This window comes from Neoarius graeffei, chromosome 18, assembly GCF_027579695.1.
Source record: "Neoarius graeffei isolate fNeoGra1 chromosome 18, fNeoGra1.pri, whole genome shotgun sequence".
In the NCBI taxonomy this organism is placed as follows: Eukaryota; Metazoa; Chordata; class Actinopteri; order Siluriformes; family Ariidae; genus Neoarius; species Neoarius graeffei.
In genome coordinates this window covers 30,476,783-30,532,657 of record NC_083586.1, presented here as the reverse complement: position 1 = coordinate 30,532,657, position 55,875 = coordinate 30,476,783, and the positions used below count along the sequence as shown (strand labels likewise).

The following is a 55,875-nucleotide window of genomic DNA, read 5'->3' as shown; positions in this document are numbered from 1 at the left end:
AGAGGTACAATGTCTGTCAGTTCTCAACAATGCAAGGGAACAAACAAATAAGACAAACAAACAAACAAAAAGCCAGAGGAAGTCTATTATATGAGTTTTGAGTCCTTCAGGGTTTTCAAAGTCCTTACTGCTTTCTTGTTAACATATTCCAACAGGCTGCAACAGCGCTTCAGTTCAACAGAAAATTTTTTAAAGCAAGGTTTGGAATCAGACCATTTTGCTTTATGTATATGGAATTTTCCTAAAAGTATTAGAAGCTGAATTATGTAGTGAATGTTGGTATCCAGGGGCAGCATGGTAGTGTAGTGGTTAGCGCTGTCGCCTCACAGCAAGAAGGTCCGGGTTCGAGCCCCGTGGCCGGCGAGGGCCTTTCTGTGTGGAGTTTGCATGTTCTCCCCGTGTCCGTGTGGGTTTCCTCCGGGTGCTCCGGTTTCCCCCACAGTCCAAAGACATGCAGGTTAGGTTAACTGGTGACTCTAAATTGAGCGTAGGTGTGAATGTGAGTGTGAATGGTTGTCTGTGTCTATGTGTCAGCCCTGTGATGACCTGGCGACTTGTCCAGGGTGTACCCCGCCTTTTGCCCGTAGTCAGCTGGGATAGGCTCCAGCTTGCCTGCGACCCTGTAGAACAGGATAAAGAGATTATTTCTAGTATGAGATGAGATGAGATGTTGGTATCCAGGGGTGGCACGGTGGTGTAGTGGTTAGCGCTGTCGCCTTACGGCAAGAAGGTCCGGGTTCGAGCCCGGTGGCCGACGAGGGCCTTTCTGTGCGGAGTTTGCATGTTCTCATGCAGTAGTCAGCTGGGATAGCCTCCAGCTTGCCTGTAGAACAGGATAAAGCGGCTAGAGATGATGAGATGAGATCAAAAACATTAATAATGACATTGTTTCACTGTTTATAAAGTTTTGCACATCTGTCCAAAACATATTTGAATACATACAGTGAAAAAACAAATGAAAAATAGTTTCTTCTGTTGAACTACAAAATGTGCAAGTGTATTCATCATTTATCTTGAATTTTTTTTTAATACATCTTTGACTGGATAGATACGATGTAAAATTTTGAAAGAAACTTCTTTTACCTTGTTATTGATACAGTATTTGTTAATAACACAACAAGCCTTATTCCACTGTAACTCGCCCACAATAGAAGACGGGTTGTTTTACAATCAGGGTACGTACGACCCTGATTCCAAAAAAGTTGGGACAAAGTACAAATTGTAAATAAAAACGGAATGCAATGATGTGGAAGTTTCAAAATTCCATATTTTATTCAGAATAGAACATAGATGACATATCAAATGTTTAAACTGAGAAAATGTATCATTTAAAGATAAAAATTGGGTGATTTTAAATTTCATGACAACAACACATCTCAGAAAAGTTGGGACAAGGCCATGTTTACCACTGTAAGACATCCCCTTTTCTCTTTACAACAGTCTGTAAACGTCTGGGGACTGAGGAGACAAGTTGCTCAAGTTTAGGGATAGGAATGTTAACCCATTCTTGTCTAATGTAGGATTCTAGTTGCTGAACTGTCTTAGGTCTTTTTTGTCGTATCTTCCGTTTTATGATGCGCCAAATGTTTTCTATGGGTGAAAGATCTGGACTGCCGTACCCGGACCCTTCTTCTACGCAGCCATGATGCTGTAATTGATGCAGTATGTGGTTTGGCATTGTCATGTTGGAAAATGCAAGGTCTTCCCTGAAAGAGACGTCGTCTGGATGGGAGCATATGTTGCTCTAGAACCTGGATATACCTTTCAGCATTGACGGTGTCTTTCCAGATGTGCAAGCTGCCCATGCCACATGCACTAATGCAACCCCATACCATCAGAGATGCAGGCTTCTGAACTGAGCGCTGATAACAACTTGGGTAGTCCTTCTCCTCTTTAGTCCGAATGACACGGCGTCCCTGATTTCCATAAAGAACTTCAAATTTTGATTCGTCTGACCACTGAACAGTTTTCCACTTTGCCACAGTCCATTTTAAATGAGCCTTGGCCCAGAGAAGACGTCTGCGCTTCTGGATCATGTTTAGATACGGCTTCTTCTTCGAACTATAGAGTTTTAGCTGGCAACGGCGGATGGCACGGTGAATTGTGTTCACAGATGATGTTCTCTGGAAATATTCCTGAGCCCATTTTATGATTTCCAATACAGAAGCATGCCTGTATGTGATGCAGTGCCGTCTAAGGGCCCGGAGATCCTGGGCACCCAGTATGGTTTTCCGGCCTTGACCCTTACGCACAGAGATTCTTCCAGATTCTCTGAATCTTTTGATGATATTATGCACTGTAGATGATGATATATTCAAACTCTTTGCAATTTTACACTGTCGAACTCCTTTCTGATATTGCTCCACTATTTGTCGGCGCAGAATTAGGGGGATTGGTGATCCTCTTCCCATCTTTACTTCTGAGAGCCGCTGCCACTCCAAGATGCTCTTTTTATACCCAGTCATGTTAATGACCTATTGCCAATTGACCTAATGAGTTGCAATTTGGTCCTCCAGCTGTTCCTTTTTTGTACCTTTAACTTTTCCAGCCTCTTATTGCCCCTGTCCCAACTTTTTTGAGATGTGTTGCTGTCATGAAATTTCAAATGAGCCAATATTTCGCATGAAATTTCAAAATGTCTCACTTTTGACATTTGATATGTTGTCTATGTTCTATTGTGAATACAATATCAGTTTTTGAGATTTGTAAATTATTGCATTCCATTTTTATTTACAATTTGTACTTTGTCCCAACTTTTTTGGAATCGGGGATGTAAGCTAAAAATCACATTTAACACTTATTATCTTCAATATCAAAAGGCTTGACTAAATAAACTTGGTTGTTTATTGTAGCCCTGTGATAGCTCTATTTACCATGCAAAAAAAAAAATTGGTGATAATGTTATTTTTGGTGAATGTATGGCAATATATGTCATATTTAGCAAAATTACTCGTGTCATTTAGAAAAAGTGTTTGTTTGACCACAGGTAGCTCCAAAAGGGATGCACTTAAATCATTTTTTATATCATAAAACACATATTTGGTTCCATATCATTGAAAACATAGTTAAGTTTTAATGTTGAATGCCAGTAAGTTTTCAGACTATTTTGATCAAATTAGTATGTAATTGTGTCAAAAAAAAAGTCCTCTCCGAGACAGCTAATTTTTCAATATAAAATAACATATCTAAAATGATTATTTTCATCCTAAAATGTGGTCAAGATATTGGGACATAAATATTAGAGACAACTAACACAAAGCTTACAGCCTTATATTTAAAAGCACTATGGAAGTAGTGGATTCTGATTTGTCAAAAAAAAAAAAATCCTCTCCGAGAATCACTTCATTTGTTTCTCCCAGCCCTGCTTAAAGCTACACTTAATCTTCTTTATCTTATAGTAGATTACACAAAACTACCATACACATTAGGGTGCATCAGTTGCCCTCACTTTCATAAAATCTGATGCATTTTTGTTTGGGTGTTCCTTTTCACCAATAAAGACCAGTGTTGGGCACGTTACTTTCAAAAAGTAATTAGTTATAGTTACTAGTTACTTTTCCCAAAAAGTAACTGAGTTAGTAACGGAGTTACTTTGTCATAAAAGTAACTAATTACCAGGGAAAGTAATTATTCCGTTACATTTTGTTCCCCCCCCCCCCCCAAAAAAAAATCAAATTCAATTAGTGTAATCATAATAAAAGTGAATGTTAAATGTGTTTAATGACTGAAATGGACACTTAACAGAACCAGTTAGTAACATTATCTACACTATATTAATATTTTTGTGGGACAATGTGAGATAAGACATCTATCAAATGTAATATATTTTTGCAGTTATTAAAATTATGTTACTAATTACTGGCCACTGACGAGGACAAACGCTTTGTTCCTCGACATAATGTGCATTGCACGTAAACACTCTTGCCTTTTATTTCAAGTAATGAAAAGTAATGGCTGTATTTCCAGTGTGAAAGCGCAGTGCTGGGCTGACCGCTCGCCATCGCTGGCTCTTCCGATTGAAAGCGTGCGCAGTAGTGCAGTAGGCGTGGCCTACCTACATATGTTGTCCAAATCTACTCTGATTGGCTTACTGTGCCGTTGTCTCGCGTCTCCCCGCCCCACACTAAAGCAGAGTAAAGAAAGGCTGAACGAGCAGCGTGCCAGATGAGAACAGCTTTAATAAAGTAACGCATAGTATTTTATTGTAAGTAACGGGAACGGCGTTATAACGATGTAAAAAGTAATTAGTTAGATTACTCGTTACTAAAAAAAGTAACGCCGTTAGTAACGCCGTTATTTCTAACGCCGTTATTCCCATCACTGATAAAGACATCCTGTAAAATTTTTTTGACCATATTCAAAAGTCTAATGGTGGCACCATGAGGTTCATTTTTTTTTTTTGCCAGAAAACGCTTATTTTATGTTTTCGCGTAAGGTTTGAATCACAATGTTGGACTCCATTTATTAATTTCTTGTGAGCCAGAGATCATGTTAAGAACCTTTGCAAGGGATTGAGAAGCATTAATGTGATTCATAATACATTTGTATTGTTTAAAAGTAGTTGAACAATGATTCAATGAACAGCTAAGGCTACATCCACACGACAATGGCAACGAGATTTTATTTAAAAAAATATCGCGTCCACATGGGCAACGGATCAGTAAAATATCAGGTACATATGGCAATGCAACGCTTTCTGAAAACGATGCAATACACATGCCACACCTCTACGTGCGCTGTAAGACGGTCCCATCGGAGACACCAGAACAATAGAAGAAGTAGGACGCATGCGCATAAACCCCTTCTTCTACCCGGCGTGAAGCACTCACAGGAACAAGCACACAACAACAAGAAGATGGCTGTGACTACGCGAGGAAATCGTGCCTTCTGTGTGCACAAATTAGTTTTATTAGTGTGCATAGTTTTATATAACTTAATTTTCTTATTGTGTGTGAACATTTTGAAAAGCATTTTTATATCTCATCTCATCTCATTATCTCTAGCCGCTTTATCCTTCTACAGGGTCACAGGCAAGCTGGAGCCTATCCCAGCTGACTACGGGCGAAAGGCGGGGTACACCCTGGACAAGTCGCCAGGTCATCACAGGGCTGACACATAGACACAGACAACCATTCACACTCACATTCACACCTACGCTCAATTTAGAGTCACCAGTTAACCTAACCTGCATGTCTTTGGACTGTGGGGGAAACCGGAGCACCCGGAGGAAACCCACGCGGACACGGGGAGAACATGCAAACTCCACACAGAAAGGCCCTCACCGGCCACGGGGCTCGAACCCAGGACCTTCTTGCTGTGAGGCGACAGCGCTAACCACTACACCACCGTGCCACCCGCATTTTTATATAATTTATATAACTTTTTATATTGTGTGCGAACATTTTGAAAAGCAGTCTTATCCAATAAAAAAAGAAATTCAAGAAATGGTTCAGTTACTTGTTTATTTAAAAGAAAAGCTGTATACAAAAGTGAATGCAATGCAGTGGTTCATACAAAACAGCGAGAGTGCTGCTTGTTCTAGTCATGTGGTTGTGACGTCATCGTAAACAAATCCATTCTACTCATCCAGACGACTTCGCAACGGTGCCGTTGCCAGATTTTTCCACTCTGGAACCCGTTCTCAAAAAATATCGTTGTGGGGCACCCAAAACGCCGGTGCCGTGTGGACGCCAGGCCAAAACGATAAACAATTTTATCAGATTCACTTGAATCCGTTGCCGTGTGGACAGGGCCTAAAACTTAGACCGTGCTTGATAATATATTTAGAATATGTACTAAAAATGTGGATCTAAGATATTTGGTATACTCTGTATAAGGTGCCATAATGTTTCATGAAAAGTGATCGAAATTTTGTCATAAAAGTCATAAAATAGCAGCTTTTTCCATAACTTTGAGCTCCTGGTGCCACCATTAAACTTTTGAATTTTGTCAAAATATTTCACCCAGTGTGTTTTCTTACCAAAAGGAACATAAAAACAAAAATGCATCATGATCGGAGGAACTTTTCATTCTTAGGGGGCAACTGATGCATATGGAAGCCTGTTCCCGCCAGCAAAAAAAAAAATAAAATGTTTCCATTAAGTCAAAATTATGAGATAAGAAAGTCATAATTATGAGATAAAAAGTCATAATTATGAGATAAGTAAGTCAAAATTATGAGAATTAAGTCAAAATTATGAGATAAAAAGTCTAAATTTTGAGATAAGTCAAAATTATGAGATAGGAAGTCATAATTATGAGATAAGTAAGTCAAAATTATGAGAATTAAGTCATAATTATGAGATAAAAAGTCTAAATTATGAGATGAGAAAGTCTAAATTATGAGGCATAATTTTGACTTTTTGTCTCATAATTTTGACTTTTTATCTCATAATTATGACTTTATCTCATAATTTTGACTTTTTATCTCATAATTATGACTTCCTATCTCATAATTTTGACTTATCTCAAAATTTCGACTTTTTATCTCAGTGTTATGACTTTCTTATCTCATAATTTTGACTTGATGGAACCATTTTTAAAAATATTCCTGGCGGAAATAGGCTTCCATAGATGCACCCTAATACACACGTCAGAAAAAATGACCTGAAATCTGTTCTTTAACTTGTCCTTCACTTATAAACTGGTACAAGAACCAGTTTGAATCAATTTGAATTTTGGACCCCTGTGACACAAACTTTGTACCCTGATTGTAAAACAACCCAGACCAAAAAAAAACCTTTGCCATGGAAGGATAGGACTTGTCGACTCGGAAACATTAGAATCGAAGGAGCTTGTGAAGGTATCACGACTGCCGTAAACCAGTCTGAGGCGGAAGTGGACACGGCGCTCGCGATCAGGCTCTGGGAGTTTGGCTCAGGAGGCGATGTGGCGGCTGGAGAGGGGCGGGGCCACAGCAGCCCGGTTGTTTCCTTCATTTACTGAGCAGCACAGGGCTGCAGGGTCGAGCTGAACCTTCTGCGAGGTAGGCATGTTCCTGATTTTACTGGTTTCCTTTACTGGGTTGTGATCTCGGGTTTGAGGTGATGACGTCAGTGTCAGTCATATGGCAGCTGATGCTGTTTTCATCTGGATACCTGATCAGGAGACCGGATGTTGGAAATGGACAGTTTAGATGATTAAGACATGTAGGTAGGTAGGTGTGTGTTTGTCTCCTATCAATATACTAAAGTATATCAACTCAGATCAATAGTCCATTTCTGAATCCTACATAATATCAATAAGATTGTTACAGCAGCAAAATATATAAAGAGGAAAAAGATAAGGCAGTGAAGGAGTAGTGCAAAAGTACTACGTATACAAAAAAGTGTGGTTAGCACTGTCGCCTCACAGCAAGAAGGTCCTGGGTTCGAGCCCTGTGGCCGGCGAGGGCCTTTCTGTGTGGAGTTTGCATGTTCTCCCCGTGTCCGCGCGGGTTTCCTCCGGGTGCTCCGGTTTCCTCCACAGCCCAAAGACATGCAGGTTAGGTTAACTGGTGACTCTAAATTGAGCGTAGGTGTGAATGGGAGTGTGAATGGTTGTCTGTGTCTATGTGTCAGCCCTGTGATGACCTGGCGACTTGTCCAGGGTGTACCCCGCCTTTCGCCCGTAGTCAGCTGGGATAGGCTCCAGCTTGCCTGCGACCCTGTAGAACAGGATAAAGCGGCTAGAGATAATGAGATCATCATCATCTTCTTTTGGCTGCTCCTGATTAGGGGTCGCCACAGCGGCTCTTTCATCTCCATTGCTCCTCGTCTTCCGCATCCTTCTTTATCACCCCTGCCACTTTCATGTCCTCTCTCACCACATCCATGTATCTCCTCTTTGGCCTTCTTCGTTTTCATGTGCCTGGCAGCTCCATCCTCAACATTCTCCTTCCCACATGCTCTGCATCTCTTCTCAGCATGTGCCCGTACCATCTCAGTCTCATCTCTCTTAACTTGATTCCCAAACTCTCCACATGTACTGTCCCTCTGATGTGCTCGTTCCTTATCCTGTCCAACCTCCCATCACAAACCTTAACATCCTCAACTCCGCCACCTCCAACTTTGTCTCCTGTCTCTTCGTTAAGGGTATGGTCTCCAATCCAGACATCACAGCCGGTCTCACTACTGTCTTATAGATCTTAACTTTCACTTTTGCTGGGACTTTCCGATCACAAATGACTCCCGAAATCCTTCTCCAATTGCTCCACCCTGCCTGCACTCTCTTTCTCACCTCACTATCGCAGCCCCTATTTTCCTGCACAGTTGACCCCAGGTACTTGAATTCACCAACTTTCTTTCCGTCTACTCCCTGCATCTTCACTACACTCTCATCCCCATTCTCATTGATGCACATGTATTCTGTTTTGCTCCTGCTCACCTTCATTCCAACGCATCCCTCCATCTCTCCAAACCCAGCTCAACCTCCTTTCTACTCTCACCACATATCACAATATCATCCCCAAACATCATGATCCATGGTGACTCTTGCCTCACTTCATCCGTCAAGCTATCCATCACTATGGCAAACAAGAAAGGAGTCAAAGCAGATCCTTGATGGAGTCCCACCTTCACCTTGAACCATTCAGTCGTTCCAACTGCACACCTCACTGCTGTTTCACTGTTCTCATACATGTCTTTCACCACTCTAATATACTTCTCATTCACATTCAATACCATAACTCATCTCTCGGCTATCTATCTATCTATCTATCTATCTATCTATCTATCTATCTATCTATCTATCTATCTTACATATATATTCTTATATAAGAAATAAACTAAAACTACAAATTTAGAGATTAAAAAAAAGTTCACAAATTTGCATAAATTAACAGGTTTGCAGATACACACTTAGCATACAGTGGCATGCAAAAATTTGGGCACCCTTGCTGAAAATGTCTGTTTTGTACAATTGGAGAGTGAAAAAAGGAAAGGAACACCATACGAAAGTTTGGGCACCCTAATACATTTGAGTTTTCAGGTAACTCTTACCAAGGTTCCAGACCTTAATTAGCTTATTGAGCTGTGGCTTGTTCAATTCTTCATTGGGAAAGGTCAGATGATGCAGATTTCAAAGCTGTATAAATTCTCTGACGCCTCAAACTTGTCCCTAAAATCAACAGCCACGAGCTCCTCTAAGCAACTCCCTCGCATTCTGAATAATAAAATAATTGATGCTCACAAAGCAGGAGAAGGCTACAAGAACGTAGCAAAGTGTTTTCAGGTAGCTGTTTCCTCAGATTGTAATGTTATTAAGAAATGGCAGTTAACAGAAACAGTGGAGATCAAGGTGAGGTCTGGAAGATGAAGAAAACTTTCTGAAAGAACTACTTGTTGGATTGCTAGAAAGGCAAATAAAACCCCTGTTTGACTGCAAAAGACCTTCAGAAAGATTTAGCAGACCCTGGAGTGGTGGTGCACTGTTCTACTATGCAGCGACACCTGAACAAATATGACCTTCATGGAAGAGTCATCAGAAGAAAACCGTTCCTGCATCCTAGCCACAAAATTCAGTGTCTGAAGTTTGCAAATGAGCATCTAAGCAAGCCTGATGCATTTTGGAAACAAGTCCTGTGGACTGATGAAATCAAAATAGAACTTTTTGGCCACAATGTGCAAAGGTATGCTTGGAGAAAAAAGGGTGCCAAATTCCAGGAAAAGAACACCTCTCCAACTCTGAAGCATGGGTGTGGATCGATCATGCTTTGGGGTTGTGTTGCAGCCAGTGGCACAGGGCACATTTCATTGGTGGAGGGAAGCATGGATTCGAATAAATACCAGAAAATTCTGGAAGCAAACATCACACCATCTGTAAAAAAGTTGAAGTTAAAAAGAGGATGGGTCCTACAATAAGACGATGATCCAACACACACCTCAAACTCTACAATGGAATACCTCAAGAGGCCCAAGCTGAAGGTTTTGCCCTGGCCCTCACAGTCCCCTGACCTAAACATCATTGAAAATGTGTGGATAGCTCTCAAAAGAGCAGTGCATGCAAGACAGCCCAGGAAACTTGTAGAACTGGAAGCCTTTTGCAAGGACGAATGTGTGAAAATCCCCCAGGTAAGAACTGAAAGATTATTAGCTGGCTACAAAAAGCATTTACAAGCTATGATACTTGCCAAAGGGGGTGTTACTAGGTACTAACCATGCAGGGTGCCCAAACTTTTGCTTCAGGTCCTTTTCATTTTTTGGTATTTTATGCCTGCAAATGATGGAAATAAAAATGTAATCTTGCGGAAAATATTAAAGAAATGTCATCTTTACCTTTATGCCTTTTGGTGATCAGTTCATCTTCTGCTCACTTAACTATTCACAGTAACAGACATTTTCAGCAAACTTTTGCATGCCACTGTAAGTGTATTACAAAGGTGGTATTGAAAGAAAGAAAGAACAACTTTATTCATCACACACTTGTGAAATTCCTCTCTGCATTTAACCCATCTGAAGCAGTGAACACACACATGTGAGCAATGAGCATACACACACATACCCAGAGCAGTGGGCAGCCATGCTAACAGCACCCGGGGAGCAGGTGGGAGTTAGGTGCCTCGCTTAAGGGCACCTCAGCCTAAGGCCGTCCCATATTAACCTAACCGCATGCCTTTGGACTGTGGAGGAAACCCACGCAGACATGGGGGGAAACATGCAAACTCCTCATAGAAAGGCCCCCGCTGGCCGCTGGGCTCAAACCCAGAACCTTGTTGCTGTGAGGTGACCGTGCAGTATCCAGGTGACTTACACCACCGTGCTGCACGTGTAAGTATTGCACAAGCATTCTCATCTCATCTCATTATCTCTAGCCGCTTTATCCTGTTCTACAGGGTCGCAGGCAAGCTGGAGCCTATCCCAGCTGACTACGGGTGAAAGGCGGGGTACACCCTGGACAAGTCGCCAGGTCATCACAGGGCTGACACATAGACACAGACAACCATTCACACTCACATTCACACCTACGCTCAATTTAGAGTCACCAGTTAACCTAACCTGCATGTCTTTGGACTGTGGGGGAAACCGGAGCACCCGGAGGAAACCCACGCGGACACGGGGAGAACATGCAAACTCCTGCACAAGTATTATTACCAGTATTACCCAGGTAGTATTGCACAAGAGACATTTTAACCGTGTGTAGCTAGCAGTTTGCTATAAAGTACTGATGCTGATAGTCAGTGCACACAGTATATGTTCAGAGGGATTTCTATGGATGTAGAAGTGATCTGGACAGTAGTCATGATTGTGAGGAGTGTCTGGTGCTGTGCTGTGCTGTGCTGTACAGTACAGGATTTGCATTTTGGTTGCGATCAGTCCCCCTTCCCCATAACTGAGCATCACTATTTACCTCATATCTCTGTATATCTCATTTTATAACCTAGTAAAGCTACACTACACCTCCCATATAGGCTCACTTCAGCCTCACTTGAATTTGAGTCAGTTGTAGCCTGTTAACAATCAAAGTGATTACAAAACAGCTGTAAGTTTGGAGGTGAAATGAACACTTTTTTCCAAAAAAAAACCCCAACTGATTTTATGAATAAAATATGTTCCAGGCGGCACGGTGGTGTAGTGGTTAGCGCTGTCGCCTCACAGCAAGAAGGTCCTGGGTTCGAGCCCCGGGGCCGGCGAGGGCCTTTCTGTGTGGAGTTTGCATGTTCTCCCCGTGTCCGCGTGGGTTTCCTCCGGGTGCTCCGGTTTCCCCCACAGTCCAAAGACATGCAGGTTAGGTTAACTGGTGACTCTAAATTGACCGTAGGTGTGAATGTGAGTGTGAATGGTTGTCTGTGTCTATGTGTCAGCCCTGTGATGACCTGGCGACTTGTCCAGGGTGTACCCCGCCTTTCGCCCGTAGTCAGCTGGGATGGGCTCCAGCTTGCCTGCGACCCTGTAGAAGGATAAAGCGGCTACAGATAATGAGATGAGAGATGAAATATGTTCCATATGGTTGCCATTATTGCCAATACGAGACTACACCATCAGTATGATTCCAGTTCGTTCTTCTCTTGACAAATGGATCCTTCAATGTTCTCTGAAAAATGAAAAATTGTCACACGCTAATTCGCCCTATGGATGTAAACTTGTGGTCCAGCCTGTAGACGTTGAGCTCTAATGAGCAACATAAGCAAACACAAAGAGAAAGCTGTCTCTCTTCTGGATGACTCTGGATAGCGGGATTAGAAGTCATTACGCTTGTACAGCCGTGTGCTCAAACAGTACTGTGTGTATTGAAGAGGCGTTCAGACCAAGCGTAATAGTTTTTTGATTGCAGCAGCAGGTCTTGTGTCCAAGTCTACGGTATCCAGGTGACATTATTTCCAAAAGAAAAGGTGAGACGGAAGTGAAACTCTTTTTCGATCAAATTACTGACTGTATCCTGTGGTTGTCCCTTTCCATTGAAGGATGTGACTGAGAGTGGACAACAAATTGTGCGTAGCAACAAATATTATATAGACACAAGTGTTTTACTGGGAAATAAACCACTCGTATTTTTTCATGCGAACTACATCTGGGACATGAAGAACCAAAACCATGGCATATTTCTCTATATGTCACTTGTGAAGAAATTGATGAATTTGGGTACTTTTTGATTGTGAACGTGTCTATACAGTGGTGCTTGAAAGTTTGTGAACGCTTTAGAATTTTCTAGATTTCTGCAAAAATATGACCTAAAACATCATCAGATTTTCACACAAGTCCTAAAAGTAGATGAAGAGAACCCAATTAAACAAATGAGACAAAAATATTATACTTGGTCATTTATTTATTGAGGAAAATGATCCAATATTACATATCTGTGAGTGGCAAAAGTATGTGAACCTCTAAGGCTACGTTTACATTAGACCGTATCTGTCTCGTTTTCTTCACGGATGCACTGTCCGTTTACATTAAACCACCTGGAAAAGCCGGGAAACGGGAATCCGCCAGCGTCCACGTATTCAATCTAGATCGTATCTGGTCCGGTGCTGTGTAAACATTGAGATACGCAAATACGCTGTGCTGAGCTCTAGCTAGCATCCTCATTGGACAACGTCACTGACATCCACCTTCCTGATTCGCTGGCGTTGGTCATGTGACGCGACTGCTGAAAAACGGCGCGGACTTCCGCCTTGTATCACCTTTCATTAAAGAGTATAAAAGTATGAAAATACTGCAAATACTGATGCAAATACTGCCCATTGTGTAGTTATGATTGTCTTTAGGCTTGCCATCCTTCCACTTGCAAGTAATAAGTGATCTGCGCTGGGATCTCACACACAGCAGCTCAGTCCCGAATCGTGGCTTGTGCACTTCACTCGCGCGCTCTGTGAGCTGCGCAGGGCCGGAGTGCGCACCCTCCAGAGGGCACTCGCTGTTCAGGGCGGAGTGATTTGGAGCGCAGGATGCCTGCGGAGCCGAGCGTATCCGTGTATTGGTGTTGCTGTGTGCACGGCTAACGGTTTTAGTGTAAACGCGAATCGTTTTAAGAACGTTAATCTGATGATCCGCTGATTCGACGTAATGTAAACATAGCCTAAGATTAGCAGTTAATTTGAAGGTGAAATTAGAGTCAGGTGTTTTCAGTCAATGGGATGACAATCAGGTGTGAGTGGGCACCCTGTTTTATTTAAAGAACAGGGATCTATCAGAGTCTGATCTTCACAACACATGTTTGTGGAAGTGTATCATGGCACGAACAAAGGAGATTCCTGAGGACCTCAGAAAAAGCGTTGTTGATGCTCATCAGGCTGGAAAAGGTTACAAAAGCATCTCTAAAGAGTTTGGACTCCACCAATCCACAGTCAGACAGATTGTGTACAAATGGAGGAAATTCAAGACCATTGTTACCCTCCCCAGGAGTGGTCGATCAACAAAGATCACTCCAAGAGTAAGGCATGTAATGCCGCTTTTCCACTACAAACGCGGCTGAGCCGTGCCGTGCTGAGTTGGGCTGAGTCGGGCTGAGCGGGGCTATTGAAGTTGCATTTTGACTACAACCGCGCTGAACCGTGCTGGCTGGAAGTGGGTGGACACATTGGGTGGAGTTAGCGAAAGTGGGTGGACATCACGTGATGTCGTTAAGCGTCGCAAACAGTGACATCAGTGAGCTTTTAAGCGGTAGTCTCACGACCCGGATAGTAAACAATAAACATGCAGGACACGGAGTCGTTAGTGTTGCTGGTCTTGGTGCTGTGGCTTGTTGTCACCGACAACGCCAACAGATACTGGCAAGAGCGTATAGATGAGGCGAGGCGCATAAGGCTTCAGAAATTCTCGTAATTCGTAATTCTTCTTCTTCCGGGTTTGCGGTGTTTACAGATCCCAGCGTGCTCGCGGGGCGTGTGTGGGCATGTGAGGACACTCCTCCTCACCAATCACTGCACAGGGGAGTGTCTGCTCACGCCCCCAGCCTCACTCAGCTCGGTTTGGCTTGCTTCAGCCCTCAGGGCTCGAAATTAACTTTTTTTCTTTGTGTCCCCCAGTGGTCCCGAATTCTGTGTTGTATTGTCCCGAATGGAAGCAATAGTGTCCCCATTTTTTTCCTCTCTGAAATAACCAGTGGTTAATATTATCATATGAAGTTACTATTATATTTGTAACTATGCAATTTTGAACCCTTTATCATTTTTACAATAAGTCACAAGACACAAGCGACACATGCCCTATACATCATCTACTTCAAAATTACAGTTACAGTGAACCCTCGTTTATCGCGGGGGTTACGTTCCAAAAAGGACCCGCGATAGGCGAAATCCGTGAAATAGTCAACTTTATTTTTTTACAACTATTATACAATACAAATGTAAAGCATTTGTTTAAGAAATTAAAAAAAAAAAGTTCTTGCAAATAACTATGACAGTTTTTAATACTTTTAAAATAATAATACTGTAATAATACTGTAAAATAATATTTTTAATAATGAATACGAGGTTAGACACATTGCGACTCACGCGTATTTCACAGTCCCTCTGACTGTGCCTCTTCGTCCTGACTCCGCTCCGCTGTAGCGTCATTTTCTGCTGAAGGCTGTGGTGCAGGTGTCTTTTTCCGAGAGAAGAACATAGTTATGGGTAGTTGTTGGTCTTGTTGCGGACAGTCACAACCCTTTTTGCATCCTTGTTAAAACTTATTGCTGCTGTCGTCCTTATTTTATTTTCCTCCTTCTTTATGGAACGAACCGAAGATTCATTTATTCCGTAATGGCGCCCCACAGCAGCATAGCTTCTACCTTCCTTCAGCATGTCCAAAAGTTTAACTTTTTCTGCGATAGTTAGCATCCTCCTCTGCCTTTTGGGCGCGTCTGGAGGTGCCTTTGTCGGTGCAGGACGTTTCGTCGACATTGTGGGTTTTGGCATGGAAAAAAATTGCAAACGTAAATTTGGCAGGCTGTACAGAGATGAGGCACGGAAACGGTTGACACTGGTGTAAGTGAAAGACCAATATCAACTTTTTTCACTTCTAGACTACAGTCCCTTAGCCAATCAGGATTCTGAACACAATGCACTGTAAAAAAAAAAAAATCCGCGAAACAGCGAAGCCGCGAAAGATGAACCGCGTTATAGCGAGGGTTCACTGTATTGCATTTTCAGTTTATTAAACTTTGGCGATCTCACTGTATGAATAGATACCCGTTTATTTAAAGGGGCCAACTAGCTCATTCAGAAAATGTTTCAACTCCCTACATCTGCAGTACACTTTAGTTGAAAATAAGACCCCTTTTATGTTCATTTCATCTACTTATACCTTGAATATCTGTTGGCACTTATAAGGCCAACTTATCATTTTCACCATTACCGTTATCCATTTTTATGAACTTTCCGTTATCCATTTTATGAACTTTCGCTGCCGGGTGCAAACGTTAGCAACATCATCATAGTGGCAGGTCCGAGCCTAGTTGTGCTGCTGACTGACTAAACTTTCTGAACTAGAAAGACACCAAGAAAACTCACTTATTCTGTTGAACGGTATCTTCCGTCAATATCATCCACATCATTCCTGTTGTATTTTATAACGTGTCTAACAGTGTTCATTAAGTTCATTCAGTTGCTAGCGTTGCCTGCAGACCAGGCGATGACACTTTGGATCCTGAAGGTCCCGGAGACGTTATGTCTGGGCTTTCAGTTTCTTCCCCGCGGTCGGTCCGCTTCAACCACTTCAGCATTTTTGTTCTGGCAAGAGTCGGCGCAGCGTGTGCAGTAGCAATTCCATTCCAAGTCCATATAATGCGGACTCCGGCCGAAGATTCTAGAACAGAATGTGCTGCTCTGTAGCCTACGGATGCAGGTGCATCGAAAGTGTAGCTACTATGTATTTTTCGCTGTTAACGTTTTAAAATTAAAATTGACAAATTAGGTGAATGTCTACGTATGTGTTACGGCTTTGTAAATAATATTAATGTAGAACTTTTTTTCTAGATCTATTTTTTTCCATTGTCCCGGGATTGTCCCAGATATGATAATTTTGTGTCCCGATGACATTTTTTATGGTCCCCGGGACGTCGGGACACCGTTAGTTTCGAGCGCTGTCAGCCCTACTCCAAAACCGTGCGAGTTTTGGGTGCTAAGCAGGGCTGAAGCGAGCTGAGTCGTGCTGTAATGAGATAGTCGAAACGCGAGCCGTGTCAGGCTGAAGTGAGCTGAAGCGAGCTGAAGTGAGCTGAAAAAGGGTAGTGGAAAAGGGCCATAATAGTCAGCGAGGTCACAAAGGACCCCAGGGTAACTTCTAAGCAACTGAAGGCCTCTCTCACATTGGCTAATGTTCATGAGTCCACCATCAGGAGAACACTGAACAGCAATGGTGTGCATGGCAGGGTTGCAAGGGGAAAGCCACTGCTCTCCAAAAAGAACATTGCTGCTCATCTGCAGTTTGCTAAAGATCAGGTGGACAAGCCAGAAGGCTATTGGAAAAATGTTTTGTGGACGGATGAGACCAAAATAGAACTTTTTGGTTTAAATGAGAAGCGTTATGTTTGGAGAAAGGAAAACACTGCATTCCAGCATAAGAACCTTATCCCATCTGTGAAACATGGTGGTGGTAGTATCATGGTTTGGGCCTGTTTTGCTGCATCTGGGCCAGGACGGCTTGCCATCATTGATGGAACAATGAATTCTGAATTATACCAGCGAATTCTAAAGGAAAATGTCAGGACATCTGTCCATGAACTGAATCTCAAGAGAAGGTGGGTCATGCAGCAAGACGACGACCCTAAGCACACAAGTCATTCTACCAAAGAATAATTAAAGAAGAATAAAGTTAATGTTTTGGAATGGCCAAGTCAAAGTCCTGACCTTAATCCGATGGAAATGTTGTGGAAGGACCTGAAGCGAGCAGTTCATGTGAGGAAACCCACCAACATCCCAGAGTTGAAGCTGCTCTGTACGGAGGAACGGTCTAAAATTCCTCCAAGCCGGTGTGCAGGACTGATCAACAGTTACCGGAAACGTTTAGTGGCAGTTATTTCTGCACAAGGGGGTCACACCAGATACTGAAAGCAAAGGTTCACATACTTTTGCCACTCACAGATATGTAATATTGGATCATTTTCCTCAGTAAATAAATGACCAAGTATAATATTTTTGTCTCATTTGTTTAACTGGGTTCTCTTTATCTACTTTTAGGACTTGTGTGAAAATCTGATGATGTTTTAGGTCATATTTATGCAGAAATATAGAAAATTCTAAAGGGTTCACAAACTTTTCAAGCACCACTGCATAATAAAAAGAAAATGACACAGTGACTTGAAGATATGAAGTTTATCTTCTCATGCTGAAAAACTTTCATCCGAAATACATCACGGATCTGAGCAACCAATTTTAATAATATTGGCTGGCTTTTTTTTAGTGGTATATCAGATAATATAATGCTAGCTAAATGGAATATATCTGATATACCACGAAAAAAGCCAGCTATTATTATTATTATTATAATACATACATATTCGATGGAACAGTTATATATTTTGTTTACAAATTGTCAGTCGCTTGCTAGCACGGAAGTTTTACGTGCAATACGTATCTTATGGCATTTTCAATTCACTGCGACAGTGTACTGCAGGTGCCGCTGGCGAGCAAAGAAATGCATGTGCACATGCGCAGCAGAAAACTCTCACCGGATATTTGCGTCAGCTCCGACGTGTGATGTCATGTTGTCTTGACAACCATGCAATATTGTAAACCGTATTCAACACTCGTTCTCTGTTGGCTAGAGTGACATAATACACGTAGGATAAGCGATATGCTAACAATATTGCATGCTATCCAACCAAATGAATGAAACCCGCTAGAAGGGAATAGAACACATTTTTTTTTTTTTTTTATTCCATCAAAAAAGTGTCCTGTGTGTATAATAATTACTGATATTTCACTCCGATGACGTCACTCCAGTGTTTTCCCATTGACTTGGCGCATGTTGTCAAAATGGGAAACCGGTTCAAAGTTAAAATTCTTAAATTAACTTGCATTTTTTGTGGATGTGTCTATATAAAATATAAAGAACATTACACGGTGGCATGAGAGTATGAAGTTTATCTTCTCGTGTTGAAAAATAATTTCAATCGTTCACTTCGCTCCCTGGTGAATATATTCACCATTCGAACATAAACTTCATATCCTCATGTTCTCTATATACAGTGGGGCAAAAAAGTATTTAGTCAGTCACCAATTGTGCAAGTTCTCCCACTTAAAAAGATGAGAGAGGCCTGTAATTTTCATCATAGGTACACTTCAACTATGAGAGACAGAATGGGGGGAAAGAATCCAGGAAATCACATTGTAGGATTTCTAAAGAATTTATTTGCAAATTATGGTGGAAAATAAGTATTTGGTCAATAACAAAAGTTCATCTCAATACTTTGTTATATACCCTTTGTTGGCAATGACAGAGGTCAAACGTTTTCTGTAAGTCTTCACAAGGTTTTCACACACTGTTGCTGGTATTTTGGCCCATTCCTCCATGCAGATCTCCTCTAGAGCAGTGATGTTTTGGGGCTGTCGCTGGGCAACACGGACTTTCAACTCCCTCCAAAGATTTTCTACGGGGTTGAGATCTGGAGACTGGCTAGGCCACTCCAGGACCTTGAAATGCTTCTTACGAAGCCACTCCTTCGTTGCCCGGGTGGTGTGTTTGGGATCATTGTCATGCTGAAAGACCCAGCCATGTTTCATCTTCAATGCCCTTGCTGATGGAAGGAGGTTTCCACTCAAAATCTCACGATATATGGCCCCATTCATTCTTTCCTTTACAGGGATCAGTCGTCCTGGTCCCTTTGCAGAAAAACAGCCCCAAAGCATGATGTTTCCACCCCCATGCTTCACAGTAGGTATGGTGTTCTTTGGATCCAACTCAGCATTCTTTCTCCTCCAAACACGACAAGTTGAGTTTTTACCAAAAAGTTCTATTTTGGTTTCATCTGACCATATGACATTCTCCCAATCCTCTTCTGGATCATCTAAATGCTCTCTAGCAAACTTCAGACGGGCCTGGACATGTACTGGCTTAAGCAGGGGGACACGTCTGGCACTGCAGGATTTGAGTCCCTGGCGGCGTAGTGCGTTACTGATGGTAGCCTTTGTTACTTTGGTCCCAGCTCTCTGCAGGTCATTCACTAGGTCCCCCCGTGTGGTTCTGGGATTTTTGCTCACCGTTCTTGTGATCATTTTGACCCCACGGGGTGAGATCTTGCATGGAGCCCCAGATCGAGGGAGATTATCAGTGGTCTTGTACGTCTTCCATTTTCTAATAATTGCTCCCACAGTTGATTTCTTCACACCAAGCTGCTTACCTATTGCAGATTCAGTCTTCCCAGCCTGGTGCAGGTCTACAATTTTGTTTCTGGTGTCCTTTGACAGCTCTTTGGTCTTGGCCATAGTGGAGTTTGGAGTGTGACTGTTTGAGGTTGTGGACAGGTGTTTTTTATACTGATAACGAGTTCAAACAGGTGCCATTAATACAGGTAACGAGTGGAGGACAGAGGAGCCTCTTAAAGAAGTTGTTACAGGTCTGTGAGAGCCAGAAATCTTGCTTGTTTGTAGGTGACCAAATACTTATTTTACCGAGGAATTTACCAATTAATTCATTAAAAATCCTACAATGTGATTTCCTGGATTCTTTCCCCCATTCTGTCTCATAGTTGAGGTATACCTATGATGAAAATTACAGGCCTCTCATCTTTTTAAGTGGGAGAACTTGCACAATTGGTGGCCGACTAAATACTTTTTTGCCCCACTGTAAACTGTTGTCAGTAAAATTGCACCTACAAAGTAACCTATGTTGCAGGGTTACATAATACAATACACAGTGAAATGTATAACTTGCTTATCCGGTTAACACCCTACTGGAGTGAGCTGTTTAAACATAGAATTGTTCCAGGGTTTTTATTGTTTGAACAGTTCAGCACCATGCCTCACCTATGTGAGCTTAGTTTAGTCACCTTTGTCACTGCGGGATGTTCACATAACTGACAGCTTTGTGTTCTGCTTTAAATTTTAACATCTGTGTAAAAGTCTCAGGCACATGTAAAGAAATGCTGAAGACCAAAAATGGCTTTAAAAATAATGCTCATCTCATCTCATTATCTGTAGCCGCTTTATCCTGTTCTACAGGGTCGCAGGCAAGCTGGAGCCTATCCCAGCTGACTACGGGCGAAAGGCGGGGTACACCCTGGACAAGTCGCCAGGTCATCACAGGGCTGACACATAGACACAGACAACCATTCACACTCACATTCACACCTACGCTCAATTTAGAGTCACCAGTTAACCTAACCTGCATGTCTTTGGACTGTGGGGGAAACCGGAGCACCCGGAGGAAACCCACGCGGACACGGGGAGAACATGCAAACTCCGCACAGAAAGGCCCTCGCCGGCCACGGGGCTCGAACCCAGGACCTTCTTGCTGTGAGGCGACAGCGCTAACCACTACACCACCGTGCCGCCCAAAAATAATGCTTCAACATTTAAAAAAAAAATGCACTAAGCCGCCATAAATGAAACAAAGTCAATATTTGGTGTGAGACGACCCTTTCCTTTAAAAAACCAGTAGTCTCAGCTACAATGAGTGCAGTTTTATGCGGAAATGAGCTGTAGGTTTTACTGAGCATCTTACAGAACCAGCCACAGTTCTTCTGGACACTTTGACTGTCACACTCACTTCTTCATTTTGCACCAAAACCCATCAGCCTTCATTATTTTTTTCTTTTATAATCTGAAAAGTGCTCTCTTATGTAATATGCTGCTCAGATACAAACTTTTTTTTTTTTTCCCGTAACACTTAATTTTATGCTGGAAAAAACACGAACATTTGGAACTCTACAATGTTTTTGTACTGACTTGATAATGTAGAAGTCATAAAATAGAAATCTATAATAAAGTTTATATGAAAAACAAAACAGGGTGTTTAAGACTTTTGCACAGTACTATAGATAAATGCTGTAATACATTGGGATGTTGTTTTTACAGCAAAGATTTTGATTTTGTTTCCAGTACTACATTTGCTTCACAGCTTGAGTACGAAACACCAGACGACTTCAATGATCAGTTAAATTTGTGGTGATGTTTAATTTTAAAGGAGACATGCAGAGCCTTTATTTTTAAATACATTTCTGAGTGGATAGTATCTCCATCCTTGACTCTTGTACGCTGCATAAATGGGAATAAAAAATATATATTTTTGAGAGTTAAAATCGACCGCAAAGTTGGCATTCGAGCTGAGCCAGCCAGCCCTGAGTGCGTGACGTCACAGCGGGAACCGGTTTTAAGGCCGAGGCCTTTGACTGCTATAGACCAAAGTCATATAAATAAACATTTATGGTGAAAGTAAGAAATCCCGTTACCAACTCACTCAATTAAGACTGATTTGACTTCACTGATTGTGGGTTGACTCTCATTAAAACAGGATAGGTGTTATAACTTATGCAACATACATGTACATGCATGCATTTTCACTGATAAAACATAAAAGGCTAATTAAATAATCAGATGAACTGAGACAATCACATTCTGAAGCAAATTAAATCATCTTATACCGCTAACTTAAACACACAATACAAGTTACATGGATTAATCTAAAGGCAGGTAAACAACGAGTGGTGGTGTTTTGTATCCAAATGAGAGTCAGAGCTTTACCCGTCGGTGTTCTCGCTTCTTGAAGGCCGATCTTGTGGCTGATTGTTTTTTGAAACAATCTGACTTTCAGTTGTTCGTTCAGTTCTCCGTTCATTCGCTTCTTCCATGTAAGGGCGAGATATTGCTGTTGAGGCAAGCATATCCAGCGGAGAAATCAGACGGCTGGTTCACTCATTCCCCATTTTCTCCATACTGAGTACTCCGCCATTACTGCTCGGCTCAGGCAATTACTAAAACCCGGGATGGAACAGGACATCACCAGTTTTAGCAGCAACTGCAGGGAGGTCACTGCCCGAGCGATAATATGTCACGTCCCGTTCTGTCCCGGGTTTTAGCAACAACCCTCGGCTCACACTCCAGGAGAACTGGTGCAACTGAACTTACTTTCCTTTTTAAAAAAATAAATAAAATAAATACTTTTTTCTTGTAGTTTTCTTTTCCTTTACTTGTTGATACTGCACCCTCTTTCAATGCAGGCTTATAGCCAACGCTCCTCAACAGATCAGAGGTCTCGTATGAGTCTTCAGTAAAATGTGCAGAGCAGAGGAGAGACCACTTCGTAGGCGCCCAATGTGCCCGTGACCTTCTTGCAAAACGCGTCCAAATCTTTGCAGTTTGAACATTCTTGGGCCATGAATGCGACGTAAATCCACCTTCTTTTGTGTTGTTGCACCCGCCAGCAACACATCTACGTGGCATGGCGATAAATTAGCTCAAAATGGAGGATCGGAGTTGCAGTCAGCTCTGTGTTTTAGTATAGCGGAAATGGCGATGAGACCGATAGACTTCCTGCAGTGACATCACAGATGTCAAGGTCATCCACTCAGACCGCTACCTATATGAATCACTTTAATCGTAAAAATTACTATATTAGATTTATTGTTAACGCTTAAAACTATTCCTGTGCCATTCTTGAGGTTTCAAGGCATTTATAAACAAAAAGTGAGGCCATGGTTCTGCGTATCTCCTTTAAGTACCCACTGTGAAAGGTGTGAGACAGCTCCTGCAGTTTTTTTCTGTTTTTTCCTTTCATCTCTAGCTGACGGGACCAACCAGCTGAATGCAAACACTGTATGCGCTGCTGCTGCTGCTGCTGTGTCTGGGCCTGGTGGGGGCGCTACAGCCAGCTGAGCACCTGGCCCAGAATGCCATTCGGGTCCGTCGTGGCGTGGGGGTGCCATCTGCCGGTGGGCACCGTTGGGTGGCTGAGAACTGCCGCCGCCTCTCGAGCCTTCTACGGCAGAAGAATGCTGCTGTACGGAAGCTGGAGGCGGCGGCTGCAGTGGCGGAGCGTGACCAGATGCTCTCAGATGCCGAGCGCCTCTTCCAGGTGCACACGCTCGAGGTGTTCCAGAAGGAGCTGAATGAGAGCGAGCGCTCCCTGTTCGAGGCCGTGTTGGGCCTTCAGCGTGTGCTGAAGGGTGATTTTGGTGACGTGGCGAACATGAAGGAAAGCAGCCGCCAGAGGCTCGAGGCGCTCAGGGAGGCCGCCATTAAGGTGAGATGTTAATAGTAGGCCTTTATGGATGCACAATGCTGCAACTTCACCAGAAATAAGATGACTGAAGAATCAGATCATCAAGAGACAGGTTATAATACAGTGCCTTGCAAAAGTATTCATACCCCTTGAACTTTTTCACATTTTTCCACCTTACAACCACGAACTTAAAAGTTTTTTATTGAGATTTTATGTGATAGACCAACACAGAGTAGCACATAATTGTGAAGTGAAACGAAAATGATTAATGGTCTTCAAAATTTTAAACAAATAAAAATCTGAAAAATGTGGTGTGCATTAGTATTCAGCCCCCCTGTGTCAATACTTTGTAGAGCCACCTTTTGCTGCAATTACAGCTGCAAGTCTTTTGTGGTACAGTATGTCTCTACCAGCTTCGCACATCTAGACACTGAAATTTTTGCCCATTCTTCTTTGCAAAATAGCTCAAGCTCAGCCAGATTGGATGGAGAGCGTCTGTGAACAGCAATTTTCAAGTCTTGCCACAGATGCTCAATGGGATTTAGGTCTGGACTTTGACTGGGTCATTCTAACACATGAATATTCTTTGATCTAAACCATTCCATTGTAGCTCTGGCTGTATGTTTAGGGTCATTGTCTTGCTGGAAGGTGAATCTCCTTCTCAGTCTCAAGTCTTTTGCAGCCCCCAACAGGTTTTCTTCCAGGATTGCCCTGTATTTAGCTCCATCCATCTTCCCATCAACTCTGACCAGCTTCCCTGTCCCTGCTGAAGAAAAGCATCCCCATAGCATGATGCTGCCACCACCATGTTTCACAGTGGGGATGGTGTGTGCAGGGTGATGAGCAGTGTTAGTTTTCCGCCACACACAGCGCTTTGCATTTAGGCCAAAAAGTTCAACTTTGGTCTCATCTGACCAAAGCACCTTCTTCCACATATTTGCTGTGTCCCCTACATGGCTTCTGGCAAACTGCAAATGGGACTTCTTATGCCTGTCTTTCAACAATGGCTTTCTTCTTGCCACTCTTCCAAAAAGGCCAGATTTGTGGAGTGTACGACTTACTGTATAGTTGTCCTGTGCACAGATTCTCCCACCTGAGCTGTGGATTTCTGCAGCTCCTCCAGAGTGATCATGGGCCTCTTGGCTGCTTCTCTGACCAGTGCTCTCCTTGCTCGCTCTGTCAGTTTAGGTGGACGGCCATGTCTTGGTAGGTTTGCAGTTGTGCCATACTTTTTCCATTTTTGAATGATGGATTGAACAGTGCTTCTTGAGATGTTCAGAGCTTGGGATATTTTTTTATAACCTAACCCTGCTTTAAACTTCTCCAGAACTTTATCCCTGACCTGTCTGGTGAGTTCTTTGGTCTTCATGATGCTGTTTGTTCTTCAGTGTTCTCTAACAAACCACTGAGGCCTTCACAGAACAAGTGTATTTATGCTGAGAGTAAATTACACACAGTGGGACTCTATTAACGAATTAGATGACTTCTGAAGGCAATTGATTGCACTGGATTGTATTTAGAGGTATCAGAGTACAGGGGGCTGAATACTAATGCACACCACATTTTTCAGATTTTTATTTGTTTAAAATTTTGAAGACCATGTATCATTTTCACTTCACAATTATGTGCTACTCTGTGTTGGTCTATCACATAAAATCTCAATAAAAAACTTTTAAGTTCGTGGTTGTAAGGTGGAAAAATGTGAAAAAGTTCAAGGGGTATGAATACTTTTTTTCAAGGCACTGTAAATAATAATAATAGAGTTTATTGCACACAAAAGAACCTGCCAGTGTTGGAGTCGAGTCACTAAACCTTGAGTCCGAGTCCAGTCTCGAGTCCCCAGTGTTCAAGTCCAAGTCATTTAAGAATATTTTGAGTTGAGTCCGAGAACAAGACTCCATCCGCACCATTTGACCGTGGCTATTGCTGCCTTTATGTGAAAGCGTCTCTGCTACTGTGTTGGATTAACGTTCCTGCTTGACTGCCCCATTTTGGTTAACAGGCTACAGATAAAAAGCTTGTTCATCGCTCAGCAAGCCCCGCCCACTATCAACAGGGCAAATAACATGAGAGAGGGTTAACACTCGCTAGTTCATCGCTCAGCAAGCCCCGCCCACTATCAACAGGGCAAATAACATGAGAGAGGGTTAACACTCGCTAGTTCATCGCTCAGCAAGCCCCGCCCACTATCAACAGAGCAATGAACAAGCGTGTCCTTTCCTTCTCTGGGTGGAGTCTTACCAAATGACAATTGAAGTTCGAGGTTGTCCCCATCGTCTTCTCGATAGTTCTTCTACATATTGAACACCCAGCAGTGCATTTTTTTTTTTTTTTTTTTTTCCCCCCCACTGCACGAGAAGTCTGTATAAGCAAAGCGGACGATCCTAGGGGCCTCTCTCCAGGCATTTTAGCGCCGTTAACGTTAGTTTGTTCCTGAACGTGATGTATCAACGGGTGAACGTGTATTCTCTTGCACAAAATTTAGTCTAAAAATTAATGTAGATATAAATACCTTATCAAATGATGGCATGTTACAAAAAAATAAAGAAAAATCTGAGTCCTTGTCTCCAATTTACGAGTCCGAATGCAGTTAATGCACGAGTCCAAGTCATCAGTGCTCAAGTCCAAGTCAAGTCACGAGTCCTTAAAATTAGGGCACGAGTCGGACTCAAGTACTACAAGCCTGCATACAGCTTCCCATCAAATCTTTGTCTAAACAAAATTGGAAACGCGCATCTTCCGGACATTGTACTGATGTCACTCAATTTACATAATAAAGCGTAGATGATAAAACCAAAGGCTGGAATCAGAGAAAACATGAAGACATGCAAGGACCAAGACATTATGATTCAAAAACAGACACGTACCCATGATTCTCCAAAGACACTGAATGGAATGGACTTTTTAATGATTCAATCATGTATAATAATCATAGAAAGTGAAAATAATTCAACGGAGGCAACTCGAATTCTGGATTAAAGACCTGAGGACTTGAAAGAAGATACTTTCAGTTCCTTGAGGCATCTGTACAGCTCCTTCCTAACCCTGTCTGACTTTGTATTAAAGCTGTGATTTGTAAAGTAAAAATGTGTTTAGATATTAATATCTAATATGTAGCTTGTTTCACAGATGCCCATCACTGTGATTCACAATGCTACAGTGTAAATGGATTTTGTTGTTTTCTGTATTTCAGGTGTTGTTTTTTTTTTTTTTTCTGGCCCTGAAATTAGCTCCACCTCCAGCCAGAGCAAAACTGCTTCACTCCCCTTTTTCCTTAAAAGGCAGCTCGCAAATCTGAGTAGTTTTAATAAAGGGAAAAGGGTTGGTTGAGGTGAAGGAGACTGGAAAACTTTTGCTTTCAGTTGCAATTTGCATGAGAAGCAGAAGGCAGCATGGTTTATTTATTTATTTATTTATTTATTTTTGTTGTTAATTAACATGTATGGATATGACGTTAAGGTCCTAAAATGTAAGCAGGAAGTTATTGTAAGTGGCAGGACTGATATAGTGCTGTTTCCATGGCAGCGCCAAAATGCCAGGGTGTTTTCCGCAGGTGCTGAAGCTATTTTTTGCATCGAGAAGATCTGTTCTAATCAGTGAAGCACAGCGTACCATGTGTCGAGAGAGATTATCATCTACTGATGGCACTGTGTTCATCAGATGGAAGTGAAGTGTGTAGGAGCTCGTGTAATTCAGTGGGGAAAATGAGAAAACTCTACAGAAATATTTATATAGATCTAGATCCCTAATACAAAAAGTGACAACCTTGAAAGGAGCCAGACTGAAATGAGAACCCATCCTCATGTGAGAAAGGTCTTTCCTGACAGGAGGAGCAGGAGTATGTGGAGCTGGTTGCAGCTGAGAAGCACCAGCAGGAGGCGCTGAAGGTGGCTCAGGAGCGGAACAAAACCCTCTCCCTGCTGGACGAGATTCTTGAGGACGTTCGGAGGGCTGCTGATCGCCTGGAAGAGGAGATCGAGGATCATGTCTTTGACAACAACAAGCAGGTCAGTCATCAGACTCTGTTCTGGTCTCTTACAACGTCACTCTGTTTGAAATTCACCCCGTTATTCTTTGTTTCATCCTTCTCTTTCCCTTTTTTTCCCCTCTTTCAATCAGATGAAGGGGGTCAATGTGGAGGCAGTCCTGAGGGTAGAAGATGATGATGAGGACAACAAGAGGAAGAATGTGTCGTGGCAAGTACCAGAAGGTGACCTGGGCCTGAGTATGCTCATTGATTCACAGAACAACCAATATGTACTGACCAAACCCCGGGACTCGACCATTCCTCGTGCTGACCACCACTTCATCAAGGTTAGTGTCTGAACTTGCCGCTCAAGCCAACTCAGCTCTCCATTCTAAGAGCACTTGGCCTGTTATTATGACCTCATTGTTTTCTCATTTCCACCCGCTGGTTATCTATCCTTACCTTAACCTACTCCGTGCCATAAGTCTCATAAGGACGCCACGCTGGCTGACCAACCCCTTCACCTACATTCATGTGAAAAAGAAAGTACACCCTCTTCCAGTTACATGGTTTTGCCAATCAGGACATAACAAGAAAATCATCTGATCCTTACCAGGTCCTAAAATTATGCAAATCTAACCTCAGGTGTAAAGCAACACACAAGATTCCACTGTGTCATTATTTATTTCACAAAAATTAAGTGAAAAATGCAGAATCCATGTGTGAAAAAGTAAGTACACCCTATGATTCAATAGCTTGTAGAATCATCTTTTGAAGCGGTTGTTTTCTGTACGATTTTATCAGTCTCTCACATTGTTGTGGAGGAATTTTGGCCCACTCTTCTTTACAACATTGCTTCAGTTCATTCATGTTTGAGGGCATTTGTTTATGCACAGCTCTCTTGAGGTCCCACCACAGCACTGAGGTCTGGACTTTGACTTGGCCATTCCAACACCTTGATTCTTTCTTTTTCAGCCATTCTGCTGTAGATTTGCTGGTGTGCTTGGGCTCATTGTCCTGTTGCATGACCCAATTGCGGCCAAGCTTTAGCTGTTGGACAGATGGCCTCACATTTGCCTCTAGGATACTTTGGTATCCAGAGGAGTTCATAGTTGACTCAATGACCTGCAAGGTGTCCAGGCCCTGTGGTTGCAAAACAAGCCCAAATCACCCCTCCACCACCGTGCTTGATGGTTGGCATGAGGTGTTTGTGCTGATATGCTGTGTTTGGTTTTCGCCAAACGGCGCTGTGCATTATGGCCGAATGTTTCCACTTTGGTCTCATCTGTCCAAAGGACATTGTTCCAGAAGGCTTGTGGCTTGTTCAGATCCGTCTTTGCAAACCTAAGCCGTGCTGCCATGTTCTTTTTAGATAGAAGAGGCTTTCATCTGGCAACCCTTCCAAACAAGCCATACTTGCAGTCATTTTTTTTTTCTAATTGTACTGTCATGAACTTTAACTGTGGCCTGTAGAGTCCTAGCTGTAGTTCTTGGGTTTTTTTCAATTTCTCTGAGCATTGCACGGTCTGACCTTGGAGTAAATTTGCTGGGACACCCACTCCTGGGAAGATTGCCAACTGTCTTGAATGTTTTCCACTTCTGAATAATCTTTCTCACAGTAGAATGATTGGATTTCAGATTGTTTGGAAATGGTCTTATAACCCTTCCCAGACTGATGTGCAGCAACAATTGCTTCTCTAAGATCATTGCTGATGTCTTTCCTCCTTGGTATTGTGTTAACATACACCTGAGTGCTCCAGACCAGCAAACTGCCAAAATTTCTGCTTTTTAAGAGGTGGCCACACTTGCTGATGATCAGTTAATCAAATATATTTGATCCAGCAACACCTGGTTCCTAAGTGCCTTTTATAATTTCTATGGAAGCAGTAAGGGTGTACTTTATTTTTTCACACACCTGCTACTGCATTTTTGGCTTACTTTATGTTAACTAAATAATGACAGGGTGAATATGTCATGTGTTATTGGTCATCTGAGGTTGTATTTGCTTAATTTTAAGACCTGGTAAGGACCAGATGATTTTTTTTTTTTTAATTATGCCCTGACACTTAAAACCTAGACTTGAAAGAGGGTGTACTTTCTTTTTCACATGACTGTATTCTGGGTTTCATCCATGTCAGCGTTTCTGGTTTCTGTAACATCTTGTTTTTTACAGGACAGGGCTGTTAACCCTACGCCCAACCTCCCTTCCAGTGGACCAGGTTTTCTCTCTGGGTTGTCCTTCCCATAGATTATTGCATTTACCCTGCTAATGAGTTACATCTACCCGGATTTTCTTCTGGGTGTTCTCCTCTTAGAGAACACCCAGGATGGCTTTGGTTAGTCTTTGATGTTGATGGTTAGCCTCCATCAACATCAATGAAACAGACTTAATGTTAAAAATGTTATCACGTTGTCTGTTATCACCCAAATGAGGATGGGTTCCCTTTTGAGTCTGGTTCCTCTTGAGGTTTCTTCCTCATGTTGTCTGAGGGAGTTTTTCCTTGCCACTGCCGCCACAGACTTGCTCATTGGAGATAAATTAGGGATAAAATTAGTTCATGTTTAAAGTCATTTAAATTCTATAAAGCTGCTTTGCGACAATGTCTATTGTTAAAAGCGCTATAGAAATAAACTTGACTTGATGAGGCTGTCACAAGCATTGGGGATATGGATTCGAGACAAATACATCTCAAGAGGCTCGAAGAAGGTTCCCTGAGCTTCAGGAAATATTCCCAAACCCATCTGCGAGTATCCGCCGCTTAGTGTGCTGCATTGAAATATTTCACAGCATTTTTGGTGACTCACGAGGCGGAGACGCACCAAAAAACAACTCGCGATGCTTGGAGAACATCTGCCGTGCGTCACACGATTGGTGACGATGATACCAATTTTTCATCGCCAAGTATTCGCAAACCCATTGCGTGCTGTCATGTGACCAGGGCCTTAACACACATACGTAGATGTAAATATCATGAAACGAACGCTGAAATTCTGATCTGTCCTCACATAATCATCTTTTGATCTCAAATCCAAATCGAGAGTGTATTGCCAAAAAAAACAAAAGGCACCAAAAGAATCAGCCTTGCCATTCCAATACTTCTGGAGGCGACTGTGAGTGATGTGTACATTCCAGAACTATAAATGTAATGTGGTGTTCTTTAACTGATAGAAAATTTAATCCTTGATGCATTTTCTGTGGTGAAACGGAGAAATACTATTTGCTTTAGGGTGCGTCATGCCACCCCGTTTTTGATTAGTTTCCTATAGCAGCATGGCCCAAATTGTTTATGATATATTGCACACAAAAAAGCCCCCACAGGGGAATAAAGTATCTCCCTATTTGAGAACCTTGTGTGAGCCAGTGTTCGTATCTATTTTTATACAACCCCGATTCCAAAAAAGTTGGGACAAAGTACAAATTGTAAATAAAAATGGAATGCAATGATGTGGAAGTTTCAAAATTCCATATTTTATTCAGAATAGAGCATAGATGACATATCAAATGTTTAAACTGAGAAAATGTATCATTTAAAGAGAAAAATTAGGTGATTTTAAATTTCATGACAACACCACATCTCAAAAAAGTTGGGACAAGGCATTGTTTACCACTGTGAGACATCCCCTTTTCTCTTTACAACAGTCTGTAAACGTCTGGGGACTGAGGAGACAAGTTGCTCAAGTTTAGGGATAGGAATGTTAACCCATTCTTGTCTAATGTAGGATTCTAGTTGCTCAACTGTCTTAGGTCTTTTTTGTCGTATCTTCCGTTTTATGATGCGCCAAATGTTTTCTATGGGTGAAAGATCTGGACTGCAGGCTGGCCAGTTCAGTACCCGGACCCTTCTTCTACACAGCCATGATGCTGTAATTGATGCAGTATGTGGTTTGGCATTGTCATGTTGGAAAATGCAAGGTCTTCCCTGAAAGAGACGTCGTCTGGATGGGAGCATATGTTGCTCTAGAACCTGGATATACCTTTCAGCATTGATGGTGTCTTTCCAGATGTGTAAGCTGCCCATGCCACACGCACTAATGCAACCCCATACCATCAGAGATGCAGGCTTCTGAACTGAGCGCTGATAACAACTCTGGTCGTCCTTCTCCTCTTTAGTCCGAATGACACGGTGTCCCTGATTTCCATAAAGAACTTCAAATTTTGATTCGTCTGACCACAGAACAGTTTTCCACTTTGCCACAGTCCATTTTAAATGAGCCTTGGCCCAGAGACGACGTCTGCGCTTCTGGATCATGTTTAGATACGGCTTCTTCTTTGAACTATAGAGTTTTAGCTGGCAACGGCGGATGGCACGGTGAATTGTGTTCACAGATAATGTTCTCTGGAAATATTCCTGAGCCCATTTTGTGATTTCCAATACAGAAGCATGCCTGTATGTGATGCAGTGCCGTCTAAGGGCCCGAAGATCACGGGCACCCAGTATGGTTTTGGCCTTGACCCTTACGCACAGAGATTCTTCCAGATTCTCTGAATCTTTTGATGATATTATGCACTGTAGATGATATGTTCAAACTCTTTGCAATTTTACACTGTCGAACTCCTTTCTGATATTACTCCACTGTTTGTCGGCGCAGAATTAGGGGGATTGGTGATCCTCTTCCCATCTTTACTTCTGAGAGCCGCTGCCACTCCAAGATGCTCTTTTTATACCCAGTCATGTTAATGACCTATTGCCAATTGACCTAATGAGTTGCAATTTGGTCCTCCAGCTGTTCCTTTTTTGTACCTTTAACTTTTCCAGCCTCTTATTGCCCCTGTCCCAACTTTTTTGAGATGTGTTGCTGTCATGAAATTTCAAATGAGCCAATATTTGGCATGAAATTTCAAAATGTCTCACTTTCGACATTTGATATGTTGTTTGTTCTTTTGTGAATACAATATCAGTTTTTGAGATTTGTAAATTATTGCATTCTGTTTTTATTTACAATTTGTACTTTGTCCCAACTTTTTTGGAATCGGGGTTGTATTATGAACAGATGCAGTACGTCGTATCATAGTGCTCTGGAGAGAAGAGTGTTTGCCAAATGACTAAATGTACACGCAACACTTCATTGTTTTAGAAGATTGATCATTATGAGGCTTTTGAGATTTTGGGGTCATTGCAGCACTCAAGTCCTCAGACACAGGTGTGCATTCTGTCGACTCCTTCAGGACCTGGTGTCCGTGGTGATGCTCTCTCTGCCCTGTGGCTGGCTGTGCACCCTGGTTGGACTGCCGTCGATGTTCGGCTACATCGTTTGTGGGATTCTTCTAGGTCCCTCAGGGCTTAACAGCATTAAGGTAAGGTCCTTACCATGCAATTGCTGCAGCATTATTCCTGTCTATACTCACTGCGCTGTGTTTTGTCATGTTTGGGAAGGGTGTTCTTTTAAAGTGTCCTTTTTAAAAAACAAAAAAACTGTGTATGTGTGTCTTCATTCTCAGTGTTCTCCTTCTGTGTCTCTGTCTCTAGTCCATGGTTCAAGTAGAGACGCTGGGGGAGCTGGGTGTGTTCTTCACGCTCTTTATGGTTGGTCTTGAGTTCTCTCCTGAGCGACTACACAAGGTAAAAAAAAAAAATCCATATTTTATGGCCTTATCTGTGACACAAGCTTGGCAGACAAAAAAAATAACGTACTGACATCCACCAAGAGCGGCACTTGGCCAAATTGAATGAATATATTGAATATAAAATCAGTGTAATGAAAACTGTTGATGCTGGGAAAGCGTGATGTGAGATTCTCACAGAATCAAATGTAAAGCTGGAAATGTTTGGAACCAAAAATGAGAGAGAAAGATTTGAATACTTGAATTCATGCTTTGAATCTGAATAATAAAATTTAAACCCATCATCGCATTTATTTATCTTCTTCTTCCGGGTTGCTCCCATTAGAGGTTGCTACAGCGGATCATCATATGATTCACATATTTGTTTTGATTTGGCATAAGTTTTTACACCGGATGCCCTTCCTGACGCAACCCTCCCCAATCTATCCAGGCTTGGGACCAGCACTAAGTATACACTGGCTTGTGCAAGCCCAGTGGCTGGGTATTTTTACCTAAAATGCATGTTTTTGTAATGTCGGAGGAAACCTACACAGACACGGGGAGAACATGCAAACTCCACACAGAAAGGCCCCTGTGGGCTGTGAGATTCGAACCCGGAACCTTCTCACTGTGAGGTGACAGCGCTAACCACTACACCACTGTGCTGCCCCATAGCATTTATTCATCTGTTCATAGAAATATACAGTATATTCCTTCAAAATTCACACACCTGTACTCATTTGATTTGAGTTAACCTTCTTGAAAATCAAAGAGGTTTCATTTCAGTGTTTGTAAAGTCACAGTTTGAGATTTACATTTTCAAAAAACCAAGAATCTAAATTCACTTTGGGGGGGGGAAAGGAGTTAAGCATCCAGGCTAATCAAGGACAGATAAGAGTTCAAGCCTGGAACGAGAGACTGTGGGCTGATTGACTCATATCAATGCATTACATTCCAGGCTTGATGGCTTTTGTGTATCCTTGCGTAGCTCGAGACTTGAACCTTACTGAAAATTTGTGGTATGAATTGAAGAATGTAGCCAACAAACTGCACAAGCATGAGAATAAAGGGTAAGGGAATTTAAAATATTCAGCAAAGAGGAGTGGACCAAGATCCCTCCAAGGGATTCCACCTCACGCAGTTCTGTTTTTATTTTCTGATCAGTCACAAAAATGTATTGGTTGTTAGGAGGGCTGATTAATTTGAAACCAGAGTGGGGTTTTTTTTGTGTGTGTGTGAGAGAATAGAACTAATACAATGGCCCTGTATATATCTGATCTCAAATCACTTATTATTCTATCCACATTCACTGGATATGAGCAATCGTGCGCTCTGATCGGCTACTCTACTACTAGGCTATCAGCTAATATACCGTGAGGTAGAGAAAAACAAAATGGCGGAGCACATCAAGTCAGATATATCACTGTTCTTAAGTATTTAAAAGAAACCGAAATGGCTAAAAGAAAATATATAGGGTTGGTCAAAATTATCACACATCACATCACATTATCTCTAGCCGCTTTATCCTTCTACAGGGTCGCAGGCAAGCTGGAGCCTATCCCAGCTGACTACGGACGAAAGGCGGGGTACACCCTGGACAAGTCGCCAGGTCATCACAGGGCTGACACATAGACACAGACAACCATTCACACCTACGGTCAATTTAGAGTCACCAGTTAACCTAACCTGCATGTCTTTGGGGGAAACCGGAGCACCCGGAGGAAACCCACGCGGACACGGGGAGAACATGCAAACTCCACACAGAAAGGCCCTCGCCGGCCACGGGGCTCGAACCCGGACCTTCTTGCTGTGAGGTGACAGCGCTAACCACTACACCACCGTGCCGCCCTGGTAGAAACCATTTTTTCACAAAACCTACATCATACATGCAAGATGATTTACAGGACGGTCTCAACCTGTTCACCATCGTGTTCAACACACAAACCAGTGAGCAACAGTACCGTTTAAAGCCTGGACACACATTTCGCAGGGAATAGATGATACCACAGTCCTTATTCTGTCCTTGAGGTCATTGATATCACGAACTTTCCTGCTATACACACTCTCCTTCACCATACCCCATAACCAGAAATCACAGGGCGTCAAATCAGGGGAGTGTGGAGGCCACGGCAGTAGTCCACTGCGACCCATCCATCAACCTGGAAATGTGTGGTTGAGATATGGCCCAATGGCATACGTCTATCTGCAGGAGAAAAATAATCCATTAGTGTTAACGCAATTTTGACTAACCCTGTATATATATTTTTTTTTCTCCAATAGCGCCTGTTCCACACTCCAGCCCAGTTGGTGGCAGTAATGCACCTTTTAAAGCCGAACTGAAGGCAACTTTTTTTTTTTATCATCAAAATTCTATTTCTCATTTTATTAAATATAGGAATGCATTTTTGATCGCTATTTTGTCACTGCTAGAGCAAGTTATGAGTGTTTGAAATATGCTCTGTAATATATCAGTCCATATGTCAAAGCAACGGCTGTAAACGAGATTCGTTGAGACCTGTGTGAGACATCGTAGGACGGAAGTAAAACGTACAGCGGAAATCAAAGTGATCAACATCTGCCAACGTTGTCAAAAGCCCTCTTTCGAATGCTGATGTAATCAAGCCAGAAGTTTTGTTTGTTTTGATAGCAATCAGGAAAGTTTGAAAAACGTAGGCAGTAATCGTTATTTAAACTCGTTTTTGTGCAATATTTCGTTTGGAAAGCAGTTCATTTGGTGGAACAAATGTGACGCAAGATGCCGAGTATGTGTTTTGCACCTAGTTGTGGTCTGGCTAACACTTCCTGTTTCGAAGTCTCGCACAAGTCTTGTGAAGATCGCGCGGATAAGCAACGCCTGCCGTGGACCAAACGAACTAAATTCAACACGGCTAAAAACCAAATAGGCCGATAAGTATAATATTTAATTCCCATTAGTTGCCAATACGAGTCATGATATAAGGTTACTAAAACCGAAAACGTCATTGAATAACACGTTAATTAAGAAATAAAGCAAGATTAAAAATTACTTCAGTTCTCCTTTAAGTTGGTTTGCCAACCACTGAAAAATACAAAAAAAGCAACAAATCGGAAGTTTTGTATCAAGTTTTTCTCGTCTCATTCTCATTATCTCTAGCCGCTTTATCCTGTTCTACAGGGTCGCAAGCAAGCCGGAGCCTATCCCAGCTGACTACGGGCGAAAGGCGGGGTACACCCTGGACAAGTCGCCAGGTCATCACAGGGCTGACACATAGACACAGACAACCATTCACACTCACATTCACACCTACGGTCAGTTTAGAGTCACCAGTTAACCTAACCTGCATGTCTTTGGACTGTGGGGGAAACCGGAGCACCCGGAGGAAACCCACACGGACACGGGGAGAACATGCAAACTCCACACAGAAAGGCCCTCGCCGGCCACGGGGCTCGAACCCGGACCTTCTTGCTGTGAGGCGACAGCGCTAACCACTATACCACCGTGCCGCCTGTATCAAGTTTTTATTTATCGAATTTGCAAAAAATAAAAATGCTCTGATTCTCAAAATCCAGTGAATGTGGATATTAAAAAAAAAAGTTATTCCATTCAATCTTGTCGTACATGGCTTATAGCTGACTCGGCTATCAGCTCATGTATGACTCGATTTTGTGGAATAATTGTTAAAAAGTCTTTTGATATATTACTGTTTTATAGGGTGCCAATATTTCTGGAGGGCACTGTATATGTTGTCTTATTATGCACAAGATTAAATTGTCCAGATCACTTCAGTTTTCGTCACTTGACGAATAAGTAACTTCTTATTTGTGCCCTTGAAATTGTGCATATTTTGTTTTGACATTCCGTCATTCGGTCTCACTCTTTCACTTTGTCCTGAGAATTGAGTGGATTTTCCAGTAATGACTGTAAAGACAATGTTGGAGTCTTGCAAAAGTATTCCCCTCCCCCTTCCTTGGTGTTTGTCCTGTTTTGTCGCATTACAAGCTGGAATTAAAATGGATTTTTGGAGGGTTAGCACCATTTCATTTACACAACATGCCTACAACTTTAAAGGTGCACATTGGTGTTTTATTGTGATACAAACAATAATTAAGATGAAAAAACAGAAATCTGGAGTGTGCACAGGTATTCACGCCCCCAAAGTCAATACTTTGTCGAGCCACCTTTTGCTGCGATTACAGCTGCAAGTCTCTTGGGGTATGTCTTGATTAGCTTAGCACATCCAGCCACTGGGATTTTTGCCCATTCCTCAAGGCAAAACTGCGACAACTCCTTCAAGTTAGATGGGTTGCGTTGGTGTACAGCAGTCTTCAAGTTTTGCCACAGATTCTCAATTGGATTGAGGTCTGGCCTTTGACTAGGCCATTCCAAGACATTTACATGTTTCCCTTTAAACCACTCCAGTGTCGCTTTAGCAGTATGTTTAGGGTCATTGTCCTGCTGGAATGTGAACCTTCGTCCCAGTCTCAAACCTCTGGCTGACTCAAACAGGTTTTCCTCCAGAATTGCTCTGTATGTAGTGCCATCCATCTTTCCTTCAGTCCTGACCAGCTTTCCTGTCCCTGCAGATGAAAAACATCCCCATAGCATGATGCTGCCACTACCATGCTTCACTGTAGGAATGGTGTTCTCAGGGTGTTGGGTTTGCGCCGCACATGGTGTTTCCCATGATGGCCAAAAAGCTTGATTTTAGTCTCATTTGACCAGAGAATCTTCTTCCATGTGTTTTGTGTAGTCTGCCACATGCTGTTGGACAAACTCCAAATGTGTTTTCTTATTTTTTCTGGCCACTCTTCCATAAAGCCCCGCTCTGTGGAGTGTACAACTTAAAGTGGTCCTATGGACAGATACTCCCATCTCCGCTGTGGATCTTTGCAGCTCCTTCAGTGTTATCTTTGGTGTCTTTGTTGCATCTCTGATTAATGTCCTCCTTGCCCGGTCTGTGAGTTTTGGTGGGCGGCCTTCTCTTGTCAGGTTTGTAGTGGTGCCATATTCTTTCCATTTTGCTATAATGGATTTAATGATGCTCCCTGGGATATTCAAAGTGTGGGATATTTTTATAACCCAACCCTGATCTATACTTCTCCACAACTTTGTCTCTGACCTGTTTGGAGGCTCCTTGGTTTTCATGTTGCTTGCTTAGTAGTGTTGCAGAGTCAGGGTCCTTCCAGAACAGGTTGATTTTATACAGACATCATGTGACAGATCATGTGACACTTTGATTGCATACAGGTGGATGTTAATCAACTAATTACGTGACTTGTGAAGTGAATTGGTTGGAGCAGCTCTTATTTAGGAGGTGAATACTTATGCACACTCCAAATTTCTGTTTTTTCATCTTATTGTTTGTGTCACGATAAAACACCAATGTGCACCTTTAAAGCTGTAGGCATGTTTCGTAAATGAAATGGTGCTAACCCTCCTAAAATCCGTTTTAATTCCAGCTTGAAATGCGACAAAACAGGACAAACACCAAGGGGGATGAATACTTTTGCAAAACACTGTAGCACATTTTCCTTCTGTTATTTTATCAATCAGGATTTAATTGAGTTGTTTAAAGTGCATTCTAAAAATTAGTTTTAAAAGTTGTTCTTATTCAGTGAGTATATTTTTCCTGCTTGCGCATGGTGATTTCTTTTCTTTCGCAGGTGTGGAAGATCTCTGTTCAGGGCTCCAGCTACCTCAGCCTCCTGATGGTGGGGGCGGGGCTTCTTTGGGGAAAGGTGTTCAGGCTCCACCCTATTCAGACGGTGTTCATTTCCAGCTGTCTGTCTTTGTCCAGCACTCCTCTTGTGTCACGTTTCCTTTCTGGCGGGTCCAGAGGGGATAAGGAAGGTACAGGGCGGTGTGTGAGAAATGGAGAGAGGAATAAGAAAGGGTCTTGTGTCTTTGTGTTTAAAAGGCCTGTGTGTGTGTGTGTGTGTGTGTGTGTGTAGGTGACCTGGACTATAGTAGTGTTTTACTGGGTATGCTGGTGATGCAAGATGTTCAGTTGAGCCTTTTCATTGCGATCATGCCAACTCTTATCCAAGCAGGAAGTGGTGAGATGGACAGGTAATTTAACATCCATCGTGCATGCAAGTGATGTATATATGAGTGATTCCACGCTTATGGGCACTGAAATGGGGACATGAACTTATTTTTAAAAATTCACCTAAAACCATTTCTTTTTTTACCATCAGGTCACAAAACATGTAATCTTTAATGAATGATATGTTAAAAGATAACTTTAATTTTCTGAGATGTAATAAAAACATATTTATATGCCAAAGTCAGAACGTAACAGAAGTGTTGTGGACATATATATTCTCAATTTTAACAATGTAGAATTACTTTTTGAAACATAGGAAGGTGATGTTTTAGCAAATATAATTAATAAACATGTGTAGTAGAATAAACATACACATTCTTTCAATAAGATGAACATGGTATATAGCTAGATTGTAATTAATTTGTAACAGACGCGAGATGGACAATCGTAACAGAAGTAATGGAACAGACATCATTTTGGAACTCATAGGCTTGACTTTGGCATATAAATATGTTTTTATTACATCTCAGAAAATTAAAGTTATCTTTTAACATATCATTCATTAAAGATTACATGTTTTGTGACCTGATGGTAAAAAAAAAAAGAAATGGTTTTAGGTGAATTTTTAAAAATAAGTTCATGTCCCCATTTCAGTACCCATAAGCGTGGAATCACTCATATATATATATATATATATATATATATATATATATATATATATATATATATATATATATATATTTTTTTTTTTCTTTTTCTTCTTCATCTGTTACTTTAACATGTTGTCTGGACAATATTCAAATCGGTGCACTCTATTCTGAAGAAACATGAATGGCTCATTTAGGACCAAATAAATCACTGAGGAGATCCTGGTCTCGAGTCTCTCGTCCCAAAACATATTCTAGCTCAATGGAGTTCTCAGTGTTCTTTATATAGTCATATACAGTACTGTGCAAAAGTCTTAAGCACCCCTTTTTTTCATCTAAACTTTATTATAGATTTCTATTTTATGACTTCTACATTATTGAGTCAGTACAAAAACATTGTAGTGTTCCAAATGTTCATGTTTTTTTCCAGCACAAAAACAAATGTTACAGGGGAAAAAAAAAAAGTTTGTATCTGAGCAGCATATTACAACCAAGATTCCAAAAAAGTTGGGACAAAGTACAAATTGTAAATAAAAACGGAATGCAATGATGTGGAAGTTTCAAAATTCCATATTTTATTCAGAATAGAACATAGATGACATATCAAATGTTTAAACTGAGAAAATGTATCATTTAAAGAGAAAAATTAGTTGATTTTAAATTTCATGACAACAACACATCTCAAAAAAGTTGGGACAAGGCCATGTTTACCACTGTGAGACATCCCCTTTTCTCTTTACAACAGTCTGTAAACGTCTGGGGACTGAGGAGACAAGTTGCTCAAGTTTAGGGATAGGAATGTTAACCCATTCTTGTCTAATGTAGGATTCTATTTGCTCAACTGTCTTAGGTCTTTTTTGTCGTATCTTCCGTTTTATGATACGCCAAATGTTTTCTATGGGTGAAAGATCTGGACTGCAGGCTGGCCAGTTCAGTACCCGGACCCTTCTACGCAGCCATGATGCTGTAATTGATGCAGTATGTGGTTTGGCATTGTCATGTTGGAAAATGCAAGGTCTTCCCTGAAAGAGACGTCGTCTGGATGGGAGCATATGTTGCTCTAGAACAGGGGTGTCAAACCTGATCCATAAAGGGCCTTGTGGCTGCAGGTTTTCATTCCAGCCATGCAGCAGCACACCTGACTTGGCTCATTCAATCAACTGAACTGTCTTCACACAGTCAAATACTTGCAGCCACACCCACCCTTGATTAAAGGGTGGGTGTGTCAGTTGATTGAATAAGCCAAATCAGGGTGCTGCTGCATGGCTGGAATGAAAACCTGCAGCCACACGGCCCTTTATGGATCAGGTTTGACACCCCTGCTCTAGAACCTGGATATACCTTTCAGCATTGATGGTGTCTTTCCAGATGTGTAAGCTGCCCATGCCACACGCACTAATGCAACCCCATACCATCAGAGATGCAGGCTTCTGAACTGAGCGCTGATAACTTGGGTCGTCCTTCTCCTCTTTAGTCCGAATGACACGGCGTCCCTGATTTCCATAAAGAACTTCAAATTTTGATTCGTCTGACCACAGAACAGTTTTCCACTTTGCCACAGTCCATTTTAAGTGAGCCTTGGCCCAGAGACGATGTCTGCGCTTCTGGATCGTGTTTAGATACGGCTTCTTCTTTGAACTATAGAGTTTTAGCTGGCAACGGCGGATGGCACGGTGAATTGTGTTCACAGATAATGTTCTCTGGAAATATTCCTGAGCCCATTTTGTGATTTCCAATACAGAAGCATGCCTGTATGTGATGCAGTGCCGTCTAAGGGCCCGAAGATCACGGGCACCCAGTATGGTTTTCCAGCCTTGACCCTTACGCACAGAGATTCTTCCAGATTCTTTGAATCTTTTGATGATTATTATGCACTGTAGATGATGATGATATGTTCAAACTCTTTGCAATTTTACACTGTTGAACTCCTTTCTGATATTGCTCCACTATTTGTCGGTGCAGAATTAGGGGGATTGGTGATCCTCTTCCCATCTTTACTTCTGAAAGCCGCTGCCACTCCAAGATGCTCTTTTTATACCCAGTCATGTTAATGACCTATTGCCAATTGACCTAATGAGTTGCAATTTGGTCCTCCAGCTGTTCCTTTTTTTGTACCTTTAACTTTTCCAGCCTCTTATTGCCCCTGTCCCAACTTTTTTGAGATGTGTTGCTGTCATGAAATTTCAAATAATCCAATATTTGGGATGAAATTTCAAAATGTCTCACTTTCGACATTTGATATGTTTTCTATGTTCTATTGTGAATACAATATCAGTTTTTGAGATTTGTAAATTATTGCATTCCGTTTTTATTTGCAATTTGTACTTTATCCCAACTTTTTTGGAATCGGGGTTGTACATAAGGGAGCACTTTTCAGATTAAAAAAGAAAACATAATGAAGGCTACTGGGTTTTGGTGCAAAATGAAGACGTGAGTGTGACGAAGTGTCCAGAAGAACTGTGGCTGGTTCTGTAAGATGCTCAGTAAAACCTACAGCTCATTTCCGCATAAAACTGTACTCATTGTACCTGAGACTACTGTTTGTTTGTTTTTTTAAGCAAAGTATCGTCTCGTACCAAATATTGACTTTTTCATTTATTATGGCTTACTGATTACTGTTTATAGTCTCATCTCATCTCATTATCTCTAGCCGCTTTATCCTTCTACAGGGTCGCAGGCAAGCTGGAGCCTATCCCAGCTGACTACGGGCGAAAGGCGGGGTACACCCTGGACAAGTCGCCAGGTCATCACAGGGCTGACACATAGACACAGACAACCATTCACACTCACATTCACACCTACGCTCAATTTAGAGTCACCAGTTAACCTAACCTGCATGTCTTTGGACTGTGGGGGAAACCGGAGCACCCGGAGGAAACCCATGCGGACACGGGGAGAACATGCAAACTCCACACAGAAAGGCCCTCGCCGGCCCCGGGGCTCGAACCCAGGACCTTCTTGCTGTGAGGCGACAGCGCTAACCACTACACCACCGTGCCGCCTACTGTTTATAGTATTTTATTTATTTATTTAAATTTTTTTAATGTTGAAACATTTCATCGTTTTTAAGCCATTTTTGGTCTTCAATATTTCTTTACATGTGCCAAAGACCATTTACACAGGACTATATGTTAAATATTTGTTCATGGAGTTCAGTATCTGCCCCTAGACTTTCTGGGTGTTCCCCAGTACAGAGGGACACCTCAAAATTATTGTCCATGTTAATATCATCTACCAGAGATACAGTGGTATACATGTGTTTGAGATGGCCTGACAAAACTCACTGGGTATCACTACTGCTGCGGCACAAAGTTTTATCCTTCATATCAAAAGACAAAACAAAATTAAAAGTAACAGAAACATGACAAGGCAGCACGGTAGTGTAGTAGTGAGCACTGTCTCTTCACAGCAAGAAGGTTCTGGGTTCGAGCCTAGTAGCCGATGGGGGGCCTTTCTGTGTGGAGTTCGCATGGTCTCCCCGTGTCTACGTGGGTTTCCTCGCACAGTCCAAAGACATGCAGGTTAGGCTAATTGGAGGCTCTAAATTGACCGTAGGTGTGAATGTGAGTGTGAATGGTTGTGCCGCTATGTGTCAGCCCTGCGACGATTTGGCGACTTGTCCAGGGTGTACCCCGCCTTTCGCCCGTAGTCAGCTGGGATAGGCTCCAGCTTGCCCGTGACCCTGTACAGGATAAGTGGTTAAGGATAATGGATGGATGGAGTAACGTGACAGTTTTCCAGCAGCTTGATTCAGTTCAGCTCACGTGACCACACACACCTTGGCCACACTCCCTGAAAAAGAGACAAAACATGATGTTAAATAATCATTCATAAATACTTATCAGGTGTGTCATGTTAATTTGCTCATTTCCCCACACTCCTGCTTCAGACTGCTACTAAACCACACCCCACCTGCCACTACTGCCTAAACGTACTGACTTTGACAGTCAAGATAGGTAAATATTGCACTTTGATCAAGTTATTAGATGCATGCTATAACAAAACGCACATAATCCTATTCCATACAGATTGTCAGATACCGTCTGTGAAAATGTCTGATGCCTCAGTTGGAATAAATCTTTTTAATTGATATCTTCTCTCTTTTTTTTTTCACTTTTGGGAGTAACCAGATTTTTAAAAGTTACTCAGAATTGAGATGCATGCAAAAGAGAGACATTTTTCATTCGGGATGGAATGTAGTTTCTCAGTACAATATATAGTTAAAATGTGTTGAAATTTGACTGTGAAGGGTTCTCCCAGGCCAACACATACATACAGTCAGAAATTTACATACATGGACATGAATGTCATGGCAATATTGCGCTTTCCATAATTTTTCTGAACTGTTGTTTTTCTGTGGCAGAAAAATTGTACAACATGCATCTTTAATACAAAGATGTATGTTGTATCTTGAATCTGAATTCAAGTACCTGGGGTCAACTGTGCAGGAAAATGGGGGTTGCGATAGTGAGGTGAGAAAGCGAGTGCAGGCAGGGTGGAGCAGTTGGAGAAGGATTTGGGGAGTCATTTGTGATAGGAAAGTCCCAGCAAAAGTGAAAGGTAAGATGTATAAGACAGTAGTGAGACCAGCTGTGATGTATGGATTGGAGACCGTACCCTTAACGAAGAGACAGGAGGCAAAGTTGGAAGTGGTGGAGTTGAGGATGTTAAGGTTTGCGATGGGAGGTTGGACATGATAAGGAACGAGCACATCAGAGGGACAGCACATGTGGAGAGCTTGGGAATTAAGCTAAGAGAGATGAGACTGAGATGGCATGGGCACATCCTGAGAAGAGATTCAGACCATGTTGGAAGGAGAATATTGAGTATGGAGCTGCTGGGCACACGAAAATGAGGAAGGCCAAAGAGGAGATACATGGATGTGGTGAAGAGGACATGAATGTGGCAGGTGTGGTAGAGAAGGATGCAGAAGACGGAGAGCAATGGAGAAGAAAGATCCGCTGTGGCGACCCCTAATCGGGAGCAGCCAAAAGAAGAAGAAGACCTCTTTAATACAAGGCCTCAAGAATTTGGTGCACAAGTTTTAAACTAAGTGTCCCCTTAGCAAGTTTCACCTTGACATTTTCGGTAGCCATCAACAAGCTTCTGGCAGAATTCTGGTTGGATATCTGACCACTCTTCTTGGCAGAATTGGTGGAGTTCAATTAAATTTGTGTTTCCTGGCACAGACCCGACTTTTAAGCACAGTCTACATATCTTCAATAGGGTCGAGGTCAGGACTTGTTTTAAGCTTAATGTTAGTCTGCTGTCTCCTGCACAACCAGCTGTGATGTGTGTTTGGGGTCACTGTCCTGCTGGAACACCAAACTGTGTCCAAGTTTCAACTGTCTAGCTGATGGTTTGAGGTTATGCTGAAGAATTCTGAGGTAGTCCTCATCCTTCATTATTCCATCCACTTTGTCCAAAGCACCAGTTCCACTAGCAGCAAAACAGCACCAGAGCATGATGCTACCACCACCATGCTTAACAGTTACTACAGTGTTCTTCTGTACCTCTGTTCATTGTGGCCAAACAGTTCAATCTTTGTCTCATTTGACCATAAAACTTTCCTCCAGAAAGCTTTCTCTTTGTACATGTGGTCAGCTGCAAACTTTAATCAAGATTGAAGGTGTCGATCTTGAAGCAGGGGCTTCTTTCTTGGATGGCAGCTTCTTAGTCCATGGCGACGTAAAACTCACTTGACTATAGACAGTGACACTGGGGTTCCAGCAGTTTCCGGATCATGGCAGGCCTGTGCCTTGATGGTTCCTGGGTTGTTACTGACCATCTGAACCAAATTCCTCTTAGCTGAGAGTGACAGTTTGGGTCTTCTTCTAATAAAGTGGTTAAACCTCCCAAGAACTTGTACTTGCATACAGTTGTTTGAACTGATGATCTTGGAATCTGCAGTTGTTTAGAAATCTGAGAGGCATTCCAAAGTGTGTAAATCTATGACCCTCTTTCTCAGATCTGCACTGAGCTCCTTGGACTTTCCCATTGTACTGTGTGTTGGTCAGTCCAATGAATGAGTGCTCTCAAACAAACCCTTTTTAGCTACCAGCTGTAATCAATTATGATCATAACAGGAAGTTAAGAGTCTTGGCCATGGCAAGTTAAGACATTTTGGAACTATCACCATCACGGAATTAATAATCTAAGTGAGTGTCGGTAAATTTTTGACACTGTATGTATAATTCTCCACTGTGTTGATTTCAGGAAACCCAAAGTAAATTATAAAACTTGCACCAAATTCTTGGGGCTTTTTTTTTCCTCCTAAAGGTCTATGTTGTGCAATCATTCTGCCACAGAAAAAGAAGAGTTCAAAGAAATTCATGGAAACCCAATATTGCCATTTCATTCAAGTTGAACAAACTCAGGAAGACTCTTTTAAAATTCATTTATTCAGGCTTATAAGTTGGCTTGGATTTGGGAAGAGCAAATTGAGAAGCTCCATACCCATTAACATGGGGTCTTTGTGAAGCCGCATCATGCTGTTTTGTTGAAACTGCAACTGCATTTTTAACAGTTCAGTTGGTTCCCAGTCGTTGTGGGTTGCAGCAGCAGCTGTTATTGTTGGTCATGTGGGTTGTGAAAGGCTCTAGCCTTTAATTCCCCTGTTTCATTCAGGAAAATGAACATCTCAGCCTGCTCTGGGTGAAACCAAGAGCTCAGAAGGTACAGAATAAGTCTTAGTGCAGCAAACACCTATTCAAAGCAGGGCACTGATACTGTATTTATTATTATATTGCTCTTTGCAAATCTCCGTGGTCAGTTAGAAAAGATGTAGTATTTTAAAGATGACGTTCTCTTTTTATTATTATTTAATAACTTTTTTTTTTTTTAATTTGGAAGATCTGACTCATGGCTCTAGGGCAGCATTTGATTGGTTGCTCCTGTTCTGTTGCAGTGTTTTGATTGGAGGACTGCGTGTACTGGTCCTGTTGGCCCAGGTACTCGTCTCATTCGCTGTTGTACTGCTGATCTCCTGGCTCCTCAGATCTCATCTGATTGGGCCGTTCTACAGAAAGCTCCACACTGAGAGTAAAGGGAACAAAGAGATCCTTGTGCTTGGGACTGCAGCCTTTGTATTCCTAATGCTCACAGTGAGTGTTTATCATTAGTCTGTGAAATAGTTGTGACTGCATTGATGCTAATGCAAAGAAAACTTTGATGTGAATCAATTGGAACAAACCGAGATATGCATAGATTAGGACAGACTAGGAAATATATGTAGGCAAAGGTTGGGTCTATGGTTCATGCTATTGTCCTAACATCCTTATATTTAAAATAATATTGGCTGGCATTGAGTGGTATATCAGATATATTCCATTCAGCTAGCATGATATTGAACAGGTCGAAGACAAGTTCAATATCATGCTAGCTGAATGGAATATATCTGATATACCATGAAAAAAAAGCCAGCCGTTGTTGTTGTTGTTGTTGTTGTTGTTGTTGTTGTTATTATTATTATTATTATTATTATTATTATTATCTGACCGATAGGCCAATGAGCTTATGCTGTCATGTGTTGTCTGGCGTCATCCACATTTCATGAAAATCGCTTCTTCTCTTTTAATTCTTCACTGATTTTTATTCTTTTTGGCAGGAAGGTAGGTCTGCCTGGGGTGCTTATAGCTTCTACCCAGATTTGCATAATTGCAAATAATAATGAAGATATGGAGTAATTAAGTAGAGCCCTGCACTCCCTTGGGAGTCCCGCGGGACTCTCAGGACCCGCCGCAAAGCAGTGCGGCGCGGGACAAATTTTGAAAGCTCATTGCGGGCGCGGGCGGGACCGGAAGTGCACATATGCGTGCGGGCGGGAGCGGGAGTGCACATATGCGGCGCGGGCGAGAGCGGTGATAAGCTGCAGTCCCGCTAACTAAAAATGTGTTTGAAATAAAATGTACAAATTGTTAATTTATTTCTATCATATATAATTTGTGTTGGATATTTTATTTGGCATTAATAAAAACATTTTAAGATACCTAAATTTGCAGAGAGAGTCAGATTGCTAGTAGAATGGCATCTTAAATTTGCCATTGATCACTCTAATGACTCACAGTTCACACCCAGCTAACAAGAGAACCATGAGGGAATTGATTTCCTGCTTGCGTTAGTCTACAACTTTAGTCAGAGAGACATGTTACACAGTGACGGTAGGCTTGACTCAATGCTATCCCAGAAATCCTTCCTGTAATATGCAAATTTGGCTGTCCAATCAGAGGTGGCTAAATTTGCATATTACAGGAAGGATTTCTGGGATAGCATTGAGTCAAGCCTACCGTCACTGTGTAACATGTCTCTCTGACTAAAGTTGTAGACTAACGCAAGCAGTAAATCAATTCACTTCTCTTACTAGCTCTGCTTTGCAATAAAAACACACACACACACACACACACACACAACACCATTGCTACAAAGCAAGCCCATTCACTTTTTTATGCTGATCAGAGAATTGCAATGGTTGCTCATATGATGATGTGTGATTCGCGATTAAATATTTTAATTGTTTGACAGCACTAATTATTATTGTTATTAGAGAGAGTACATGCTGAATTCCAAAACAAGGTAAATAATAACAACATGAGCTGTAGATATTTATGCTGAAATCCACTCGAAGTAGGGGGCGAGGCACCATCACGCTGTGTCAAGACAAGAACTTTCCTGAGAAATAACGCGAACGTCTGCATCATGCGGGATTTGCGGGCGGGAGCGGGACAAAATATGGCAGGCGGGAGCGGGACTGAAAATCATAATTTTTTTTTGTGGGCGCGGGCGGGAGCGGGATTGAAAAATCATAATTCTTTGCGGGCGCGGGCGGGAGTGGGACTGCACAATGCGGGTGCGCGCGGGAGCGGGACTGAAAAATCCGACCCGCGCAGACCTCTATAATTAAGCCCTAACGACGTCGTGGCTCAGGTGGATAAGGCGCCATACCATAAATCCGGGACCCAGGTTCAATTCCGGCCCGAGGTCATTTCCCGATCCCTCCCCGTCTCTCTCTCCCACTCATTTCCTGTCTCTACACTGTCCTATCCAATAATAAAGGTGGAAAAAGCCCAAAAAAAAAATCTTTAAAAAAAAAACTTGTACTCTGACAATTTCATGAGGGTATACGTTCTTCTGAAATCACCTCCTCTCACAGTTTGTGTTGGAATTTCACCAAACTTGGCAAAAGGCTTTGTTATATGACCGTTATATGCAGATTGAAATTTTGTTTAATTTGGGCAAATTTTACCAGAGTTATGCCCTCGATTATTAACAAACTTGTACTTTGGCAATTTCATCAAGGTGTGCTTGCTTTCTAAAATCAACTTCCCTCACAATTTTTATCCCCCGCTGGCCTGAAGGGAGATTGTCGTGGCGATGTCTGTCTGTCCGTCCCGGGAAGGGCGCTCACCTTCTAAAATCAACTCTTCTCACACTTTTTGGAGGAATTTCATGAAACTTGACAGGATTCTTTATGTCGGTAATACGCATGTTGCAATTTCGTTCAATTCAGTTACATTTTACCAGAGTTATGGCATAGTTGCCAGCGGGGTATATTGTGCTCTCAGAGCACTCTTGTGATTCTTTCTAGCATGAAGGTAGGGGTACCTAGGGTGCATATAACTTCTACCCAGATTTGCTTAATTACATTTATTAATGAAATTGTGGACTAATTAATCCTTACTGAGCAGTTCAACAAAAATCATTTCTTCTCGGTCAATTCCTCGCCATTTTGGATTCTTTCTGGCAAATAGGTAGGTATTCCTAGGGTGTATAGCTTGCAATATTTATTGTGCAAGGTAGCCCACTTTAGATCGTTCCTTCTGGACTAGACCGGGCTCCGCTGTCATTGAAGGGCTCGTTATACATACTCTCTCTTTTCCAGTTTTTCTATGTCTGTTGATCTGTTTTTCTCTTGTAACTATGCGTGAAGGATATCTAATGAAGTTTTGGTAGCCTTTCGGGTGTTCAATGCATCTTTCTCTTACCCGGCGAACAAAGAAATGCTTGTGTGCATGCACAACAGAAAACTCTCTCATTGAATATTCGCACCAGCTCAGATGTCTGTCATGATGTCTTGACAACCATGCAGTATCGTAAACCATATTCAACGCTCGTTCTCCATTGGGTAGAGTGATGTAATACATGTAGAATAAGCGATATGCTAACAATATTGCATGCTATCGAACCAAATGAATGAAATCCGGTAGAAGGGAATAGAATGCATGTTTTTATTCCATTGAAAATGTGTCCTGTATGTATAATAATAAGAGTTTTTTTATGTGGCTGCCTGCAAACTTAAACCAACACTGCCCTAATCCTAGCTCCAGTGAGTATCATGGATGATTCTGTTCACCAACAGCCACATTCTGGTCATATTTGTGTCATTGGTGTAGTTGTGTACTTTACCTCATGTAGCTTGAGCTATAGAATCATAACAAATCAACACTTTTTAGGTAACCGATTTTCTGGATGTTTCCATGGAGCTCGGCTGTTTCCTTGCAGGAGCACTGCTGTCCTCGCAGGGTCACATGGTTACCAGTGAGGTCATAAGCTGCATTGAGCCAGTTAGAGACTTCCTGGCAATTATCTTCTTTGCATCTATTGGTGAGTGGGTTGATCTTTCAACTTGTTGGTCAATTCTTCCAGTAATATGTATTTCTTTATAGATACATTTAATGTTGTTGAATGTCTGTCTTCAAAACAAGTTAATTCCCATTATTGCTTGTTCCACCATGTATGTACAGTCATTTCCTCACATTCTCTGGAAGTTACTAAGAGAAATTGTTATTGAGAATCTTTCAAATGCAACATCCTCCATTCTGAAGACTTTCCAATAAGGGAAAAAAAATTAAGAAACCGCCTTCCCTCTAAAGATCATTTTCTTGGACTGTTTCTTACAGGGCTGCATGTGTTCCCAACATTTGTTCTATATGAGTTAACCATCCTACTAGTTTTGACCCTGTCAGTGGTGATCATGAAGGTAATGACTAACACATTTCTGCAGTGCTCATGCAGGCTTTATGCTTCTGCTCACCTTCCAAAATGTGTCTGAAAGAGTTTTTCTTCTCTCATTCCACATTTTCCTGCCAAGTTTGTCATGGCAGTGCTGGTGCTGACGGCGATCCTTCCCCTGGGATACCGACACATCCGCTGGATTGTATCAGCTGGCCTGGCGCAAGTCAGTGAGTTCTCCTTTGTCCTGGGCAGCCGAGCTCGCCGGGCTGGCATCATTTCAAGAGAGGTGAACGACCAAAAATACCATTTTAATGATGTATTATGATTATAACTTGAGTTAAACTTATGAGTAGTTATCTTGTCCCAGGTTACATGAAATCCAACATTGTCCAACAAAAACAATTTTCCTCATTTTTCTCCTCAATTTGGCCACCTGCGATTTCGCACCCACCAGCCAACTCTCCACTATCATTTGATGGCTACCAACTAAGAAGGGTTTTGGTGAACATGTAGTTCCTCTGAGACACCTGAAACCAGCCAACCAGATCTTTTCAAACTGCTGCTCGTGCTGCAGCACAGGACAGCAAAATGCACTCCTCTTAAGCGCTATCTACCCCATTTAACATGAAATCATGTTTACAAAAAAGTTGGGATGCTGTATAAAATGCAAATAAGAACAGAATGTGATGATTTGCAAATCATGGAAACCCTATATTTCATTGAAAGTAGAACAAAGTCAACATATTAAATATTGAAACTGAGAAATTTTATTGTTTTTTTTTTTGTTTGTTTTTTTAAACTATATGCTCATTTTGAATTTAGTGCCAGCAACATATTTCAAAAAAAGTTGGGACGGGGGCAACAAAAGACTGGAAAAGTTGTGTAATGCTAAAAAATAACTAATTAGGTTAGTTGGCAACAGGTCAGTAACATGATTGGGTACTAAAAGAGCATCCCAGAGAGGTGGAGTCTCTCAGAAGTAAAGATGGGGAGGGGTTCACCACTCTGTGAAAGACTGCGTGGGCAAACAGTGCATTAATTTAAGAATAATGTTCCTCAATTTAAAATTGCAAAGAATTTAGGGATCACATCATCTATGGTACATAATATCATTAAAAGATTCAGAGAATCTGGAGAAATCTCTGTATACAAGAGACAAGGCTGAAAACTGACATTGGCTGCCTGTGATCTTCAGGCCCTCAGGCGACGCTGCATTAAAAGCAGACACGTGTCTGTAGTGGAAATCACTGTATGGGCTCAGGAACACTTCAGAAAACCATCGTCTGTGAAAACAGTTCATTACTGCATCCACAAATGCAAGTTAAAACCAGATATAAACAATATCCAGAAACACCGCCACCTTCTCTGGGCCCGAGCTCTTTTATGATGGACTGAGGCGAAGTGGAAAACCGTCCCGAGGTCTGACGAATCAAAAGTAGAAATTCTTTTTAGAAATCATGGACACCACGTCCTCCAGGCTAAAGAGGAGAGGGACCATCCGGCTTGTTATCAGTGCACAGTTCAACAGCCAGCAACTGTGATGGTATGAGGGTGCATTAGTGCACATGACATGGGTAGCTTATACATCTGGGAAGGCATCATTAATGCTGAACGATATAAACACGTTTCAGAGCAATATGTTGCCATCCAGACCAAATCTTTTTCAGGGAAGGCCTTCCTGCTTTCAGTAATACAATGCCAAACTGCTTTGTGCACGTATTAAAAGTGCATGGCTCCGTAGTAAGAGTCTGGGTGCTAAACTGGCCTGCCTGCAGTCCAGACCTGTCTCTCATTTAAAACATTTGGCGCACTATGAAGCACAAAATATGACAAAGGAGACCCCAAACTGTTGAGCAACTGAAATTGTATATCAGGCAAGAATGGGACAACATTTTCTCTTTCAAAGCTACAGCAGTTGGTCTCCTCAGTTCCCAAATGTTTACAGAGTGTTGTTAAAAGTAGAGGTGATGCAACGCTGTAGTAAACATGCCCCTGTCCCAACTTTTTTTGAAACGTGTTGCTAGCATCAAGTTTAAAATGAGCGCATATTTTTTTCAAAAAACAATAAAATTTCTTAGTTTCAACATTCAATATGTTTCCTTTGTGCTATTTTCAATAAAATATAGGGTTTCCATTATTTGCAATTTATCGCATTGTTTTTCTCTATATTTATTCTGTTGTGCTATTTGGGAGCCAGAAAAAAAATTGGCAAAAATTGTAGTTTGGTTTTGCTCAAGACGGAGGCACCGATGGGCTTTAGTGATCATAAATAGTTGTCGTTCTAACAGATTTAATTCCATTCTTACTAATTTTATGGTGATTTTTCTGAGCCATGAATAAAACCGTCTTTTTGTTCTTCTTCTTCAGGTGTATCTTCTTGTACTAAGTGTCACTACATTAAGTCTGTTGTTAGCACCTGTGTTGTGGAGAGCTGCAACTCTCAAATGCATCCCTCGGGTTGAGAAGAAACCATCCACCTGACCCACGCTCAGCATGAGGAGACTTGCTCTTTTCTCATGTAGAAGATTGTGGTACTATAAGGGTTGTAAACAAAAGCACCTTTGGCTTTGACACAAAATTGTATCATTTTTGTGTTTCAAGCCCCTCTGGGACAAGGGACTGCCATGTCCTACTTTCTAATGATGACCAGTGTATAAGCACTCATTCGTGGAGCATAATTAGACAATAATACAAAAGATCGCACAATAGGGTGAGATGAGACTTGAATTTTTGTAGTTGCGACTCGGGGCTTATTGTGTTTTAAGCTCTGTATTGCATCAACTGTATTTATTCCTGTAGATTTGCTCGCTGAAAGCTGTTCTGCCGGTATAAGGAAGTGCCTAACTGTGCCTTGACATCAGCTGATGTTAGCAGATGTACCAAATAAACTTGAGTGGCGACACATATACCAGTTTGTCTAGTTTTACCAGCCTTTGAAATCTCAATAGATTTTTGCATGTGTACACGTTTGCACATTCTTATTGACTGTTATAAAGGTCAACAGCTTTCTGGGCTGAAGTCAAATTAGGGTGGAAGTTTCATGAAAAGAGCAAACGCATTCCAGGGCTGTCATGTTTATTATTCCATAAGGGGTCACTGTTTGAAGTGGCAGTGTGTACTTTTCATGAATGTCCAATAAATTATTTTTGAAAGACTGTAAGTATTGTGAATGCCAAGGTTAACACTTTTGAGATGGAGTTCACCATGTTGTCTTGTTAAACTATGCGCTGTACTGTAAGTTGTAGAAATTACAGTTTACAGATGTAAACAGTACATGAATATATAAGATCATGTCATATTAAAAGAAATTACGACTAATGACTTGGTGCACTGTTTTCTTGCTACTAAATGTATGAGCTCGTATCTGTTATTATTCTGTCCACATTCACCGGATATGAGCAATCGCACGCTCTGATTGGCTACTCTACTACTAGGCTATCAGCTCATATACCGTGAGTAGAGAAAAACAAAATCGCGGCGCGTGTTGCTGAACCAACCGAGGACAAAATAAAAACTACTTGAAAACAAAGCCACAAAAAACGAAATAAAAGTATTTGATGGTAAGAACATATTTTTTAAAAAGTGAGAAGGACCCCACTTTGTGTAGCTCTTGTAGACCCCTGTCCTTACTCAATGCTGATGTGAAGATTTTGGCGAAGGCTGTTGCCAGTCGTTTAGAGAAGGTGTTTTGCCTAATATTATCTCTGAGGATCAAACAGGTTTTATCAAGGGTCGCCATATATATATATTTTTAATACTCTTACTCTTTTTGATATAATTTATTCCAAGCCTACCTGAAATTGTGGTCTCTATGGATGCTGAAAAGGTGTTTGACAGGGTGGAGTGGGGGTACCTGTTTGCAGTTCTGGAAAAATTCGGTTTTGGCGATTAAATTTATAAGATGGGTGAGATTATTGTACACCTTACCACAAGCCAGTGTCCATACTAATGATGTTTGCTCAGATTATTTCATGTTGGAACGTAGGACACGCCAGGGGTGCCCTCTATCTCCATCCCTCTGTGCTTTGGCGATTGAACCTCTGGCTATCTCAATACGTTCCTCCACATCACTAAGGGGTGTTATCCATAATGGTGTTGAATATCGTCTGTCTCTGTATGTGGACGATTTGTTGATGTATGTTACAGATCCTGTATCTTGCCTTCCAAATGTCCTATCCATCTTAGATAAGTTTAGCTCATTCTCAGGTTACAAGGTAAATCTTAATAAAAGTGAATGTTTCCCTATTGATGCAGCTGGTTTGCTTCTCCAACAAGCCGATTTGCCTTTTAAAATCAGTCCTTCTGGATTTAAGTATCTTGGTGTCGGTGAAATGTAACTGAATTGTCTTGGCCAGCCCTAAGGGTCCCATCTGCATCTCATCATTGCTGAGGAGTGTGCTCCCATCACCCAATCAAGCATCCAGCCAGAGCAGGTCATGATATATTTTACCACATTAACATGCCATTGTTGTGTGTTATGCCTGATGTAAAGACTCTCGTCTCTGTGAGCCTACCACACAGATTTAATACTTGTCATTTTTAGGGCATACCTAACAACGTGTTTTCTTTCTCTCTCTCTCTCTCTCTCTCTCTCCCCCCCCCCCCCCCCAATCTGTCCCTCTGAGTTACATGTTGATCCTGGGATTGAGATGCTGGCCTCTTTTGCCCCTCGGACCTGCTTGATCCATCCTGGTGCCCTGTGTCTGGTCGGAGTTTTATCGCTCCTGTGAAGGACGGCCCCATGAGGACAGTTGAGGGTTATACCTGTTAAAACTGTTAATATTATAGTCAGGCTGTCTGTTGTTGCCCAAATGAGGATGGGTTCCCTTTTGAGTCTGGTTTCTTCCTCATGTCATCTGAGGGAGTTTTTCCTTGCCACCGTCGCCACAGGCTTTCTCATTGGGGATAGATTAGGGATAAAATTAGCTCATGTTTTAAGTCGTTCAAATTCTGTAAAGCTGCTTTGCGACAATGTTTATTGTTAAAAGCGCTATACAAATAAACTTGATTTGATTTGATTTGGTGTCTGTGACTCGCACTTTTTCTGGACTCTTTTCTGCTAACTTCACCCCACTCGTAGCTCAAGTTAAATCTGATCTTCAGAGATGGAATAATTTGCCTCTCTCTCTGGTAGGAAAGATTAATGTTGTGAAAATGAACGTTCTCCCGAAATTCCTTTATCTATTTC

The 55,875-nt window shown here is 41.8% G+C and overlaps 1 protein-coding gene across 2 annotated transcripts; it reads left to right on the top strand.

The window, feature by feature from the left end:
• Positions 1-6,848: 6,848 nt before the first annotated feature.
• tmco3 (transmembrane and coiled-coil domains 3) lies at positions 6,849-54,005 on the top strand. Of its 2 annotated transcripts, none has more exons than XM_060898666.1 (13): positions 6,849-6,985; positions 23,118-23,576; positions 27,383-27,562; positions 27,675-27,869; positions 32,690-32,818; positions 32,991-33,083; positions 38,708-38,894; positions 38,996-39,113; positions 46,645-46,840; positions 50,186-50,336; positions 50,633-50,712; positions 50,824-50,973; positions 53,055-54,005. In XM_060898666.1, the coding sequence occupies exons 2-13, from the start codon at positions 23,139-23,141 to the stop codon at positions 53,166-53,168; spliced, it is 2,031 nt and encodes a 676-aa protein (XP_060754649.1). In that variant the 5' UTR covers positions 6,849-6,985; positions 23,118-23,138; the 3' UTR covers positions 53,169-54,005. The 2 variants fall into 2 exon arrangements, with proteins under 2 accessions (XP_060754649.1, XP_060754650.1); XM_060898667.1 differs by lacking the exon at positions 6,849-6,985 and adding an exon at positions 7,022-7,152.
• The last annotated feature ends 1,870 nt before the right edge of the window (positions 54,006-55,875 follow it).

Bases quoted from the DNA above. Each gene is read 5' to 3' on its own strand.
- tmco3 (XM_060898666.1), top strand. From the start codon at position 23,139: ATGCAAACACTGTATGCGCTGCTGCTGCTGCTGCTGTGTCTGGGCCTG. The intron at 27,870-32,689 runs GTTAGTGTCTGA...CGACTCCTTCAG, and splicing joins CTGACCACCACTTCATCAAG to GACCTGGTGTCCGTGGTGAT. The intron at 39,114-46,644 runs GTAATTTAACAT...GTTCTGTTGCAG, and splicing joins GGAAGTGGTGAGATGGACAG to TGTTTTGATTGGAGGACTGC.